This window comes from Lepisosteus platostomus, chromosome 3 (assembly GCF_059453375.1).
Source record: "Lepisosteus platostomus isolate fLepPlt1 chromosome 3, fLepPlt1.hap1, whole genome shotgun sequence".
In the NCBI taxonomy this organism is placed as follows: Eukaryota; Metazoa; Chordata; class Actinopteri; order Semionotiformes; family Lepisosteidae; genus Lepisosteus; species Lepisosteus platostomus.
Window position 1 is genome coordinate 11,713,562 of NC_142613.1, and position 50,465 is coordinate 11,764,026.

Sequence of the window (50,465 nt, forward strand, 5' to 3'; positions counted from 1 at the left end):
TTCTTGTACACATTTTAAAATGTACAACCCACATATTGGAATTAACATGTGCAATGCAAAGATGTCTCGTATCATATTAAATATGATAAAAAGGCTCATTTTCAACTGTATTTTTCGGATTTCCACACAGAAACTTGATCACTCTAAAGGGCGTTAAACGTTACCATATAATTAATACAGACCTACTGTACTTGTTATGCAAGTACATTTGCATAATGTACGTGTTTCCTTTAGCCTTTTTTTTTAACGGTCGTCTATATCCAAGTCAAAATGTTCAATATTTCAGACTTTGAAAGAAAGTTCTTTGGAGGCACGTCCCAGCCCGTTAAACCTTTGAAATGACGCGTTTACGTTCAGGTATAACTGGCAAAGAAAGACGGCGCCTTCAAGGATTAATGTATATATTTAATGCTTTGTCTCTTGAACATTTCACTCACATCCAAAAACAGCAACGTTTCATGAAGCTTCGTTTGCACCCACATCACACATCCTCGAGTCACACCTCCCAGGAGAGCGCTTTTAAACGCTGCGATCTGTATCTGTAAATAAACTGCGCACTAGTTTTCTCGCAGCTCATTTGAAGCCATAGAGCACAGGAAATCAACCACGAATTTAAGAATATTAGTGACTAAAAATGAGAGGCATCTGGATTATCACATTGCTATATTTTGTCTTATTTTGCTTCATGACATCTGTCCAAAGAGGATCATCTGAGGAGTACCGGGCTCGTTTCCAAGATTCACCCAATAAAGCAGACGCCAATGTATACCTGGAGGTATGGTCTTTTTAAAATTGGTTTTACAACGTTATTGTGGAGCAATATTAGCCTTCGGGCTTGAAAGTATTTGTACCACAGAGCTGTTAACAAGATCAATGTAATAAGCTACAGAAGCTCTTGAACTGGCAAGAAAAATGCTACCTGGTTGCCAAGAGAAATATCTATTGTTTATTTAAAGCGTAAAGTACAGAATAAAGTATTTAAAGAGAATGCAAAAAAGGCGCAAAGTTCTGACTTTAAGGTCGATATGTATACTAATATATAAGCACACCTTGTTTCATCCGCGCAGATAAATTTGTCAATACTTCGTTTACATGCGCATTAAGAAGCAATCTACAGCTATTACGTTTAAAATGAGTGAGGAGGTATGTACTGTATAGCGTTAAACGTAACCATATTGTTGTTGTTGTTGTTGTTGTTGTTGATTATGATAATTGTAATGATAATGACTTTAAAGAATAGTACAAATGAGAGGAGACCACTAGTCCATAGAAACAGAGATGTTTCTGTATTGATTTGTGTGTATTGTGTGAGCAGGTATTACAGGGGGATGAGGGGTTATCATGCCTTAGGGAGCAAATGTTTGCACTCAATGGTTCCAACCCTTTACCGAAAAATATTTTTATCCAACATAAATAAATCGCTTGTTACGAGAGCCCACTCCAGAAAATAAAAAAAGTTTAACGCTTACTCCTGCACATTTCGGAAGTTCATCTAAGCAGTTGTAAATCTTTTATATTTTTAAACCCTTTTTGTTTGTTTCTGTCACGGAATGGATAGTGGCACTGAAAGGTAAATGATAATAGTTGTAGACTGAACTCAAAATCAGTATCAAGATAGCTTTTATTGGCCAAATAAAGTTCATATACAAGGAATTTACTCCGGTGCACTGGATACGCTGCATGTGTCACGTGACACACAGCCCTGGGTAGTGGGTTCGTGTCCCACGGCGGGCGCAAGGTTCTTGCAACCAAGGAAGTCTCCAGTCGTGACTCGTACCACTGGACCCAAGCTTTTAAGGTCGAGAGAGTAAGACTACCCTAGTGTAACGGCTTTCCCACTTAAAATAAGCTCCCGCACAAGTCTCAGTCATTGTCGGACACGACGGACAACCGACCAATATCACACACAAACAAGACTATTAGAAATCATTAAGACAGTGCACATACAAGTAGTCTGCTCTAAGAAAAAAAGATCTTCCTATGGAAGCCCGTTTCCGCCACGGAGTAAAGAAAACGCGCTGTCGTATCTCACCGTTTCGACTTTAGATCTAAAAAATCTGTCTCCAATTCTCGCAATTGTGATTTACAATCTAGTCATTTCGATTTTATATCTCGCACGTGCCACATTGTCTCTCAACCATTTCATTGTCTGCCCATTTGTTATTGTAACGGATTCGGGTCGTAGGAACTGTGCCCTCGCCGCTCCCACTCTAGTTCGTCCCTCACCGAATGGGCTCGAACCCGACTCTCCGGCGTTGCACAACAGAGGTCTTGCCCACTGAACTATACTATAAAATCGTAAGTCTAAGAGTTTAAGTCGCAATTGCGAGATATAAACTCGTAATTTTGGGATACACTGTCGCAATTGCGAGAAATAAAGTCATAATTCTGAGATCGAAAGTCGAAACTGCGAGATACCATAGCGCGTTTTGTTTTACTCCCTGGCGGAAAAGGGTTTCCATACTCATCAGATGCCGAGTGGTTTAGGTTTTAATAGACTGGTAGCGTCTTTCTGATGGTCGTTTATGAAACAGGAAGTAACCTAAACTAAACAGGGACGTTCGTCAGCAATCTTTCATGCGTGCTTCTTTTCTGTGGAAATGTATGTCATCAATGGAAGCCAATGACCCACTCCGCAGAGCGAACATCTCACGCGGTTATGCCTTTGCAGCAGTCAAACGTGTTGCCAAAGCATATATACAGTCAGAATGCTCTCAATAATGGCTCTGTAAAACTATATCAGAATTGGTTGGGAGTTACCGAAGTCTTTCAGCTGGTGGCAGAAGTACATTTGTTGCTGTCTTTTTTGGTGATACTGGTGATATTCCCATGTCCCATTTAAGGGTATTAGAAATAATAATCCCCAAAATGTAAAGGACTTCACCACATTCACTGCAACATCTTTGATTACCAGGGAAAGAGGTTTTGTAGAATGTTTCCAGAAATCAGCCACCATTTCCACTGTTTTACATGTATTAAGCTCCAGGTGGTTGTTAGCACACCCTGATAACTTAAGACTCCCCTCCCTCATGTACAGTACATGGTCTCATCATCATAAAAGGGCAAATATCAGCTTGGCCATCTGAGGAAGCAATAAAAAGGCAAACAATGTTAGCTTAAACACTATAGACAATGCATTAAGAAATAAAATGAAGTCATATAATGTGGAAATGATACAATGCAAGTGAAACCTCATTTTTTATAATGGTCAGCATGTTACAACAATATATTGTTGCACTAGAATAAGCCCAGAGAAAATCAGACACATACATTCCTAGGCTTAAAAAATACCCTAGTCTGATAGGCTGAAAGAACAGAATGTTTTTCATCTTGAAAAGAATACAAGTAGACCTGACTGAAGTATTGATAATCCTGAATTGGTACTTCTTTACACAAAGGGTTGTGCAAGTCTAGGGTTAGCAACAGTACCTGGCCATATTGTGAAAGCCTAAATCCTAGCTTCATTGAAGAAACAGCATTTTAATCAGCTACTAACAACCAAATGACCTAGTCAGGCCACATGGTTTCCTCTCATTTGTAACAATACATAATGTTACATTATGTTACAATACATAAAGATATTGTAAGAGAAAAAAATATAATATTGTCAAATTTTATGCTGTTTGTCGGGTTTCATGCTGATCATTTGTACATCAACGAGATGTAGGCATTTGTATGAATTCTTCCATTATGAACCATCTTATTTTTAGCATCTCCAGGCCAGTAAGATTTCCCAGAATTTCACACTGTGCGTTGACCAAAAATATTTTCCTTTTTTCCCTAACCTAGCATTGGTCCCCTCGTCGATTAGAGTCTGCATTTGAGTATCTTACTGTTCCTTACATGCTTGATGCGTAACATGTAATAACTGTTATTGACACCCATGTATGAGTAGGGAGGTCATTTCCATTTTCAATTTACTTCTCTCAGGTTGAGAACAGGAGATACTTATTTACCCAGAGGGTTGTGGGAATATGGACCGAACTGCCCAGACTTGTTTGTACTCAGTTCCTTGATTTTTTTCAAGAAATGGCGGGATGAAATACTTGGATCACTTTTACTTCTACAAAAAAACTACAAAATGGGCTAGATGGGCCAAACTGTTTCCTCTCATTTGTGTTCTAATCACTCCAGTACAAGCTGTATGTCACTTCGAATATAGTCTAAACTAATAAAATGAGACTTATCAAAAAAAGTCAAGGGTTTATAGTCACAAGTCTATAGGTCCTCTGTTCAATGGGCCATTTGTCCTTCACACCCCAAGAAGTTTAGAAGTCAGTGCATTTTGATGTGGTTGGTGCAGAAGAAGAAATGACAACCATAGAGCCTCACTCAATATGTCTGGTTCATCTAAGTCGACTGGGTTGTTTTGGCTATGCTAAGCAATTGCTTGGTATCTACAGTACTTATGAGAACACCAACCTGATCTCCAAATGGATGAAGCAGCTCAGTACGGGGACAACCAGGGGGGATAGGACAATAGCTCCCTCATGCTTCTATACAGGAAATCACAGACTTCTGTCCATTCAAGGTTGACCCAGAAAATTCAAGGGCCTAATCCAGGGGCCAGATCTAGTTGAAACTCTGGATCTCTTTGGCATTGTGGCTAGAAATTAATATCTGGTCCTGAGGGGATTCCTTTCCCCACTCAGAACAAACAAAGAAGGTATTCCTGTTAACACAAATATAAGTACTGCCTGGATTAATTAACAAAGCCAAACTGTTCATCTTATTGTTTGTTTGATGATTCAGTTTGTTGTTACTTTCAAATCAATAAATAATAGCTATCAAGTAAATTTCATTATGCTGACCTATTTTTCTTCAGCCACTAGAATCATGTTGTTATATATGCCTAACTGTACCACTCCATTAATTTATGACCTCAATGAATGTGGCATTAAATTAATTGGAGCCAAATATAATTAATCAACCAGAGTCGCTCTCATGTGAAGTTCTCCAGTTCTTCTGTATGCTAATGATTAAGCATAATTCTACTTTTGGTAACCAGAATAAATCCCCACTATGTACCGTATGACCTATGCACTGTCACGATTGTAGTCTCTCCCCCTTAAGGGTGCTCCGGCTCTTTTCACTTTGGACTTAATTCTGTGCACCTGCCCCTTTTTCCAGCCTCCTTCCCGTTCCCCTTAAAAGCCAGACACTCAGTCAGTTCCGGGTCTGCATCTGATTCCCATATCGGGCGAGCCTGGGACCTGGTTGCACCTGGCTCCGTTATGTTTTTAAGTCTCTGTCTCTGTTCCTGTTCCCCCTGCCGGTTCCGACCCGGTTCCTGGTTTTAATCTCCTGGATGGATCGCCTGGCCATGGACTTATGCTTGTGTTTTTGGATTCCCCGTCTGGATTACCCTTGGATTGTTTGCCTCGGCCACACCTCCCCCGTGCACCAGCGCACTTTGGACATGCCCCCCTGTTTTCATCCCCGTATTCCTGCATGACTTTTTTCCCCAGTGTTTCCTCACTTCTTCGGATTGTGTCGTCCGCATAGGGTCCAGAAAGAACTGTTCGCTACATGCACTTCATGTGCAGCATCAACATTTCAAACACTGCATAGCTGCTAACTGCTAGGTCATACAGTACATGCTTTCATTCACTTCTCCACATTTCCTAATGGGAATTCAAGTCTCACCACTCAGCATGAGACTGTATTAACGTGTTAATTTCCTTATGTATTCCTGTGCTTATCTTATAGATTGTATGTACTGTATATAGTGTGTTTTATATGCACATAAAAAGCTTTAAAGACTTTCCTACTCAAGCAGTGTATTACAAAGGTTAGACCCTGAAAATTTAAATTAATTTATACAGTAAAAATATAAGTATATGTTGTGTACTGTATATTAATATTCTGTTTTGTGTTCAGTAGCAGAGATCAATCTTCCTCTCTGTGTGATAGGTATCTGTTTGGTTTAGCTACACAAATAACATTTGTCAAATCTTTCAGGTTCAATAAAGCTGGTGAAAGTAAGAGAAACTTTAATATACTTGATATTTAAGAATTTAGGATTAATTGTTTCTACATTATTATAGCTTGAGTTTTTTACAGTTTAAATAATATATATGTATTTTGCTAGATCCTTGTTAAGAGAATGCAAAAAATGTTTGTACTGGTGTTTTCAGTGCAACAAACCCTGAGAGATGAAAAATGTATCTAAGTTTGTGTATTCAGCTTTAAATACTCTTTACTGCATCCAGTTGTTTGTTAAACTTGATAAACTCAGCTGCTCAAGTTTGACATATTGACTTGATTGTTGTGTTGCGCTGCTCCACCTGCAGGTATATTATTATTGATAATACTATAGATCTGATCAAGTGCTAATTAATTAATCAGCTACTGTACTTTTCCAAAAATGGAAATACACTGTTTTCTTACAGAATATTTTGCCTACTTTCTTACTCATTACTAAAGATAATTCTTTCCTGTGGGAAACCTTTTAATTGTCACTTTGTGAATTGTGAATTCTTAATACTTACATCTCTCCACCTCAGTGCATTAGAGATCGTGAGGAATAACCTAATCAAGTAATTTCTGTTTATGTTCTTTTGCAGAGAATTAAACGTCAAACAAAACCACAAAAGGCAGAAGTAAGTCTGACTACTTTTTTCCTTAAATGAATTATTTTTACATAATTATACATCACATGCATTATTATGTTTGTGATGGTTTACTGTTTAAGTAAACAGGGCTGATTTTCAGGAGTGCAGGGTAGGAGACTGTAACTTGTTAATTGAGAGATTCCAAGTGAAACAACACGTTGGCCCTCTTTCTGACACTTGAGACTGGGCAGTTCCTTGCTAAGGATTTTCCCAGGTTTATTGCCGGTGTATGTTTAATCTGGGCCTCACTACATTTCAGTGCATAAAATAAAAGTGGGAAGAGCTATTATTATTCATATACATAGTCATCATTATTATCATTATCTGACAGCAGTTTTTTTAAATAATCTCTTTCTTTCTCTAATCATGCAAACAGTCTATAAGTTAAAATCATTAAGAGCGCAATTGGGTCAAGGAAATCGCAGACTGGAATAACTTCCAGCTAGGAAACTGAGTGCTTGTGACTTGCCATAAAAGAATGTTACCAGACTGCTGTGGCTTGGCAATAGACAGGCATTCCTACAGAGAAAAAGCCCTGTGATTCTTAAAAAACAAAATCAGCTAGGATGACAGAATCGATACACTGGTGGCCAAAATTCTAGTCTTTTCGTTTTTAAGCGAAAAATGATACATATTTTTGCTGTAGCATTTTAGCTTTGATAGATGTTAACATAGAAACAGCCCATGCTGATCATAAGGGACACCTAACAATGAATTAATTTGGTTTATATTGGCTGCTCCTTTTAGGTTTATCTTGAGCTGTCATGAACAAGTTTTTGAAGATTATGATTAATGAGAATCAAAGATTTCCCACTGAGAATCTTGGTTTCCTCACATTCACACTAAACTTTATTTACAATTGCAGAAAACTGTAGTGGAGGCTGTGAATAAATTGTTAGTGCTAATATTTATAGTTCTTTGATTTTATTATTAATGCTATTAATATTCTGTGCATTTATACAGTGCTTTTAATATAGGAAGGGACCCACTTCATTAACCACTGATCTGTAGCACCTATCTTGGTGACACAAGATAGCCATTATGGCACCAGCAGTCCCAGTACACTACATTTCAGATGTAGAAGTGAGAAATTAATTCAACAATTTAATAAAGGGTGAAATGTAGAGATACCAGATTAGGCAAACTCAAATCAGAAATTAGCCAGGACTCCAGGTTTAACACTACTACTCTTATGAGCAATATCATGGTATCCTATATGATCGAATGGTCATGATCTTAGTAAAAAATGGCGCCTTCTTCCAACTGTGATCTCTATCACCATGCTGGGTCATTGCTTTGGAAATCTTGGTCTAGAAGGAGAAACACTGGTGCCCCAACATGCAGAAGCAAACTGGGTTTCCCGGAGGCCTGGCCTTACTTAGCTTCTGAGATCTGATGAGATCTGCCTCTATGGGGGTTAAAGCGCCTCATTGTGTCGAACGTGTATAGATACTGAAGGCTGTACCTTGGAAAGCTTTGGTGTTGCAGTTCTTCACTTCCTGACTAAAAAAAACAAGAAAAGTATATGATTTTAGATTGACAATCAATTTATATCACATAGCAACTTTCTTACAGACATTTACTTACTAAATAATTAAATACTATGCAGTTCCAATCATGCTTTTAGTTTTTTTTTCATGTACCTGTTTTGACAGCATATACAGTAGGTGATATATTATTTAGCTCTGTTGTGTTGGGTCTTTTCCATGTTATAGGTTTTTATATCTTTCTCGGCAACCAACAAATAATAATAAGGTGTTAACATGTAATAATGTTTGATTACTTCCATAAGCCAACTCTATTAAAAAGGCACTGCAACAAGATTTACGGCAGTCTGACAGTGTTTTTACTAGCTGGTCTAGTTGTTCTAGAGCTGAAGACAGCAGTACCCAGCCTAGTCTATATCTAGTTAAAACACCCTGGTGCTTGCTCACCCTCTGTCTGTGGCCGTTTCCTTGTCAAAACTACAGAAATAGACAGTCTGTGCCATTTAATGATTTTGAAGTTTTATATGTGTTGGCTAAAGGTCAAGACATTTTAATGGAGTACTTTATTCCAGGTGTATTTTATTGATATCTCCAGAGCTGAGATCACTTTTAGTAGTTATTACAGTAAGCAAAACAGTTCCTGAAAATACCAGGAAGAAAAAAGCAAATCGGCACTGTATGTCTGTGAAACAGAAAGCTAGGATGCAAAGTGGGGAAGTATATTTGTGTGACGCCTGGTAAAGAACTATATTCTCTCCCACTGGACATACTGTGTCAGTTTTTTTATAACATGAATAATCTTTATCATAATTCATCATCACCTTGAATTGTTAGTTATCTTTATACATTTTCTCTGGAGACACAAAACAATCACGTGTGGGGTTGTTACTTGTAGGTACTGTTATGTACTGCATTTTCAGGGGCTCCAATTAATAAATCAAAGCCTGAATTATAATTACTAAATTATAGTAATTTGCTGAGTAACTTTATTTTTTCTAAAACGGTTTGAGACTTAAAAGCACTGTTATGATTTTATAACAATTGAAATGGAATGTTGAAAATACCAGCTCTTTATGAGCTGAGACCTCTAAAAACTCCAGTTATCTTGTGAACAGTTACTCTAAGGTCTTAGTGATGCTACCGAGTCAAGAAGGCACACAACATGCCAGAGGGAGGATTAAAAAATACTGCCATTGAAGCATCCAAACTCGTTTCATCTTGATTTTTGTTTTGGCCCACAGCTGAAGGTGACAGATTTCCACATTCGCTCCATGGTGGTGTCTCGCTATGCCCAGACCACAGTGGAGAGTTCAGTATGGAACCAGCTGGCAGTTAACAAAGAAGCTGCCTTTGAGGTGGATCTTCCCAGCACAGCTTTCATTTCCAACTTCTCCATGTAAGTAAAGGTCGGCTAAAGACACAGCCATTGTCATTGTAGATGTCCTTCTCACATCATTATTGGTTTGAAGTAGTTTGGTGATTATAGCACCGTAAACATTTAAAGGTTGATAATTCATGAAGTCCTTATCTCCTCTGGAATTTGAATTCTGCCCCCATCAGCTTATTTAAGGATTCTGTCCATTTCTGTAAAGACAATATGCAACTCCAAACCTGAAAAGTATTACATGTGATGTACCATTTCTGTTGATGTATTCCCTTTATTTTTCCAATTGTGTGTGTGGCTTATGAAGGTGACCAGTAAAATTATAATTCCCTGCTGGATGGGTCCACTGGTTTGATTAGTTATGCACAATAAATTAAAATAAAAGAGGCCATGAGACGTTTTGAACACTTTGAACTTAACTCCATGTTGCCTGCCATCTGTGCAAAACTGGTCACAAGGTAGGTTTTTCTTTCTGCAGTGGTGTTTTGTATACTCACTTAATTAGCTGAGTCAGATCACCCCATATCAGTTACTGTATATACTGTATATAAATCCAAATACTGTGTATTTTCTGAGGAATTGTGTATCACCTGTAGCTGATATTTTTCTGGTCATCAGAACATCTGGTAAACCAAAAATGAGACAAGGCCATTCAACCCAACTGGCTAATTTGTTTGTTTTCTCTCTGTAGCTCAAGACCCAATACTTATTGAACTTGTAAAAAACACCCTTAGAATGAAACCTCCCTGAACTCTCCTTGGAAAGTGTACAGAGTCACCAACCAAACCTGGCCTGTATGTCTTTGGGAGGTAGAGTTTAAGTGGTATACCCAGTCAAATCCAACACAAACACTAACACTCAGAGAACATGCAGAGCCTATGAGTCTGACTATCCTGCAACTGTTTTCCCATAGACAGCTCAGAACAGGATTTAAATGACTGGTTATGACATGCACATAACAGCAATCATTGCTGCCTCCTCATGACATGGGTAATAGTGTGTTGTGTGTACTGTATATACCGCTGGATGGTAAGAGTCACTTTTGACAAAAAGCCTCTTGTAGACACATTCCAACTGTTGGTTATGTTTTAGGGTTAACGAATTAGATTTAAAAACAAAACATCCTGCTAAATTTGTATTTAATTTGTTGTATTGATTTGGTTTATTCATAGATAATATTCAATATTCAATATTATATTCAATATTATACTTGTGTCATATTGTGGGCATATTGTTTTTAGGACAAGCATTATGATATTTTGTCATTTAAGTACTTTCTCATCATGTGTGTTTATTATGTGCTTATACACCTAAAGCCTTTATGGGCTTGTAAAAGCTGTATCAGCAAAGTCCAATCCCAGTCTTTGAAAGCCACTGGCTATCATGCTTTTACCACATCTGGATTTGTGTTACTTATTTAAAGTAATTACTTGCCTGATCAGTCATATCATACTTTTTATTTTACGGCCACCATCACTGAGGGTCAAAACATACATAAGCATGTTGTTCCCCCACAGGATTATACTGTATGAAAAACTGTATAACCTTTACAAACATAGAGAAGAGAAGGCACAATGTAACCTTTACTTAAAATAATCATAAAAAAATGAACAGAAAAATAACCCTGACAGTTAAGTATTCATTTGAAGGTGGTCCACTGTAGGAGATTTAAAACTGTCAAAGGCCAGGAGGTTATTGACAAAGCTCTAAACTATTGCACCCTAGCCTTCTTTACACCTACAGAAACCAAGAAAAATTCAAAATAAACAAAAGGCCCAATACACAACACAGGCCCTGGAGTAGGCCTGGGCCTTGATTAAAGAGTTCCAGTTGGTCACAGAGCTGGGAGCAGGGGACGGCCAAGCATGAATAGGTAGCATTGTTTGTGGGAGTCAGAAGGTTCATTGAGAAAACATGAGCCCTCCCTTCTTCCACTTTCATTTGCCAAGGCCAAAGCCCAAAGCACACATGGAGAGCTCCTGCCTTTTCAAAGCCTGCCCTGTTTCAGAAGCCAGCACTCTTTTTAGCTTCCCCCCCAAAAAAAAATACCTGAGGCAATTTGGTGTGATTAGTCCAGTTAGTTTCACTTGAAATCACTGAGGCCTTTTTATGGCCTATGCATGCCAGTATACACAAGACCACTGTTCCTCAGACAGAAGCTGACTATTTGCTTTGCAAAATTGCAACTGTGGCATCATGTAGTGCTGTAGTTTATTTTAAAGTAATTTCTTAACTTTTATTTCCTGTTAAAATAGTTATACTTTGCTTTTCACGTGCCTTTACAGTTTCATGGAACGGGAAAACAAAGTGTATGTAGTTCACAGTGTTTCAGTAAGCTTTTTTAGAAGAGAAGTTATAATAGGTGTGAAAATCGCCAAATGTGATATTAAACAAATATGGACATCACTCTCCAAAGCTCGTGAAATGTTGAACAATATTTCCAAAGGAGATCTGCAAATAAAAACATTTTACTTTGCAAACATTCATAGAATTGACATTCCTTTTTCTAATCAAAGTTGGTATACTGTATGTATTATTGCAATCTATTTACTCTGTGGATTCCTTATCTAAAAAAGGCAAAAATGTTCCTACAAGAAGGACATTTGTATTAGAAGCATTCAAAGAGATACTGCCTGTGTTTTTCTTCTGGGTTCTTTTTGTTATGACTGGAACAAACCACAAATTTCAGTTGGCATTATTTCTGTAAACGAATTAAGTTGTTTATCTTTTAAACAAATCATCTGCAAACATGCCTTAGAAATGATTTTTTTATTTTAATTTTACCCTGCGAATGTCCTTAATAAGATCTGTGGGTGTATTAGTGGTGCAATATTTCCTGTAGTATATGGGATTCTAAGGAGTGTCTCCATTACTGAAGGGCTCTGTTAGAAGACAGTTTGGGCCCTTTACAGTAAAGGTTGCTTGTTTGATTCTGAGCGGATTCTGTCGTCAGCCAAATTTGGGTACCTGTGTACCCAAAGGGGTGCTTTACATTTGGGTGTGTTCTGCTGGGATGCTTCCTGCTTGCTGCACCACAGCAGCCCCTGTGGGTGGTCCTACACCTCTAAACCTTCAATGGAGCCAGTGAGAGTGATGTATGCCCTCTGATCTGTGTTACTGCTGTTTACACTGTGGGTCTGAGGTGCAAAAAGAATCTAATGGCCTCACAGTGTCTAGTTCAGAAGAAGGGCACATGTTTCTACATCTGGATACAGATGCAAGTATGAGGACTATAAAAGCAGTGAGTAGAGTTTATTACAAATTTGGAAAAGCCATTGGGGATGTTATAAAAATGACAACTTTTACATTATTTATGCTTCTGTGAACAAAGCCACCTAGTAAGCTGACTTTACAATCAGTGAGCCTCAATGTTCTTCTGTAATAGCCGACCTCTCTCATGCTCTCTCTCTACCAACAGCACTTCTAATGGCAAGGTGTATGTGGCCGAGGTAAAGGAGAGAAGCCAAGCCAAGAAGATTTATGATGAAGCAAAGAAGAGAGGAAAAACTGCTGGGCTAGTAGCCACCAAGTGAGTTCTGGGTCCATAAACTAGTAAACAACTGTTCACAGAAATTCCTTATCCTTAGTTTCATCATAAACCCAAATACTTGATAATGGATAATGGAACTGGTAAGGAGTATTTTGTTACTCTAAGACACAATATAACAATATCTACTGCTCTTGTATTATTTAAAGTTAACATATTTTAAATACATCACTTTCTGTGTTTCTTCCATACCAACAACATGTTATGGTTGCATGTTTTTAAGAATTTTGATCATTGTTAACTAAGAAGTTCTAAAGGACAAGCTCAGTTTGCTTCTCACTCAAAATAAGTTGTATTAATAACAGTCAAAGTTATTACAATAAAAGAAAACTATGGTGTACGGATTAGCATTGCTGCATTGCTGGACCTCTAAGTTCAATTCCTGGAGTACGATCTGCATGGGTTTTCTCCTGGTGCTCCAGTTTCCTCCCACAGTCCAGACATACTGGTAGGTTAATAGGCTTCTGGGAAAAAAATGACCTTGGCGTAAGTGTGTGTGTGTTTCTGCCCTATGATAGACTGATGTCTCGTCCAGGGTGTCCTGCCACTGTTGCTTGCTGGGATAGCTCCCCTGTGACCATGTATTGGATAAAGCGGTTAAAAAAATGAATGAATGGAAATCACTAGTAAATGGTTGACATTCCTAAAATATATATATTGCAATTCCTGATTGTTTCTTCACTGTCTCACAAACGTGCACAGTAGTGGCTATGACTGCACTAAACTTTCCACCTTTAAGTCCAAAGCATCACAGCAATCTGTTTCTGAGATTCACAATTTCACAGTTAAATCCTTTCTGCCTTCCTATCCCTACGTCTCCGCCTGGTTCTCCCTCTTGTCCGCAGAGAGAGGGAGACGGAGAAATTCCGTGTGGCGGTAAGCGTGCCCACCGGCTCCCAGATGACCTTCACCCTGACCTACGAGGAGCTACTTCAGCGTCGCCTGGGCCGGTACGAGCTGGCTCTCAGCGTGCGGCCCGAGCAGCCGGTCAGTAACCTGACCGTGGGGGTCACCATCTCTGAGAGGACCGGCATCAGCTTCGTGCGGGTGCTTCCCCTGCGAAAAACCAAGCTGCTGTCCAACACGGTGCAGGGTGAGAGGGGACTGACATGCTCCTTGCTACTACAACAATTAAGCCTCAGACTATTTTATAGTCTTTAAGATTGCTAATGAACAAAATTAAAACAAATGTGTTACCTTGCCCTGTTAGTTCTCTAATGAGAAATGGGTTCCTTATTAGCCCAAAAGGTAAAGGATTCCACTTGGAGAAATACCTGTGGCCCATAGCACTTTGCTGTTGAGAATATGGGCTATGTTATTAACCAGCTGTGATCGTGGTTCCTAGATGGGTACTATTCCACTGATTGAGTGCTGATGGGACTGGAATGGTATGGCAGTCAGCAATGCCTGGGGCTGAGCAGTTTCGTGTTCTGTTTTCTCTCACTTTCCCATCCAGCTGATGCAGAAATGCCTCCGTCCACTGAAGTCCTGCGCTCCCCCAGCTGTGCCCGAATCAGCTTCACCCCAACAATCAAGGAGCAAACTGCCATGTCCACTAAGGGCATCTCGGCCGACTTTGTGGTGCAATATGACGTGGAGCTCAAAGACCTTATTGGAGATGTTCAGGCAAGACGAAAAGAGCCGTCATTAAGTTGAGAGCTACCTCATGGTTCATGTGGGACCTCTTGAGAGGGGAACAGTGTTTACCAGGTGGCTTTAAATAAAGTCATGTCTGTAAATTTTAGAGAAGGTCCTAAACTGAAATCAGTGGGCTAATACAAAACAAAACTTGATTAAACCAAACTTGTTGCTTACCTAATAGGACCTAGCATTACAAAACAGCAATTAAACATATTTTACAAAATGTGCTTTCATTGTTTAATATTTATTTTCTCTATTAGTCCTTACTTTAATTTAGGTGAGTTACGCTCCTTTGAAGAGATAAACAGTACAAGTTATATGGTTCACACTGACTTATCATTGAAAGGGAACCTTTAGTCTACAGAAAATTAGCACAACTAAATAATTTAATCCTGTTTGGGTCAGTGATGTTTTGATTAATTTCACAGTGTTTTGGAAACATGTGGTCTGTTTGCATCACTGACTATATTTCATGGTAATGGCAATTAATTAGAATGACCTCATTCAAGACCCAAAGCTCAATTTCTGTGTCAGTTAATTTAATTTATGAGGCAGCATGAGCCCATGTTGTGTCATGAGAGTTTGACACTTAAAACACCAGTAGTCAATCTTATACAATGAATTTAACTAGGAAAACAAAGGACTATATCTGGGCCAGAGTTTGCTTAACATTTTTTGTGAAGAGGATTAAAGCTATTATTTATAATTAGACTCACTCCTTTCTTTGTCCTGTTTTTAGAGGTTCCATTTAAAGTTGATGACTTTGCTAAAATCAAATCAGACAACTGTCAACTGTGGTTCTTATCTGTTCAACGTGACAGCTTTCAATTAATTAGCTATGGAATTGAGATTGTTTTAAGACATAGTGCTTATTAACACTACATGTCATAGTTAATTTCTGTTTAATTTGAATTAAATTAAATTTGAACAGGATTTGAATTTCTAAACTTTTCAGAGATTTAATTTCAATATGAGAATCTGCAAAATAAGAATGAGATGCCTTTATGTTAAAATGGTGAAAACAAAATTAAGTTCCTTGACTTTTGCACTTGCCTTCAACTATTTATCAGGCAAACAAGGCTAATGACATTCAGTAATGATTAAAATATGTACAAAATATTATGAACAATCTCTCAAAGGGTTTTTATAGTTTTGAAAGTAGACCTGTTGTCTGTATTGCATTTGACAATTGTCAGGCCAGTGGTTACTGCTAGAAACAGCTGTTATTTGTAAACCCACCTTACCATCGTGGCTAGGAATAAATCAAACTTTCAATACATCTACCCATGACAAAATCCAATCTAAAAAGCTAGTTGTTTGTTTGCCGATAGGCAAGTCTCAGACAAACAGAAAGCCACTATCAAGTGAACTACAGTACCAATTTCTCAGACCAGTCATTAAAACGCAGTAGCAAAATAAATTTGTTGACAGTGAAGAAATATTTTACACATTTCAAATAAAGCACAAAATCGTGAACTTTGTGAGAAAGTACTGTAAGTTGCCATGTCGTCGCAAACTCCTGGTCTCACCACAGGAGAGAGAAGTCGTGCAAATTGTGATGTGATGTGGCCCTTCCTGCTCACTAGTCACTGTAATCACTAGTGTAATGTGATGTCCAAGTGAAGAAGTACAGGTTGTAGAGCAGACATTTCACCCCAGAAATGATCAAACGTGGTCTGCATGAAAAGTTAACAAGTAGTATTTGTCGACAAAATCATCTTAAAATCAAGAGCAATATTTCTATTGGATTAAAAGAGATATATTCAGAATCCTGCTTCTTTACAATGTAATAGGGCCACTTCACATCATCGGAAGTTTTGTTGCCCTGTTCTGAATTGCAGAGTACGGTGCTGTGCTTAGCTGGACATTTGGTCTCTTTTGTGGTGTAAATTTGGGGGAAGTTACAGTGTACATTGTACTTTCATTGTGGTTTGAAATGCACTCATGCATGATTCTTTCGAACCCCAAAATATAAAAATAATATTGCAGTTCCCCTTTAAAATTGTGTGTGTCCAATAGTTTCTGATTAGAGTTTTTTGATTTACAAGATTAATGTTTGTTCCATTTTACGCTTTTTATATATCAGTTGACATTGCATAAAATGCATGTTTTATCATTTTCATGGAATATCTCATTTATGACACACAAAAATAAAGTGTTAATTTTTTTCTCTCTCTATTCTACCATATGCTCTATTTTACACGTACAGATTTTCTTCAGTTCTATTTTGTTCTGAATCTCTCTGCAGATCTACGATGGTTATTTTGTACACTATTTTGCTCCCAGAGGACTTCCAGTTGTACCCAAGGATGTTATCTTTGTGATTGACACTAGCGGCTCCATGCTTGGGACTAAAATTAAACAGGTACAGAAAGTACATGTGAAAAATAGCATCCTTTTAAAGGCAGAAGGATGGTATTTTTAAAAAGTTTCTTTTAATTCTTTTAAAGGTTCTTCACCAACATTATGTAAATGCCTTTCAAGAACGTCAGTGATTAGTTAAGATGCTTTGACTTTTCAAGTAGAAAAATGCACTCATTTTTATTTGACATTTTACGAGGAAAACTATAGGTACACATTAAGATAAACAACTGAACAAAGTTTCCAAGTTATAAATCCTTTAAATTACTCACCCTTGATCACCGCTCCCCACATTCCTCCTCACACATAAAACCATAGAGGTAGGGGAAAATATAATAATTTTACAGATCAAAAAATAAAAAAATACAGATGAAGGAGTAAAAGATAAAATTCAAAATAAAGACAAAAACTTAAATTTAAATATGGATAAGAAAGTATACTAAACATATTGGAGAGCAACGTCTTAGTGAATGCAAGAAAATATAATTCTAGGTACTGTACATTCTTCCTGCAAAAATCCATCCATCTTTTTTCCAATGGATTTGCCATACATTTTCTTTATCTAGTACAGAGTCATGGGGATTGCTGGAGCCTAACCTGACAAGCAATGGGCACAAAGCAGGACAGACCCTGGATGGGATGTCAGTGCACTGCAGGGCAGCTGTACAAATCCATTCACAAATTAAAATCCATTTAATTTTCTAAACAATTTATCCGATATAGGGTACCAGCATCTATTCCAGCAAATGACGGGATTGCATACAAGCACAAATTAAGTTAACAAAAAGTGTGATTCAATAAATTTCAAAATGTCATGTTGTCATATTTATTGAAATGTTTGAAAACCTTCTGCATAAAGTCACAAATCAGAGAGAAGAGCAGATGCCCACACTCATCTCTATCTGTATGTGTTAGATTGGCCTTGGACAGACGGTGATGCCAACAGTCAGTGGGGACAGCTCTTATTTGCTGTAGGGGTGGCAATAGAGTAGCTATATCACCCTGCAACGCATAACTGGCAACCAACTGAAGCTCAGCAGGTGTGAGCCTGGCCAGTACTTGGATGGGAAACCTCCTGGGAAAGCTAAGGTTGCTACTGGAAGAGGTGTTAGTGGGACCAGTAGTCCCACTAACAGTAAAAAGGGTGCCGTCCTTTGGATGAGACAAAAACCCAAAGTCCTGACTCTCCGTTGTCATTAAAACCCCAGGGCATTTCTCGAGTAGAGTAGAAGTGCTACCCTGTTGTCCTGGCCACTATTCCCTTTGGCCTTTACCATTCATGGCCTCCTAATAATCCCCAATGAACTGGCTTCATCACTCTGTCTCCTCCCTGCTGATAGCCGGTGAGCATTCTGGGGCACTGTGGCTGCCATCTCATCAACCATGTGGGTCTACAGTACACATTGGTGGTGGTGGAGGAGAGTCCCCATTACCTGTAAAGCGCTTTGAGTGGAGTGTCCAGAAAAGCGCTATATAAGTGTAAGGCATTATTAATTATTAATACAATGGAGAAAACCTACTAGTTTTGATAAGTACTCAATTAAATATGAACACTACAGTCAGATGGATGCAATTTCCCTGTATGACATAAGGTCCTGACATCTGATGTTATCCACAGACTAAGGAAGCAATGAAAATCATACTCAGTGACCTACGAGAAAATGACTACTTCAACATCATTACCTTCTCCCATTCAGTGAACACCTGGAAAACAGAAACCACCATCAAAGCCACACCAAAGAATGTGAAGGAGGCCCAAGCATTTGTGAAGAAAATTTCTGCATCAGGATGTAGGTGTACACTTAAATGTCCTGTTTTCTTTAGCTTAAAGCAGCTAGAATGCAACTATTGCACTTCACAATAAAAGAAGTACGGCTTTAGTCTGTCACACAGACTTTTCTAGCATATTATGTTTTTGCGTAGTGTAGTTTTGAAACATTCACAAGTGCTTTTCTAGACATCTCTTGAAAAATATTTCACAAGGTAGATAGAACTTTATAAATATTATTTTATGCACTTTTAATATCCAGACTGTGTAGTGGGTAACAACTTTGGCAGTCTTATCTGCACAGCATGGAATAAAAAATAAGCTAGATCGTCTGATAAGACTTGTATGCTGTCAGTGTCACACATGATGAAATGTGGCCTAAGATTTAAATTAATTTCACTTTACCGTTTGCCAAAAGAACAGTACTTAGGCTATCCTTTTCACATATACTTTTTGTGACAATTTTTGGGAAAATATATTAAAGCTACTTTATTTTGTTTTTCTCACCAGCAACAGACATCAACTCAGCTTTGCTCAATGCAGCCAAGCTGGTCAACACCAAGAACCCCAGGAAAGGCTCAGGCAACCATGTTCCTCTGATTATCTTCCTCACAGATGGGGAGCCTACCACAGGTGTGACTTCTGGGGACAGGATTGTCAATAATGCCAAAGAGGCACTGGGGACAGCCTCGCTCTTCGGATTGGCATTTGGAAATGATGCAGATTACCCACTGATGCGCCGTTTATCCATGGAAAATCGAGGGGTGGCACGGATGATCTATGAAGATGCGGATGCCACCTTGCAGCTGAAGGGCTTTTATGATGAGGTAGCTAGCCCGCTGCTCTTTGACATCCAGTTAAACTACTTGGATAACCATGTCTACGATGTCACACGGGCTCTCTTCCCAAACTTCTTCCAAGGATCTGAGCTGGTGGTTGCCGGCCGGATCAAGCCTGGAATCAAGGACCTCAAAGTCAAGGTGAATGCTATGGATTCTGAGAAGCAGCTGACTGTGGAGAATGATGTGACTGTCCCTAGTTCAGGCAATGCTACCTTTGGGTGCCCAGGGGATCTACAAGGCATCTCAAGTTTTGTTCGCAGGTTGTGGGCGTACTTCACCATCAAAGACCTCCTCCAAGCCAAGCTGAACAACACAGATCCGGCAACACAACGTATCCTGACTGAAAAAGCTACAAACCTGTCACTGAAGTACAACTTTGTCTCTCCCGTCACATCCCTGGTTGTGGTCAAGCCTGATACTGAAGAGGCAAGCTTGAATGCCACTTCTACCACCACAGCTACAACAACTACAACTACAACAACAACTACAACAACAACAGCTACAACAACAACAACCACAATGCCCACTCATACCACAAGTACGGTAACACATACTCCATTTCTTTTTTCCAAATTGGCTCTCCACTCCACCAGAAAATCAGATACCACAACTACTTCCAGCTCTAAGACAAGCAAGCCCAGGCCTGAAAGTGCGCCTAGTACCAAGTTCCCTGGCCACCCCAGTGGTCTCCAAACTACAGGTCGAATCCTACCCACCTCCACCTCCTTCCCTGCCAAAACAGTCGCCTCCCCTGAATCCCAAAGTAGAACTGCTACCTCCGAGCATCGCCCCACCACTGCCAGTGCTCCCCCTGGAGGTCTGTCCACTAACCGGACAGATGCTTTTTGGGTGACGGCCCCAGCTCCACCCCCAGGCACCACTGCCATGCCCCACATCACTGAGATGGGCACCGATATAGAGATAGCCAGATTCATCAGTGCCACATTCATGCCCATGGTAGGGTTCACAGAGGAGAAGCTATATGCTGGGGAGGCAATTCAGGGTAAGTCCAGAGAGTCTCCCCTGTGAAAGTGCCACTTCCCTATGCCACTGCAAAGTGACACATCCCGTACCCTGTTGCATGGCATACATGGGGCAACTTTTGAAAGTTGGGAGAGGCTTTGAAAATACCACTTGCAGGGAGATCCGTGCAAACAGAACTCCAGAAGGCAAGCAAGCGTGTATTTATGTTTTTTTCCTAACCAAATTGCTTCTAACCCCCCCATTCCCCCCACAAATATCTCACTCAAGGCAAAGTCGAGCATGAAACCAAAATACAATATACAGTGTATGATTAACTACAACTTTCACGAGTGCATTTTCTCCTAAGAGAACAAGCTATTTCTGTCAGTTGCTGAAGTGTAACTCGTTTAGCTTGTTAATATTTGACAAATATTTGCCATTAGGAAATATGAAAATAGTAACTCAAATATTTTGGAATGATTAATAGGATTGATTATATTATATGTACGTAGTTGGAGCTCTGTTATGTGCTCTTTACATGCACAGTAAAAGTTACACTGTTAAAGCAAAATTTCTATTCGTACATCATTTTGGGGCTATATGGTTTTCCATACTATTGTGTACAGAGGCTCCAATATTGTTTGTACGTTAAAGACACCAGCTTCCTGGACATATAAATAATAACATATTGATTCTTTTATGCCACTTAATATAGGCACTCTAATTATTTCTAATAATTAAATATAATTTCTAAATATACATTTATGCCTTTTCTTTGAGTAACAGCTTTACTGATTCCCTGTGCTGTGTAGCCTTTGGCACAGTTTCACTGCCTGCATTGAGTTTAGTATTTGGCTTTAAAAATAAAACCTTTTGCCAACAAGTACAAAATGAGTTTCACCACTTGCCTTTCTGATGGAGACATTACACAATTTTTCTAACACTATTGCGCAAATGGTAGATGTACAGCCTCCCATCTTCTCTGCTCTGAATGTAGTTTGTGGGAACAGCATGTTGATATACTGTATAAAAAGAAAAACTTGTGTTGGCTAGATGATGCTTTGGATATCTGCTGCCTCATAGTGCTGGGGCCCTGGGTTTAATTTCAGACCTGGGGTGCTATTTGTGTCACGTTTGTGTGGGTTTCCTCTGGGTGCTCCTGTTTCTTTCCCACAGTCCAAAAACATACTGGTAGGTCAATTGTCTTTTAGGGAAGTTGGCCCTGGTGTGCATGTCTGTATGTCTGGCCTGCGATGGACTGGTGTCCCATCCGGAGTGTACCCTGTCTTGCACCCATTGCTTACCAAAATAGGCTCCAGCTCCCCCAGGACCCTGAAATGGAAGAAGTGGTTTGAAAATGGATGGATGAATATTTGCTGTGCAATTTTGTTACAACACAAAAGAACTGAATCAACTGCTAGCATTAAATGGTTACTAGTTTGATACCGTGTTATGTCTTCAGCTATCTATTACCGTGGAACAGGTAATAGGTTTATTTCATGCTGAAAAACAGAAGAAAGAAAACACAACGTTTCGGCCGTGGAGCCTTCTTCAGGTGTTCCTTTGTAGCCTACGCATGCTGATGCAGCTACCCACCTGAACTATCTATTACCATGAATGGTCAGCAATTGCGGGGCACAACTGACTAGTGCCGCTAATTTTCAGTATATTTAAATCTAGGAAAGGTTCTCAGGCTTCTTTAGCCACTGAGACCCCTTGTTATTGCTGGGAGCTGTGTCTTTCCACTCATCCATTTTCACTTCTCTTTTTGCACTGTGGGTTTGTGAAAGACCTGGATGACCGGGCAGTGCATGGTTCAAAGGCTTTGTGCTTTGTAGTTTCTAATAACAAGCAGGCGTTTCTAAATTTCTAAGTTTCTGAACCCAGTCATTTAGCCACTTTTCTCCTTCATGGTCTTGCAAGCACCAGAAGAGAGCAAAAGTGAAACAATTTGCAAACAACAGCATAGTATGAGATGAACTTGGGTATATCTTTCTTGTTTTTCAGATGTTTCCTCTGTCGTTCAAGTTCAGATAAAGGGTAATCTTTTACACTGGGTTTATTTGAGATTTAAAGTATTTAATTTGTTCAGATACTGTATATGAATCTGTGGTTTTGACAGCAGTGCTGTAGCAACTTGAGCCTTGTGGGAAAGTAATTGTTTTTCATAATGTAAATGTTTCTTTCTTTGGCTTTAATATATTTTTATATACAGTTAAGGGAATAACTAAATTTGACTCCAGTGGGAATTTTAAAATTAATCAAGCAGAATGCATAGTTATAGTAGTTACAGCTATGGTAATTTCTGGACAGATTCATCAAATAGAACTTGTCTGACAGTATCTTCACACTTTTGCCATGTAACAGTATGTGGGATGTTTTGCTGAATTCTGGCAACATTTGGCTTGATCTTGTGATCAGATACTTTAGTTTATAGAGATAGGACAGGTTTTCAAAAAATGTCTATGCTCTTAATGAACCACATGGTTGTTGTTGGAGACTGTTGTTATATGAATGAGATGTATAAACTAGACTTAAAGTTTTGTTTCCATTATTCTTTTTTAGATACTGACCAACATGAAGGTGAGTTGAATCTAATCACTATAATCAATTTATTGTATATCTAACAGAGCTATTACTAACCCAGAGTAAATATACTACAACATATAAATCATCGTATTCCACCTTGTTATATTAATTAGTAATAATGTGTCTTTTTAAGGTAGACATTATTTCAGGGATCTCCAATTCTGGTCCTGGAGGTCTGGTGTGTCTGCAAGTTTTAATTACAGTTCATCTTTAATGATTTCAGTTAGTTCATCATAAGTCACTAATCATTGATTGGAACATTTGAGCAACCTGTACCAGCTTTTCAGGTGTTGGCACCTTAAAAAGACCTAAACAAATTTTAAAACATTGGCTTTCCAAGACCCATATCTGGGAACCTCTACTTTTATACATTATGGATGGGACATTAGTCAGAAAATCAACTGTCTTTGTGTTTTATGGTGTTGGAGAACACACTACTGCAGGTCACAAAAGTGAATCAGTACCCATTATGGTCAACTACAAGAGAGCACAAATAAGGAAAAAAAAACTTTGTAGAATTTTACAGCTGTTTCAGTATAGTCATAATGAACCCTATAAGAATATGCATCTACTATAAAGTCTGGAGCTTTCCTCTTTGTTAAGTTCGAATTCTTTTGAACCATCTTTGTAGTTGTGCTCTTGTAATAAGTTATGTGTAGAGCCTTATCTGTCATTGCAAAATACTGCTGTTAATACTGCTAATACACAATAATTCTTTGGATATTTGCAGTTTAGCTGGCTGCCTGAAAATGATGGTGTGTCATTCATGTTCTGATACCAGGACCATGTATAACATATCAGACACTGAACTAAGTCACACCTTTTTTGTATAAACCTCAGCATTATTTCCAGATTTTTATGTGGATGTTTTAAAAAGAAGAATTGATACAGACTCAAAATACATTCAATAATATTCTTAATACTTGCTGAAATTGTATAAATGTGTTGCTAAAATTTAGAAAGTCAGCCCTCTTATAAAGTATACTTTTTTTCAGTTTCCATTAACACACGCTATGGCTCTCAAATGTTCATATGCATAATTAGTGCAATGCATTTTGCAGTGTTTTGACATTCATTCCAATAACGACTGCCATCCTGTTAAGGTCATGTCGTGTCATGTGAAATTGACTTCAGGTATTTAGATGACCCTTATCTCAATCCACACTTTAAATATCCTAAAAGAAACATGGTTCTGCCGACATCTTCTTTAACAGGTTCATTGCTCTACGTTGCAGAGCACCTCACACTGGTTGAAGAGCATTTGCACTGAATGCAAGTACATTACCTAAGCACTCCTCCCAGTTCCTATGGGAATTCATAATTACCACTTACATAGCTTTACAATAGTTTCATGTCTCTGCACTTTGAATCACAAGTGTTGAGGAGTCACTACATCCTATGTAACAGAGCAAAATTTGGGAGAATTTCAACCCTAATCTCTTCCACTTCTGCTCTCCTGAGCATATGTATCTTGCCTCCAGAGCTCAACTCGAGCATCTTCTCTTGTGTTCCTCCCTCCTGTTGGCTTTGTCCTTACAGACAGGCTTCTGTTTGTAATTTCTCACCTGGGAGAGTTCAGCCAATGAAACTAATTTGATTCTACTTCACATGAATTAGGCTTTCGCTGAACTGCTGAATGAGGTGTCTGGTCTCTGCAGGAGTTGCTGCTGCTGTCTTACTCTAAGGTGAATCAGAAGGTGGCAATGTTAGAGGCACATTATTAAAGAAGTGGTAGGTAGGACACTTACAAGCTCCTGATCCAGCTATAACAGTCCAGCTAAAAATCTTAGAGGTCAAGATGATCTAAACTAAAGAATTTAGATGTACATTTAGGCATGTAAAAATATTTAGAGAACAAGACAAGCACTAAACTAAGGAATTAAGATGTACATTAAGCACAAGGTAATGGTAAATGTATTTAATTTTGGGACAAGAACAATATTCAATAGGGGGAAAATGACTTAAATAACAATGACAGTAACATAGTAATATCATCTAGCACAGGAAATGTGCATTTGAATCTGATATTGTCTATCTAATATCTTGAAAACTTTGACCTTGCAAAGATCAAATGACACACATAAAGTTAACAGTTAAATTTCTCATAAGTGGTGCAATTTCCCCTCTTGGAATGACTCATGCAATGTGATGGACTGGCGTCCCGTCCAGGTTATATCCTGCCTTGTGTCTATTGCTTGCCAAGATAGGCTTCAGCTTCTCTGCAACCCCATTCTGGATAAAGCAGTTAGAAGATGGATGGATGGAATGCATCTTAGAGATAAATGTTGAAAACGTGAGTTCCAATGCAAAGTATTTGAGGTACATTTGCACCAACAAGGACATGGTTTATTGATAGAGCTGCATTAATTGTGACATCTCAATATACAGTATAGAATAAATGATATAGAGTAAATGATCGGTATGACTGGCTCCTTTTATAAAGCATAAATGTTGATTTATTTATTGTCTCTTTTCAGATTTTTATTACTATGGTGAATACAATGACATCGTCTACCCCGATAATTATTATTATGACTGTAAGTGTACATGCACACTAATATTTCATGTAAATGTTTCTATTTGGAAGTACAGTATTTCAAATGTGGATAATCTGAATCAGATAAACAGAGCATTTAAGTACCTAGTTGATTACTAATACAATATAAGTTCATGTAATACTTGTTAATACCTATCTCTGTGCATCAATTATCCAGCAATTTGAAGTTTGTATTAACTTTCCTATCAAATAAAGCAGTCAATCAATAATATTGTGAAATATGTCTACTTTGAAAACAATGTGTGACTTTATGTATATTTAAGGATGTAATAAAATGGCAGACTAATATGCAAAACAGCCAGTGGAGGATTTTTCTGAAAACCTCAACATCTTCCAGTTGCACCAAACATTTGAAGGCGGTTTTGTCTCTTTCATAAAACAGTTTTTTGCTGGGAAAGTAAAAAAATAGAAGACTGTAAATACTATTTCTTTGTGGAACTTGGACATCAGAGTCAAATCAGTGCTCTTTCTTGGGAGTCACTAGTTATTACAACACTTCATATTGCCCACTCATGGAGAGTTTGCCTTAGTTTGTGATCACATTTTTGAAGATTCTGACCTGTTTGAATTAAAGATTGAACAAATGGAGACACTATTGGAGTCTTTATGCAAATTGTACTTTAATGCTGTATTGCCACTGAGGTATCTTTTGCAAAGCATTGTATGTGTCCAGAAAATATATATTTAAGGCTAAATGTATACACAATGCACAACTTACATGACAACAATTTGCTAGGATATTAAGCAATGAACTTTTTGTACTAATGTAGCATGCTAACATAAAAAATGTTACATGCTAGTTATATAACTACTGAGACCATGATAGTTTTAGGATTAAAACCATTTTGTATAGAAAAATGTGGCTAGTCAATTAAAGGTTATAACTTTAAATAGAGAAATACCTTAGTAGCTTGCTAGACCAATAATTTAATTAACAAAACAATGCAATTTAAAAAGGTTAATAAACCATAAAAGTGACCCAAAATGTTATTCAATGGGAGTATTACTAGCAGTCCTTTATGAGTGCATATACTATACAGTATATTCAAATTACAGTGTCTGTACTAAAAAAGCAATTGCTTGAAAATGGCAATTTTGAATATCTTGAGCTGCTTTTGTTTTTGGAAAGAACAGCAGCTCATTAAAAACATTTGTTGGCACTGAACTAACCAGGTCTTATTTATGTTTGTTCATTCTAGTGGATTCTACTCCTTCTAATGGTAAGTATTGTCATTCCTCCAACAACAACATTTAAAAAAAAAATAAAAACATGATTATTCTTAATATTTTAAAGTAGTATTATCTTGATCATTTGGGATTCTGAAAACTAAAATGTTACAATTATAAGCCTCACTGCATTCTTATATCACAATTTGTATTGAAAGGCTTCAAATGATGATTATTATAATAAGGCTATTAGCACTTTATGTCAAACTGCATTAGCTCATTGGCATTTATTTATTTGTTTACTGCATGGGCTTTTCAGTTCACATTTTGTGTTCAAAGTGCACAGTTGTGTAAAACCATGTGTATACAGTATATTGGATCATGTAAATAATAGCTGTGATACTGTGCAAGTCATATGGAGAAGAGACTGTTGAAAGATATATTATTGTGTGGTGGAAACCAACTTCAATGTTTTGTGAGTACTGTAAATTGTGCTTATGGTTTATGAGACTCTTGCTGCATACTTAAAAACGTTTTCCAAAGTAATGCTCACCATTAAGAAGTCAAAAGTGAAATCAACATTGTTTTTTGTGATTTAAAAAACGTCAATCAAAATAAAATTGATTGATACAAAATACACAGTGTCTTGGAATAATTCATATACTTGTGTTTATAGTTGGGTCTGCAAGTTCCAGGCTTATTTTCGCAGGTTCAGGTAAGACTGAGTGATTGATTGTGATGACAAAAATCAAATGTTTTTACTTTTATCTCGGAAATGTTTATCAGGTTCTTTTACAAATTAACAGAATAAAACAAAAACACAGTTGTATGCTAATATGAAAAGGGGAGGGAACGTGAACTAGCCTAACAAATGTTATAAATAACGAAATGAGTCTGTAGAAATTGATACAGATTTTGCACTAGCATAGTACATTTAGCTACACATCTACGAGCCCAATTTCTATAAATGGACACAACCAAACAAGTCAGAGATATATAAAGTCTTTTCTCAGCAAACTATTTTGGTTTTGGCTGTGGTTAGACCTGCCAGTTAAATGCATTGTAGCTACAGAATGACGGTAACTTGTGAGTCATTATGGAGCAGGAGTAGGTTAGGGCTTTTCGGAATAGTCATATTCCAATAACAAAATATAAATTAGTCTCATAATCCAAAAACGCTCACTCCCCAAACAGACCAGTAGTGGTGTCAGTAATAAATAGAAGAGGTAGCAATGCTCATCTGGCTCCAAGGGTATGGCATTTGCACATTCGGTGTGCAAGAAGAAAAATATTAGATGGTGTACTCAATTATTTAAAGAAGGCTGTTTATGTCTCAGATGCATTTGCAACAGTCCAACTTGTCTGCTTTCTATACCATATAAAAGTAGCCGGCAGGAGACTAATTTAGATATTAATTTTAGTCATACAGAGAGCTGACTAGATTCCTTGCAGTGGGAGTTGAAAAATGTGCTATAACTGCATGCTGAGGTCCAACGTTAAAAAGATTCTTGAGTTTTTTAAGCACCAGTCCACCAGTGTTGGCTAACAAGAGACATTAGCTGGAATACAGCTGTTGAATGTGGATTTTCCTAGTTTGTGGGCGATGACAAACTCCAGATTGTGTTGCACTCTCTTTCAGCTGATGGAGACCCCCACTTTGTGGTTCATCTGCCCAAACTTTCAGAACACATTTGCTTCACCATTGATGGGCTGCCCAATGATGTACTGCGACTGGTAGATGACCCAGAGAAAGGTATTTCAGTAGAGCCACTGTATATTAACTTCTGGCTATTTCTTGTGCGTGAATGTCGGTTCTTTTAAGAGGTCGATAATACCTCATTTGAATGGGAATTTCACATTCCCAGTATCTTGTTTGAAGTAACATCCTTTTAAAATTATTAGGGTGAAAATTTAGGACATTATTTGGAATAAAAATGTGCAGTGTCAAGCATATGGCTATCCTGGCAGGTGAATCCTCAATTCTCGTGTTGTCATCATTGGCCTCTAAAAACGGTCTTTTCCAGTTTTTTTTCAAAATCCACCACCAGGTAGTTTGTTGTACCTTTTAACTTACCATTACCTAAGGCTCTTGGATCCAGGAACATCGCAAACCCCGGGTTCAACAGGAAAGTACTGAACTCAGATTGAGTCACAGAGAAACTAGGATGATTAATTCTTTACTGTTTACCATAAGTATAAAATAGAAAAAAATGGGATTACACCAGTTTATTTAGCAACTATATACGGTACATAGGCATCTATACTGTAGGCCTCTAATTAGCTGAGGTCAGTACCTCGTATATACATATCTCAGCCATTGTAAGAAAGTTCAGACACTGAGAAGTAGTCTCTTTCAGTATTGCTGGAGCGTACAAGCAACTCACATATGATTTACTGCACATCACTGGAGAGACAAAGCATGACCTTGATCCCACCCTCAGGGTGTGATCATTTTCTCTGCTTGCCTGTTACAGACTGGTAGGATATATGGAGCAAGATGTTTAAGTTAGTTTCATACAGTATGTTTCAATTTGAAATATCCATTTATTTTTCCTACTATATACCCAGGGTATATCCTTTTCACAGCTTCTGAAAAACTTCCTAAAATTTAAGTACATACCATGGAGAGACACATCACCGTTGAACATGCCTGAATTTCTAGTGTTTTGGTCTCAAATCAGCTCCTGTCCTTCCTTGTTGACCCTACTATGACCATCAGATTTTCTGTAGGGGTATTCCTAGTACTTAGGAAGTGCAACATGAAGGTCTCATCTAATATGCTGTATATGGCCTACTATAGCTAGGAATACTATAACAACAATTTCACTCTCGCTTCCTGCAGGCTTAACTGTGGACGGCCATTTAATGTGGGCCCCTTCAAAAGTAGGCTTTGAAGATAAAACCAGGACTTACTTCAGTCAGCTGAGCTTCTCTGTGAAGATGGGAAGCGCAGAGCCCTGGAACATCACAGTGTCCCTGGGCTCCATTGTCATGGAGGGGGAGGAGCAGGTTACGCTGTTCACCGACAGAACTGGCACTGTCAAGGTGCGGGACTTGAAGATCACTATAGATAGCAACCAGACCGCCTGGGTGACAGTTGGACAAGACATTGGATTCATGGTTCTCTTCCACCACTACAAACACCCTACCTATCTACAGCTCAGCCACCTAGGTCTCTACATTGCCAATGGACAAGGCCTATCTCCAAGTACACATGGTTTACTAGGTATGTCAAAATTTAAGAAATTATATTCAATGTTCTCATTTGTTTACATGCTGCCATCAGACATATCAACACATTGGCTGTATTGTCAGGAGGAAGGCACAGTAGAGTGTCATCAACCAGTCAAGAAGCAGTAGCATCCAGAAGATAACAGCCTTCATTTAACAGTTGCTGCTGCACAGTGTCAGTGAAGTCATTTAAGCAAAAAAAAAAGTATTCTAATGAAAAATGGAGAGGTCTATCTATCTCTGGGTTGTCTCCACAGGCCAGTTCCAGCACGCAGATATTGAGATACTACGAACCACAGATACTGCAAGACATGCTGAGGTCAACACCGAGGGCAAGCAGGCCATGGGAGAGCTGAGACGCAATGGGGAGAGAATTCCCATTGTTCTCGTGGACAAGAAACTGAAAGATTCAGTGAAGAAAAAACACGCTGGACAGTGCTGGGTAATTGCAAAACCTGATGTGGAGAAGCTGATAGGTGGAACATATCAGAGTTTCGTGGTAGACCACCTGTAGATTCTCACCCTCCATGTATACCTTACTTATATATATATACCACAAAACTCTGTATATGAAAACTTTTGCAAGAAAGAAATATCACAATCACTTACTGCTACCCACCATTGTATGCCTGGAATTCAAATGACTATCAAAGACGTTTTTATGACAAAATGTTTGAACTAGGAGAGAAAAAGACTTATACCCCTTTGAAACCATCTCTGTCATATCTGCTTAACATAAGACTATAGTGTAGTAAAGAGAATTCAAATGGGAGAGTTCAATGCTTCATTACCACGTGATGAGTATGATGTATATCCAATATTGAAATTTGTCTATTTTTTCTTCCCGACAAGCAGCACGTTCATATTGAACATGAGAAAAACACTAGCAAGTGCAGGTCTAAAGTACTGTGAGGAAAAGAGGTGGACTCTTGACCTGTAAATTATGAAGAACTTGAAGTTTTTTTTTTTAACTTAGGGAGCTTGGGTCAAATCCAGAGAAATAAGAGAGCAAAATACTGCTATTCCTGCCTGCACATCTAGCGCCCACTGATGGAAACCTGAAACTGAACACAGAATGGGATGTTTTTGACTTAGTTTCATGTCCATATCAGCTGAGCTCATTTTCAAGATATCCTTATGCATGCAGCTCATTCTAGTTTTTACTTAAGGATGTCTGTCTGATGCCAAACAAGACTATAGCAACTATAGGGGTCATGTAGAGTATTTCTTTAGAAAATGTCACAATATAGGAAATGAATGATGACCTTTCAACTGTTAAAAGTGAAAAGGTTGTCAGGATACAAAAACTGAAGGACAAATTGCTATCATATAATCTAAATAGCAATGCGGATTTGTAGACACACTGAGCTGCATTTCACAGATCTTTTGTACTCTTTGACATGAGCATCAACAGGAGCCAGGCTTTGCTGGTTGTGCAGGCATTAATAACATTGTGAAAGGATCTGTAATGGTGTATGAGAGGTAAGGTGTATCATGAATTTGAGGTGGAATTTAGGCCAGGTGACAATGCAGTTTTTTTAACAAAGAGAGGTTACAGCAGCACTGTAAAAAACAGAAACACTTTAGTTTTTTACACAAATATATACTTTGTATAGTGAAATGAATATTGTCAGCACTTAAACTGTAACATGTAACCATACCAGACCTTTGTTACTTTTTTTAAAAATCAAGCTTAATAAACTACTGCGTGGTTTGCTCTGAAACAAATCAAAAGATACCCACATTTTGTTTGAACAGACCCAGTTCTTTCACACTTTTCAGTATACAGTATGCATAAGTGCATACATTATCTGTATAAAAAAAATAGAAAAATAGAAGTAATGTTATACTTACAAGAAGGCAACCTTGTGACACATTACATGTTTTCTAAAGCAAATTGGACATCAGTGTGTTAAACAAGACCACAATTAACTTATCGATCAAAAGACTAACAAAAACTGAAATATCCCATACTGACAATCTTCCCTACAATCTTGAGACAATATGGTGGTAACCTTAACTAACATTACCTGGATTAGACCAGTATTTTCATATTCATTAATAAGATAAAAATGAGTCAAGGGGGATGGCACATTGTCTAGCATTGGTGCCTTGCAGTGCTGGGGTCCTGGGTTCAATTCTGGATCTGGGGTGCTGTCTTTGTGGAGTTATGTTCTCCGTGTTCAGATGGTTTCCCTCGGGGTGCTGTAGTTTCCTCCCAAAGACATACTAGTAAATTAATTGGCCGTGGTGAGAGTATGTTTTTGTTTCCGTGTGACTGGCATCCTGACCAGGGTGTACCCTCTCTTCACCCTTGCAGGGTGAAGTTCCATCTTTGGCACAGGTGGTGGACAAGGCATATCCCCACCACCTATTTTCAACTTTCTTCTCTCTGCCAATACGCAACTATTTTTTTAGGAAAACCAGAGAGCAGGCTATGCTCAGTCTGCTCAGGCATCTGCGCTGCATTTTTACCCAGATTAAAAACCCCAGCGCTTACCCAATAGAGACAAGCATTCTCACAAGTGAGAAGCTCACCGAGAGGTGGGTCTACAGGAAGTCAACCAGGCAGGGGGTAGCGTCCATTTAGTTTGGTGCAGGAAACAATATTTCTTTAGATCCCAAGGGCTCATTTAGTCAGATTAAATCAGATGGAATTAAATCTTAATAGAATACAGACACTATTTGTAGCATGCCTTTGCTGTAACTGCATTTAAGCGAGACCTGACTTTTAGTATGTTGTGTTCCCTTAGCAGGCTGGCTTTAAATTGCAAACGGCTATTCCTCATGAGTTTAGTTCACAATGGGAGGCAGGAGTGTAATCTAGTGGTCATGCCTTGGAGCTTATATCCAGGGTATATGATTATAGTGCTTAAAGTTCAGTTCACCCTTGAGCAAGGTGCTTCACTCAGATAGCTACAATACAATACAGAGTTGTACAAAAGGGAACAAACAGCCTGCTTTAGAAGAACACACAGAAGTGTCAGCTGGATAAACTACTATTTTTTAAGCAACATTTTAAAAACTTTTTTCTTTGTTTGAAATGACACTCAAGCCTTTGCATTCTTTCCGATATCATTTCAAGGTATAGTTAAGAAAGGTGTACAAGAAAACTTGTAAAATGTACAATTCACGGTTTATTTGTATATATGCAAGTTTCTTTTTGATCTCTTACTAGGGGAGAATTTGTTCCCCCCCCCAATGTCTGACTATAAATTTGGAAACACCAAATTACGATATGGAAGTTGCTAAATTTACCTCCTCCTTCCCTAGAAAAAAAAAGAGTAAGAGTAGAAAAATAAAATAGCATAATGATTTTAGCATGCATATATACAGTCTTCAACCCACAGTTGTATTTTCTGCAGACTGTACGCTGAAGTTACTTCTAGTTGCACATAACTGGATGAAAGCCCAACAGCCTGGGTGAACAGGAGTCATTTATGGTATCCATAACGTCCAACATTACTTACCTGCCAGAGTATCTGGGTTAATTGTATCAATGAAACCTCGTCTGGCAGCTTATCACTGGGTAAGAACTGGAAAGATAACTTAAAAGTATTTTTTTTTCCCCCACAAGCAACATACACAATTCTTTCCATTATCGATTCCACAATTTGTCGTGTCTTTATTTTTATTTTATTGTTCCACAAGACATTAGGTACTTTTCACATACTAGTGTTCAAATAATGACCACAAGCAAGCTACTTGTAAGTCCAAATAAGTTAAGACAGTTCAAAGAGATCTTTTCTTCATTATCCTTCAAATGAGAACCAAATAAAATTAAATAAAATACAAAATAACCTTTAAATAAATAAAGCAAGGGAAACAAAGCCAGAAGAAAAATAAGCCAAAAAAAGCTACGCTTATTTCAAGAACATGATTAAAGTTCAGTTGCGCATATATAGTAAATCACTAAAAACATTAAAATTTACAGTACAGTTCTGCCACTTTGCATTAGGGGTTACTCCACTGACCTACACATACTTGTGGACTAAGAAGCAGTCATATCATTATGTCTTATGGAATGTAAAGTGTGCAGGACAGTTTGTCCCGAAACCAAACAAGCTAGCTGGTCCAAATGGTCTCCTCTAGTTTTGTAACCCATCTTGCAATCACACAAATTGAGAATTAGGCTCTTACAGAAAAAAGTCCTTTACACCAATTTTGTATTATGGGCTGAGACAATAACATGACAATTTTAGTGTTCAAAGCATATTCAGCTTATCCTCACAGCAAAATTGTTCCATAGACTTCGAACTTCCTAAAAGTCACAAAAAACGTATCACAGTTATGTTTAATAATCCATGTGCACACATGGTCATGGCCTTAAATCAATGAACAAAAAGTGATGTTTTTCTCCCCCACATTTTGCAGCAAAAACAGTCAATGCTGGTTCAATAAAGCGTAGCCTATTCAGTTTTTTTTTCTTTCCATTCCTTCGTGAACAATTACTTAAAAGCAGCAGACCAAAAAAAAGTACACTTTTAGACAATACAATAGGAAAGTATCCTGAAAGAGTGTCAAGGGAGCGAGGAGGAGGGTGGGTGTTACTGTGGGCTGTTTGGGTGATCGAGAGACACAAATCGGCTGAAGAAGGCCTCTGAAGATTGAAAATGCCTTTATAAGAGAAAGTGCAGCAATTGGATATTGAAGCTCCTTAGTCTTCAACAGGGCAGAAAAAAAAAACTGTTTACAATTACTAGTCTTGAACTGGAATGCACTGACAAGTGTTACTGGCCACGGGTAACCCACAAAAGAGAGGATGTCATAACAGATATTCAAAGCAGCTTCAACACAGAAACCTCCAGTTCAGACAAATGTGTGCAAAATGCCATTTGTCTGCACATAACAGGGTTTCATTTTACTTATGCTGCCATCAGTGTGAGATGGTTACATTTCCAAAACTGAAAATAAGCAACTAGAGATAATTCAGCTCTAATTCTCATTAATGCCAAGAGGAAAATGGTTAATCAAAGCAAACAGTTGGCTAAAAATACATTATGATTTTGAGATTAAGCAGATATGAACCGGAACTGCTACAAATCCTCTCCAACAGGTAAAGGGAACCTTGTTTTAGTGTTAGTTCTAAAACCACCTTACTTCAGCACAAAGCAGCTCTTGAAATTGATGACAAGCTGAATGCTCACCTGCTCTATTAATTGGCAATACAGCACAGGTATATTCTTTAAATCAAAATTATGCTTAAATCCAGCAAACTCTGTGGAATTCATATACTTTTTTTATACTCATCAAGCCAGCAGGCCTTCATGAAAAGGAAAAAAGTGCCTTCTGATTTCCTAAAACTATGATCTGAACTAAGGAAGTGTTGATATCAGCCTCTGGCTGAATCTCAGTCAGTACTGCTCTCTACAGAACAGATTGTTTCTCAATAAATAAACCTTGCTGCTCCTACAGATATTATACAAACTAGACAATAGTAATAGCTTCTGTCACAACTTTCCTTTTGCCAGCACAGCCAACACCACGTTTTTCCCCTAAGTAAACCAATATTTGTTTACCTCTGAAGCCTCTAAAAGATGCCGTCAATTATTGTTCAGTTTTGCAGGTATATTGGGGGGGCGGGGGATCAGAATTAGTCCTAAATCTAGCCCAGGTGCTCAAAAACTTTGCATTACTACAAATAATAAGCTTACCAAGTACAGCCACCTAGAATTCACCTTAAACCTTTTGTGTCTGCCAACTGATCGTTTTAAAGCTATGGTGATGAAAAGGTACTCCATAAAATGCATGTCACACTGCATTCACCTCTCTATCTGTCACAAACTACTGATCCTTAGAATCATCAAACGTTTTAAAAGCACAGCTACTTTAAAGGTTACATGTCCACAACAGACTTTAACAAAATGTTCTGATATGTCTTTTAGTGTTTCTATATTCAACGTAAACAAAAATCGTACACATTCTTCGTCGAGCAAAATCATCTTGAGTAGAACTTTACATCTCTCTCACAGTTCTTTAGGTTCCTTTACCTGGTTTCTCCCAGGTTCTTCAGTCTGAATTGGTGACTTGCACAGCTTTTCTTCCACCCTGTACCCCTGCTGAAGGCACTGGCCCTCTGAAACCTTCACCACTCTTTCGGTTCCCATTTTTCAATGTCAATGTCACGCATTGCATCCCTCAGAGCCCCACAGCCCAAACGTCCTAACTAAGCTCTAGGGCCTCACTTACCCCTCATCTCTGACCATCAAACCACACTGCTTGATTCTCCAATTCCACAAGTGTCCTGCTAACCTCCATCTACCTGCCTCATTCTTAGCCCCCAGCCTGTTCTATCCCTTCTCTCCAGTCCTTTCAAATTCCACCTACAACTTCTTTACACCATCACATAATAAATACATTTTAACTCAAATGATAAAAAAAATACTCTTCTGTTATTCAAGTCCATCACCCTTCAGGTAACAGCATCAAACTAAGATTAAAAATAACCAAAATACTCTAAATGATGACAATCATCAGAAAAAAACCACGAAGAGTTGTGTAGAACAGTAAGAATTAGCAACTAGTATCAGGATACTGAAGCAGCTATGTGCTAGGTGTGCTCTGGTATGTAGTGTACTACAGACGTTGTTCATTTTAAAATCTTGACGTCTGGCCCAGATTTCTGTAAATGAGCTGAATGCAGTCATTCATACACACAAGGTACAGGGAGAAGAGAGAGAGGAAGCAGGGCTGCCATCAGTGCTGTTGGGAGTCACTGACACACTGTCAGTGCACTGTGCAGAGGAGACAATAGTGACAATAAAAGACAGTCCGACACAAAGGGATTTTTTTTTCCATTGCAAGAATGACGAACAATTACCCTTCCTAATTTCAGCATTGCCCCGTGTGATGTAAAGCACTGGTACATCTTGGTTTAACTGGACAGCTGATTTGCTTGTTGAATGTAAGACTAGACCCATATAAATATGCATGTCGAAATATATCAGGTAGTAAGGAGTAAAGCACAATAATTTGTTTTTGACCCAAACTCACAATCAGATTATAAAGCAGCATGGAGCTTTTCTTGCTCGTATGGTATCAATATCAAATAATTTACCAAAATCTCCTTCCTTCCATCTCATAAGTGTTAGATTTACATAAGAAAAATGTGTGCTCTGGTAGGCTAAATGGCTTTTTTCATCATAAAATGCATTGTTTTTTAAAAACAAATAAGCTTTCTGTAATCATCAAAGGCAACCGGATAGGTACAGTATCTGCAAAAGGACTTGAGGAGGAAAAAAAGGAAAAATAGCAGAATGAAGACGTGTTTGGAACCCTGCCTTTTGGGAGCTCAAGTCTCAGAGAAAGAAGAGTGTGTGTGCGTGTCTCTCTCTCGAGGGGAGGGAGGATGGAGTAGGGAGATGTTTGAGATTTTTGCCACACCCAAACCAACCTAACCCCCTTCCTCCACACCCCTCTGGCTCCTTCTAGCCTTTCCCCATCTTCTCCCTGCCTGCCTCTCAGACCCTTCTCACTGCTCGTCCTCTCCGAACACATCGTTTTGTTTGCGCTTCATATTCTCGAAGTCGAAATCGCTGCCCGTCATGCGCTTGTAGATGTCTTTGATGTCATTACAGGTGGTCTCGAAGTGAGTGGTAGCATCATAGGAGCGGGAGGCAAATATCTGCAAACCAAACAAAAAAGGTTTTAATGGACCCAGCACTCTTTATTTTATATTTCTATTGAAACATTTCTGTGAAATTATTTGTTTTATTCCACCTTCGCATTTTAAGAATGCATTTGGTGGGGTTTTAGAGTAGCCATAGGAAGATATAGGAATATTTTATAGGATTGTGAATCAAGGTTTGATAGCACATTTTTATTCTTTGAAGCTAAAATGCCATGCATTTCAGTCCTGAGAATCCAAATTGCTTTAGAGGCACAAGGGGGTTCGCTTCAATCCCCTACTGATGTAGAGCACTTTCTGGGCAAAGCAAAAATTTTGTACAGGCACAGTACTGTACACCAGAAAAAGTGAAAAAAAAATTGAACCAAAAGGGGAAATTCAAGTAGGCCAAACAGCGAAACCCTGTAGTGAGCACTTTTCTGAACAATCCCATATGATCTACATTTAGAACTTAACAATGGTATCTCAACCAAAGATGACATGCTCTGCAGCACTTGGGTTTCCAGAATTTCTATTCAGAAGAAAACTTCTATTTGGGAAGAATGACGGTGAAACAATGTGCACAGTGATTTGTCCTAATATTTAGCTCATCAAAACACTGAGATTTGCAGAGCTTCACCTGTGTTATGGAATACTAAGGACCAATGAGTGCAGCCTTACTCAACTCTTTAAGATGGTCAGAAATTAAGACTGTGAAGAAAACAGGGTTGGATATTGGTGTACTACTTAACTTTAACAGGTATTGCATTAAAATAATGTATTTAAAATCACACTTGTGCTACTTTGTTCTTAAGTTCCTTGAAGTGTTACCTGGCTCTCGGTGCCATCATCTGTAGGTTCATAAAGGTCACTGATGGCCACGAACCTGGAAAAGCAGAAGTACAAGAACAGATGACTCCTGTGTGTATTACAGGTTTTTTCATGTAAGCTTGACTAATGTTTTTGTATGACACTCATCACATATCACATCTGATGTTGAATGTGAAAATTAGAGTAGAACTGTGACTCGATTATGCTGACATACCACACCATCAGCCACCTTACAACAGGCATTTTTAATTGTAAACTTTAAAGAAATTCAAACAGTTGCAGGGCAGTCCTACAATTGCTGGGAAATTTTCAAATGCTCACCAGTTATGGGTAATCTTTCTTTAGAAGTACTGTAATTAACTGCACTTCTACTATGACTTTCACGCCAAAGGAGCCAGGAGATTCACAATAAAGAGGTCACCTGCTTCATCCCTCTACAGTGCCCACTTCAGTAACATTCAGCAGCTTCACGACACAGCAGATCAGGTGCAGAAGTGAGAAATTACTATACCCATTTAAATAAGGTGGAATTTTAGGAAGACTAGGAAAATCTTAACAGAAACTCTGTCAGGACACAGGTGTGACTTATCAGGACTTCAGTTTGTCAACATCTTTTGCAGCTCAGCATCACCTTTCACTTTATTAGGGCAATGGTTTGGAAAATCTGGTCCAGAGTAAACAGTGTCACCTGCTGGTTCATTAAGGCCATTTACAGCAACAACCTCAGATTACTCTTTCAGGGAGGATAGAAAATCTAAAAAGATGCTCACAAATCAGAGAAAACATTGTCAAAGATTGCCATGGGCCACGTCAGACAGTCAGCTATTGCAAAGTAGTACAGTAGAAAGTAGACTGACTTTTGGTCTATAGGCTCAAGGAGTTCCAGCGCAGGTTCAATCTCTGCCTCTGGGTCACTGGTTTCTACAGTGGTACTGGCGATGGCGATGTACTTCCCCTGGGCTGCCACATTGTGGGCATAGGAGATCATACACACATAGATATCTGTGGAGGGAAGGCAGGATAGCAACTTTTACCTACATGTTAATCATGAAAAGAAAACTAGTTTTTCTTTAAAAAGAAAATCATACACTCCCTCCCCACCCAGAAACATTCACCTGTTCATGTTGGAATGTTCATACAAACACGGGACAGAATAGTCCATGCACACGTTCCTCAAGCAAGCACAATCTGCAGACAATTGAAATTTTTCACACTAAATTCCACAGAGTTCTCTGTAGGGCCAACAGCTGGGAATAGTTCATACTTGTAGGCAAAGCAAGGCAAAGGGACTACTATAGACGTGCACACTGTGGCTATACTAGTTGACTCAATCACGCCAAACTTTTCTGAAACAGATCAATTGTGCACCATTGTTTGTAGATTTTCAATCGGACATGGACAAGAGCATCTTGAGGCTGAGCTGTATTCCTTTGCTTGTTGTGCTATCTGAACACCTGACATCCTATATTTTCTGAAAGTGTTTTGTTTGTTTGAACTTTTAATACAGAGTGTAGAATTGTGAAACCCTGAAACACATCTACAATCAGGGCTCCCCCAAGCTTCTGTTACAATAAATCTGACTTTTTGGTAATATAAACTATGAAGGCATTACTGATGTTTTCAAAATGCCAACCTCATATTAACAAATTCACATTAACGACTGATATCTATGGGACACATTGTAGATTTGGATGCATGAGGATTGACTAGCGTTGAACCTGATTGTTCTAGGACATCAATTGAAAGTGTGCTTTGTAAATGGAGAAATATTTCCTATGCATTGCTGCACAGTTTTGATTTTCTATTTCTTAACTATAAAAGATGATTCCCTCACTTAATGCATATATTTCATTACTGATATAACCACTTCACAAAGCTACTCCCTTCAGCTTTGAGGAAACTACATTACAGGAAATAATATAAATATCCCTGCAAGTAGAGGCTATGTGTGTATATTGGGTCCTACCTGACTTGCGGTTAACCTGGTTCTGTGGGATGATGATCTGGCAGGAGTTGGCATCATTGGTGTTTTTGATAGGGTGGCTCAGGATGCAGATGACCCGGATCACCTGGCCTGCCTTCCTGACACGGTCCTGTATGTAGCTTGGGTCACAGATGAGCTGTTTGCAGCGCGCCACCTGCAACAATACACGTGATCACTCAGATTTGTCATGCCGTACAGAAGCTATAATGGCTACTACTGTCAGATTTCAGAAGGAAGGCAAATCCGTCCTTTATCAGTTCTTGACGAGTTAATACGTCAGGCATCATGCTCTTGGAAGTATAAAGGACAAGCGACACCTTTTGGCCCAGAAATACAAACATCTGGTCTTGATGTATGATAACAGATAATAGAGGACTACAAAGTCTCTCATTTCAATGTCTGCTCCATGGTGGCCTTTCAAGGCTTGTTTAATATTAGTACATACATTTCAAGTGTAGGGTTTGAAGGGTTAGTAGTTATCACTGACATTGACATTCAGAATGCAGGCCGGGCACTAATCTGAAGATTGTTGATTTCAAATTTGAGCAACATTTGCTGAAAGCAATCAGGATATGTCAAGGTTCAAGTTTATTACAATGTTTCATATTTTGCTATGGCTCCTCTTGTTAAAACACTGCCACCGGTTTTTAAGATGTCCACAATGGAGCCTGGCAGAACACAAAGCCTTGTCGCTAAAACACTCCTTCCCGAGAGAAGAAAAGAATAATTGGTGGTCACAGCTTATAGTTTACCTCTCCCTCCGATTTAACTCCGACGACACGGTCGTTCTCCATCACGATTTCATCCACTGGTTTGTTCAACATGTATGTACCTCCGTAAATCGCACTTAACCTACCAACACACAGAAGTGCTCTATTTAATAGACATGGCAAGTTTGATCCATTTGTGATGCAAACGAGTAAAAGACTAAAGGAATGTAGCAACTGCCAGACACAACCACACTTTATTCGCACATTAATTTGGGGGAATTTTTAGTGGTCCTAAAGCTGTTTGATCTGAGAGCAGCTTTTCTTATAAGTCAATTCCAAGTTTCTCTTCACATAAAGAATCTATCATTTCATCATTCGTCCAATGGTACAAGATGAAGTTCCACACATACCGTGTGCCAAATGGTAACGTTTGCCACAATGACTATTAAACATTTTAAAAATGCTCAGTAAACACTGTATTATTCTTTTCACAAGCTTTCAGAGTTATAACTGGATACAGAACACCTTTCAAAAATGCACTTGCAGGGCTAATAAATACACGAAAACTAAGCCTATGATGTTTCTTAGATCAAAGTGAACGATGAGGATCACATCTCAACGTTCCTTTAACCCTCTTCACAGTAGTAAATTAAGAGAAAAACTGCCAACATTTACAGAAATGTTAGAAAATAATTTGAGAATATTTTTTATACACTGAAATGTACACACCTTGCAAATCCCTGAGGTAGCTCTCCCAGCCCATAGAGAGGATACAGGTATGGGCTTTTGCCATAGCGAGCCAGAGACTCGCTGTACAGTTTTATGCGGTTAATTGTCTCTAGGCAAGGCTGGTCCAGATAACTGTGGTGGGAAACAGAAAAACATTAAATAATCAGTTGAATATCTCCCTAAACTTGTATACAACACCTAGGAGTAAGAAACACATCAGTCATTTTTTCCCCTGGTTTTGTAATGTCTACTGAATAGGTTTCCCCAAAAAAACAGGACCAAAAATCAGGGTTCTGTCTGTCTGAAGCTCTTTCCCTCATGTTCTTGGTACTCCATTCCTGATTCCACCCCAGATTTTATTTTGCAGTCATTAGCTCAGCTGAACCAATGTAACCTCCAACAGGGTTGTGAAGTATGGAACAAGCTCCTTAGCCATATGCTTGAAACCGATACTGTAGTAACCTTCAAGAACTGGCTGGTTGAGATCCTTGGATCAATGGATCTATTACCTATCAAATGAGCCAGATGGGCTAAATGGCCTCCTCATGTTGTAATTTGTGCTCTTAACTCTTGTTTCAAGTTCTATTCTAATAATGTGTAAAAGAAAGAGGAAAAATGCCCTTTACAGAGGACATCAAGGACTCAAGTTGGAGACTTATTTTTCTTTTGCATCAAGACGGATTACAACACTTGGGAGTTCAGCACCATGGACAGGGACTGAACAGAGCTGCTTTTACAGCAGATCTGACTCCAACCTGGTTTGTTTGGCTACAACTACTGACTTTCACAGTCTTGACAGATGAAAGTGCACATGCCGCAGATGGATAACACAGTTCAACCTTGCACTTCATAAATCACCACTTTTTTTAAACAACTCCCAATATCATCATATAAATAGCTGATGAATTTCATTCATCAATAAACTTTGCAGAGTCATTGCTATCAAAGAATATAACTATGTACCCCTTAACAAGGACGAGGACAGTGAAAATTTCCTTTACTTCACGTTCCCTCCAAGGAATTTGCTTTAAAAATTAATAACTTTAAAAAGACTGTCAAACACAACTGTGATTTCTGTATCTAGGTGAATTGAAAAATATACTTCAAAACCTGTCAATGAAGTTATTCTGATTCACAGTTTCTGCAGCAATATACTGACTTAGTCCTAGAGAGCTGCCGGTATCAGGTGGAATGAAATGCAGAAGAGAACCTCCAAATGCATAAGTTAATAAGGCAGCAGTAATTGTACCTGTGCCAACCACAGCATTAAGTGCAACACTAAACCGTTACTAGACAATCCCTCTTCTAAAGTAGGTATGTTACACAGGAATGGGTTGGCCTGTAGTCTTACTTACTCGTCTGTCCTGTACAGGGCTAAAGCATGACCAGTGAAGTCAATCACATCCTGGCCCAGGTCAAACTTCTTGTAGACATCCCTCATGTTAGTCAGTTTGGGGTCTACCCCCTCGAAGGTCTTGGGGTCATTCTCGTCGAAATTGGCGACAAACACCAGAAACTTCCGGAATCTCCTTTTCTCAAACATGCCCATCAGATCTATGCGAAACAATGCCAATTGAACCAAAATCCATAAAAAGTACTTTGTGCATTATATATAGTCATAGTTGCAGACATCTGTATGTATGTGGTTTACTTGGAGTTAGTTTAAGTGAATATATATACTAATTTGAACCGTCTTGGCTAAAAATTGTTAACTAGAATTCCGGCTAAAGTATTTATCCACACTAATGCAACTTTATATCTTTTTATGGTAGTATGGAGAGCTTTTCTATGATTTTATCATCTTAGAACACCAATGTTAATGATCTAGTATTTCCAGAAAGATGTTTCAGGAAAAGATGAAGATGATTGTCAGGGTGAATACAGAGGAAGGGAACTTAACTGTAAATTCAGTTTGAAAAAACTACCATTAGCAGAAAGTAATATGATTCACACAACCATTGCCCTCTCTATAACTTCAGGAAACCGATATTAATATGTGCTTATTGTGCTTTTGACTTGCAAAGATTCTCCTACAAACTCAGTATTTCATCAATACAGCTGATGTAAAAGACTGTTTTATCACAAGGTAAAATGCTCTTCTTCCTGGCAAGTAAAACTATCAACAACTCTAACATAAGGAGCAATATGGCTCAATCACTGCAGACCGTGCCTATCCACCTTCAGAATCTGTCTGTGTGGCAACTGTTCTATAATGTGATACTACTCAAAAGTCATTAGAAAACATACAATTAGTGTAGGAATTAGTGCAGGTATTTAACACTTAATAGGCAGCACCCTTATATTTTAAGCTGCTGTCTTCCTTTAATCATCATCTGAGCCAACTCCTACTTGTTTTAAGTTGAATTCAATGGATCTAGAGGCTTCAATGTAGATGAAAGTGAAAAGGCAAGATAACTGCTGCACTAACAACCTTATATCTAAACCTCATATGAAACAAAGTGTTTCATACCTTTAACCAATCTGCACAAATAGTTGTTTGGACTGTTTTAATACATATAAAATTACCAAATCGTTTAAAAGGTGGAAAGAATTTTACAAACTCAGGAATTCCAAAATTGAGGTGTAACTTTCATAACTTATTTCACAAACCACCCTGCCCACAACAAGTTCCTACTATATTATACACCAACTGATATTCAACAAAACATTTAAAAACAGTTGAACTACTGTGTGAAGATGTGGCTCATGGATTATGGCAGAGAAAATAAAAGCTGGTGCAAGAAACACAAGGAGCAATCTGACAGCAGCACACTTACTCGAGGCAAGAGCCTCAGTCTCTGTTGACGGCACTTTGTAAATCTTCCCTCCCTTGTAAACAAAACTTCCCTCCACCACTTTGAAATCCAGATACCTGGTCACCTCTGTATACAGCAGCATCTTCACTAGCTGCCCTGTGGGACAGAGTAAAGAAAGATGATATCAACAGGTGATACCATTGTCTGTATCAGCAGTCATGGACACTGATTTTAAATGAGACAATTTTCGTCTTTTTATGCGAGACAACAAGAAGCCTGCTTACCTTTTTGAGGGAGTAAAGTTAATATGAAAAGCCCTTTTTAATTTATAATGTCAAGGATTCATTTAAAAGCATTGATAGATTTCTAATAAAAAGAACTGAAGGGGAATTAATTTTAGAAATATTATATGCGCATCCTTATATATAGTAGTCGAAAGCAATACTATAAAAATTAAAATGACAGACAAGTGTTAATTAGATACAATAAACCTGGTATTGGAGTCCCAAGTCTCTTCTGGTTTTCTTTTCAGATAAGTAACTATTCTCCGTTAAAGCTTGCAGAACCATTTCACTGATCTAATTTGAGTTGTCCTTCTTTAACAGTTTCAGCCTTTAAAGGTTAAATCATGCCATTTTAAAAGATGACATTCCTAACTCCCCCCATGTGTATTTTTTTCCCCAATGACCAGGTGCCTAGAATGTAATTAACTGGGCCCCATTTCAAACAGAGTGTCTCTATCTTGGCACTATCTTATACTCCTAATGGGAAGGTGAACGGTAACCTGAGGACAGACTCAACAATTTCTCTAATAAAACTCGAATGCAAAACCAAGTGCTAACAGGCATTAAAAATAATTTCAAAAAACAGTTCAAGATTCAGTGATATCAGTGATATTAAGTAAACCATCCATCCATTTTGTAGCCGCTTAATCCTGGTGAAGTGGTAACAGGCTGAGGCAGGCCAGACTTCCCCTTCCCCAGCAAAAGTCTCCAAATTCTTCGTGGGAGATTCCCAAGTGCTCCCAGGTCAGCTGAGAGATGATAATCCCTCCAAAGTGTCCTGAGTCTGCTCCAGGGTCTCCTCCCATTGAGCTCAAGAAGAGAAGCTGGGTGCGATGCCCATCGTGGACGGCCAGGAGCGGGACAGACAGGCAGTAAATAAAAGCAAAACTGGAAAGACAACCAAAAGACGTGCCAGGACTCCAAGACCGGGACCGAAAACACTCGGGGAGCAGAGCTAAAATCAAAACCAAAACAGAATGTCAGACCCACTGACCATTGGCCATGAGGAATTTGGGGATGAGATCCACATTCCAGTCGCGTCCCCTTCCCATTGACTCAGGGGGGCTGTCTGGGAGATCAAACCGTTTGTACAGCTACAGACAGGAAGACAAAACAAAGGACTTATAAAAAAAAAAACAGGCCAGCAGAGTTTCTAAACATTGAGTAGTTTATCTGTCCATTTTCTAAGTGATGTTATAGTTTCATATGGAACAAAATTGGGGGAAAACATAAAAGGCAATCCTTACAAGACTTTTTTTTCTGCCAATTAAAAAAAAAGAATATGAAAACAGTTCTGCTGCATGGGTGACTCTTCTGTGCCTTGCTATGCTGCCTTTAAAGAGACAAATCAATTACAGGGCTGCCTATCCATGACTACAGCAGTGCGAGAGGGCACTGGAGTTTTATCCATTTGTACAAAAAACAAAAATTAAAGGAATTATTCAACTGCATTAGCATCTTCCTGTTTTTCCATGACATTTTCCTTCTTAACCTTTGTGTTTTTTAAGTGTAAAGAACAGGTGAAAACCTAGTACACCACGTCTATGAACAAGGTCCATGGTACACCAAGTAACTGGCCTTTACCTCTTCCAGAGGGGTGATGGATGAGCTCTCTCCACCGTAGTATGGGTTCCTATCCATGTGCAGCACCTTCTTCCCATTCACAGACATGATCCCCGACAGAATACACTCCTACCAAACACAGAAGACAAAGGTTGTTGTTTTTTTTTTTACAGTGGCAATATTGCAACAATCCTCTTCACTTCCCTACACCAAAGAGGGAACCTACATTTTAGCCATAAGCAGACACCCTATTCAAACCCTGGGGGCTGTTTGTAAAGAACATTCTGGTCACAACCCATATTGAACTTCACATTTTCTTCATTACAGTGCTTTCAGCACATATAGTGGGGGGGGGGGTGGTAACAAAAATCAAACATACCTGGGTGCAATGCTGGAGAGAGTAACATGTTATAAGTAATCTATTACAGTGACAAGTTACTTGTGTAAAGATATTGCAAGAAATTGCTTTTAAGAAGTAATGTATTATTATATATTTCAACTATAGAAACAACAAAGATTATGCAACATTAAATCCCCCAAACCCTCATTTTCATTCTTAACTTCTTAATTTTAGAAAGCAATTGCTTACACATTAAACTGTAATGGCATACTATTTAGAAGTAACTTTTCTCAATACCGCCTATGTATATTCTTAACCATTATTGCTCCATACCACAATTTACCTCTTGCCAGTGGAGACTCAGAATATAATCAACAGTTTGGTGAAAAAGGTCTCAAAATGGTTTATTCAAGCATTTACGAAATGAAAGAGGGCAGAGGCACCAAAACCACTGTTAAGAGAAGCATGACTTGTATTAATATCACAAACACTAGGTGCTGGATAATGGTAGTAGTTAAGATTTTATATTGAATTATGCTTGTATACTGTAAAACAATTTGTAGCACACAAAACAACTACAGGATATTCTGAAATGACAGTTCATATAGGTGACAGCGTACGAAGAATAACCCAACCAGAAATTAACAGTATCCCTAAAGATAACCTCACGCTGTGACCATTTCTGGGTACAGTGCAATGCACAAACCCAAGCTTCACTTTCTTCAATGACTGCTACTGTTCTTCGGCAAAGAGGCAAAACCGCCCAACTGTTCAGCAGTACGGTGCAAGCTGGGATGTCTCCGGTCCTCCAAACCCCACCCAAGCTCTTTCTATACAGAGACGGGCTACGGTTTGTACTACTGTAGCGCATGTGAGCTACTGCACACATACAGTAGATTATTACACCAAGGTGCATATCGTTTACAACGCACAAAGATAAACCGCGACTAAAATGAACGGTGTTAAGCTTTTATCTTTTAAGAAAATAATTCAGCGCTTCAGAATCACTTGATCGTTAACATTTTACGAAATGATTTTATAACATTAATGTACAAATTGATTACACAGCTCAATAACTGAGCTTGAAGGAGGCTTACATAACGTCACAGCATGGCAACCGTACAATACAGATTTAATTTCACAGGTATTTACGTGAAAACCATATTCCTATTTTAATTTTTCCATTGCCTGCTAGTTCTGCGGTAGCACTTCAAACATGTTCTGCAAGTCAGACCATTGAGATTCTTATGTATATATAAATATAAGTCTCTATGTACAGTAAGATCGCAAAATAGGTTAGGGCTAAGTAAAACAGATAAATTATTGGGCACCGGCTCTTCCGGTACCCGTGTTTATGTGAAATTTACTAGAATGAGTATTATCACTGAATGCGCTTATGTACGTAAGAGAATGACTGAGGCTACGTGCGTTTTTCATACTGTACTACATCGCCTGATGCAGTGATGTCAGCACTATTCACGTTTTTTTTCTCCCTCAGCTGTTAAAGACGTTCTCAAAATGCGATGAAAAACGTTGCGTTTTGTTTGTAGAAATGATCAGATTTTACAGGGGAAAAAAAATTACTCCGGGCACAACGGCTCTCCGTACTGTAGCTTAGCGAGCGACCTGTCACTGTTTGCACAGAACAAGCCAGCCCTGCTGGGCGTGTTACCTGACTCGGTTCACCAGAACACAATCCCGATGGTGGTTTCGGTATCAATAATTAAAAAGGGGTTTTCTTCCCTGTCTTTTATTGTAGGGCCTACTACCTGCAATACAATTATCTCAAGGCCCCACTCGCTCCATTAAGATAGATAAGATTTTAGATATACGCCGTGTTATATGAAACGGTTAAATACGCAAAACGACGCCCAGTTGCCACGATGCACATCGTTTAAATTGAACGTCTTCAATGAAGAAATGCGCCCTTCCTGCGAAGATATAGCTAGGAATACGAAACAGCACACGAAGCCCCCGTTTCTTATCTGACAATATCTGTTGGAAGTTAAAAGACTGCTGAAAGATGTACAGTATTAGGTATTTTTTATCTAATCGTACAACTGATGCTGTAAGCTCTTCCAAAGCAAAACTGACGCAAACACTGCGTAACTTAACGTTCAGTAATCTTTCCCAGACAAAGGACTTTTAAATCGAAATACATGCATCACACCAGGGTATATAATGATAACTCTTACTAGGACCCCTTCAAGTGCATTTAAAAGCCATTCATCGGCTAAAGTCTCGCACTTACTGTTAAGCCGGTGCCCAAAACAATAACATCATATTCTTCATCCATGGCTTTTTGTCGCTTCTTTAATTTTTCTCACGTAATTGCGTAAAGAAAAAAAACTCGCTCGTGGGGGGGTAAATAATAATCGTGATTCGGTTTAAATCGCTAGAGCTTGAACTGTGTCCGGCGAAATAGACCAAAGATGGCCCTGTCTCTCGAACCACTTGTACTGCCTGCGCCGCCAACTCCGCGACGTCAAATAGTCCCCCCCTCCTTTTCTTTAGATACCACTAAAGTGCTGGCCAACCCTCTACTGTTAAATCTTTATCATCTAGACTCTCCTTTCACAAAAGCTTTTTAACACACAATTTAAAATAGTCTTTATAGGTTATGGGTTGAGTTTTATTATATCCTGATTTGCTCTATTTTATTCTGTATGCAGAAAGGCCCAGCCCTTTTTTCGTTCCTGGGAAAGATGTTCAGTCTGTGACCTTCGTGCGGAGGCTGTGCTATCACTCCGCCGGCTGCACCATTGGACGATGCAGAAATCGATACTACAGCTGTGCTAAAGGATGCTGATGAGAACGAGTCAGTGTGTATGTGGAGTTTATAAGGCGTTCCTCTTGCAGGAAGAAAAAAAGGGAAAAAATGGCCGCAGGGAAGAGTCCCTGAGTGTCACTCAAGAAACATCTCCATGCAAAATAGAAGCAATCCCTTTCTGCCACATTAAACACTGCGCTTGTGTGTCCGTGTAGTAGACTCGACTGCGTGAGGTGATCTGTTTGTGAAATAATTATGAGAAAACAATAAAAAATGTGTTTTTAACGAATGATTAATGCAAAACATTCGTGCTGTGGCACAAATAGATTCTCAGACAAAATATTGTTTCATAGAAAATTGACCTACAATTATTTTATTCTAAAGATAATTAATATACTAAGTTACATCCCTTAACACAAAGTTTGCAAATGAGGAGAACCCCACCTGTTGGTTTGGTTAATAGCAGCAATGATCAAGGTGTTTCCTGAGGAATGCCAGCACATCAGATCCTATAATGTGCAAGTACTGTGTTTCTCCAAAAAAAAAATACAACACCCATGCCTTAAATAAAAATGTCTTCCATTTATACCTTGTATCCACTTGCAGTTGCCGTTGCTGTTTTTCTAGTTAAGCTTAAAGTAGGAGTGTGGCTATACCGTCGCCTGGTCTTTTTTAATATTAAATCACAACCTCTCATGGTCTTCTGTTCCAGAATGAAGTGAGCTGAGGTGTCTAAAGTGC

At 38.6% G+C, this 50,465-nt stretch overlaps 2 protein-coding genes across 5 annotated transcripts; one reads left to right on the forward strand and one right to left on the reverse strand.

The window, feature by feature from the left end:
* The first annotated feature begins 388 nt into the window (after positions 1-388).
* On the forward strand, positions 389-31,893 carry itih6 (inter-alpha-trypsin inhibitor heavy chain family member 6). 4 transcript variants are annotated; one of them, XM_088627055.1, is made up of 17 exons: positions 389-775; positions 6,567-6,602; positions 9,343-9,497; positions 12,904-13,014; positions 13,878-14,125; positions 14,489-14,658; positions 16,922-17,038; positions 18,653-18,824; positions 19,313-20,647; positions 22,615-22,647; positions 23,173-23,190; positions 25,674-25,733; positions 26,953-26,973; positions 27,597-27,635; positions 28,560-28,673; positions 29,763-30,146; positions 30,409-31,893. In XM_088627055.1, the coding sequence occupies exons 1-17, from the start codon at positions 635-637 to the stop codon at positions 30,663-30,665; spliced, it is 3,411 nt and encodes a 1,136-aa protein (XP_088483181.1). In that variant the 5' UTR covers positions 389-634; the 3' UTR covers positions 30,666-31,893. The 4 variants fall into 4 exon arrangements, with proteins under 4 accessions (XP_088483181.1, XP_088483182.1, XP_088483183.1 ...); XM_088627057.1 differs by having other exon boundaries at positions 418-775; positions 19,313-20,182; XM_088627056.1 differs by lacking the exon at positions 22,615-22,647.
* A 1,871-nt stretch (positions 31,894-33,764) lies between these two features.
* Positions 33,765-49,424, reverse strand: LOC148674378 (rab GDP dissociation inhibitor alpha). Its single transcript, XM_088627096.1, has 11 exons — positions 49,206-49,424; positions 46,636-46,743; positions 46,046-46,145; positions 44,789-44,923; positions 43,367-43,565; positions 42,012-42,143; positions 41,325-41,424; positions 40,555-40,726; positions 39,446-39,590; positions 38,589-38,643; positions 33,765-37,775 (listed from the first exon to the last, which is right to left on the reverse strand). Exons 1-11 carry the CDS (start codon positions 49,248-49,250, stop codon positions 37,623-37,625), a joined length of 1,344 nt encoding a protein of 447 aa, XP_088483222.1. The 5' UTR covers positions 49,251-49,424; the 3' UTR covers positions 33,765-37,622.
* Between the last annotated feature and the right edge of the window lie 1,041 nt (positions 49,425-50,465).

Excerpts from the sequence above, each read along its gene's own strand:
- itih6 (XM_088627055.1), top strand. The coding sequence starts at position 635 with ATGAGAGGCATCTGGATTATCACATTGCTATATTTTGTCTTATTTTGC. Across the intron at positions 25,734-26,952 it reads CGATAATTATTATTATGACT|TGGATTCTACTCCTTCTAAT; the intron begins GTAAGTGTACAT and ends TGTTCATTCTAG. Across the intron at positions 26,974-27,596 it reads GGATTCTACTCCTTCTAATG|TTGGGTCTGCAAGTTCCAGG; the intron begins GTAAGTATTGTC and ends TTGTGTTTATAG.
- LOC148674378 (XM_088627096.1), bottom strand. The coding sequence starts at position 49,250 with ATGGATGAAGAATATGATGTTATTGTTTTGGGCACCGGCTTAACA. Across the intron at positions 39,591-40,554 it reads CCAGGTTAACCGCAAGTCAG|ATATCTATGTGTGTATGATC; the intron begins GTAGGACCCAAT and ends TTCCCTCCACAG. Across the intron at positions 38,644-39,445 it reads CTTGAGCCTATAGACCAAAA|GTTCGTGGCCATCAGTGACC; the intron begins GTCAGTCTACTT and ends CTGCTTTTCCAG.